The sequence below is a fragment of the Balaenoptera musculus genome, chromosome 3, assembly GCF_009873245.2.
Source record: "Balaenoptera musculus isolate JJ_BM4_2016_0621 chromosome 3, mBalMus1.pri.v3, whole genome shotgun sequence".
NCBI lineage: Eukaryota > Metazoa > Chordata > Mammalia > Artiodactyla > Balaenopteridae > Balaenoptera > Balaenoptera musculus.
In genome coordinates, this window is record NC_045787.1 from 126396909 (window position 1) to 126468159 (window position 71251).

At 47.5% G+C, this 71251-nt stretch overlaps 2 protein-coding genes across 2 annotated transcripts in view; one reads left to right on the forward strand and one right to left on the reverse strand.

Moving 5' to 3' along the window:
• Positions 1–2265: 2265 nt before the first annotated feature.
• CCDC69 (coiled-coil domain containing 69) lies at positions 2266–50199 on the reverse strand. The gene is made up of 10 exons (XM_036847295.1): positions 50181–50199; positions 37815–38038; positions 21244–21313; positions 18150–18256; positions 17558–17645; positions 7728–7801; positions 6713–6814; positions 6108–6227; positions 5050–5147; positions 2266–4363 (listed from the first exon to the last, which is right to left on the reverse strand). Exons 1-10 carry the CDS (start codon positions 50197–50199, stop codon positions 4186–4188), a joined length of 1080 nt encoding a protein of 359 aa, XP_036703190.1. The 3' UTR covers positions 2266–4185.
• Positions 50200–59417: 9218 nt separating this feature from the next.
• Positions 59418–71251, forward strand: part of GM2A (GM2 ganglioside activator) — a 12806-nt gene continuing 972 nt past the window's right edge. Inside the window, exons 1-4 of the mRNA XM_036848346.1 lie at positions 59418–59629; positions 64499–64660; positions 70120–70302; positions 70641–71251. The exon at positions 70641–71251 is cut by the window's right edge and continues 972 nt beyond it. Of these exons, the coding sequence (XP_036704241.1) occupies positions 59540–59629; positions 64499–64660; positions 70120–70302; positions 70641–70796 (591 nt within the window). The 5' untranslated portion in view covers positions 59418–59539 and the 3' untranslated portion in view covers positions 70797–71251. The remainder of the gene's footprint in view (positions 59630–64498; positions 64661–70119; positions 70303–70640) is intronic.

The following is a 71251-nucleotide window of genomic DNA, read 5'->3' on the forward strand; positions in this document are numbered from 1 at the left end:
ATATGTGTCCCCATTTCTCTCCCCTTCTCTCCATGGCAGACCCTTCTTTCTCCCCCGAACCCACCATCCAAGCTTCAGCAACATTGGTACGACTGGGAGAGAACTTCAGTGTGATCTGCACAGTTCTGAGTGAGCCAGAGGTGGCTGTGGACTTGAGTTGGGAATATCTAGGGCAGAAGGTAAGAGGAGGCAGTGTGTATGTGGTGGTGGTGTATTGGGGCAGGGGCGTGGGAGTGAAGGCTTGGGATGAGGGCCAGGAGCCAGAGGGGAGACAGGGCTTGACTGGGAATCTGAGCAACCTGCATTCTAGTCCCAACTCTGACACTGCTTCTCTGAGTGACCTTGGGGGAAGTCACTTCCTTTTCTGGGCCTCAGTTTCCTCATTTGTCAAGTACTTATCAGCTTATTGTATAAAAATATATAATTTGTTTTAATTTGTCCAACAATTATTGAGCACCCACCACGGAGCAGACACTGAACTAGGTGCTGGGACTACAATGACGAATTAAAGAGAAAGATGGCTCCCCCCTCTTTGCAAGCTTACAGTCTAAATGGGGAGGAAGAAGTGGGAGATGAACAAACACAATCATCTACACAATACTAAGTGCTCCATCGAGGATACAATAAGGCAATGTGAGAGGGTCTACTGAGATAGTGGTCAGGGAGTCTTCTGAGGTGACACTCAAGCTGAGACCAAAGTGGCCCAAATCCCATGAAAATGGGTCTTGAACAAATGCTCACGCCCTGTGGCTGGGTGTGTATGTGATAGGAAATGGACCAAATGCATTAGTAACTGTTTTCTGACCATCCCATGTGGGCCCAGACCTACCCCAGGTGGTGATGGTGTTCTTTTCTCTCAAAGAACTTAACCCATAACCTCGAACATCTAAAGAAGAACTGTGCTAAAGCAGTAGGCTACCAACAGTGCGGACTTCAGGAATTCTTAAAAGAGCTTCCTGGAGGGACCGGAATTTGAGGTGCAAAGACTTGAAGGTGAGCCCCCCAGAGGCCTTAGGAAGTAGAGAGAGTGAGGTATCATTCTCCCACTTGTCAAAAGTGGAAACTTGAGACCCAACAAAGGGAAAAGAACACCCCGATGGCTGGGAGACACTGGCTTTGCTAGGCCAGCGTTTCCACAGACATGTTCCTTGGAATGGCAGAAAACCAAAAAAATCATACCACCCCCTCCTCCAAAGAAAAGCGTCCTTAGGAAAACACTGCCTCTTAAAAGCATTTGCCTTGGAGATTTAAAACATACAGGGACACGTGTTAGACTCAGTGGTCTGACTCTCCTCAGTTTTACTTTGCTTGACTATTTACCAAACAATTTTGCCCACTTCTGCAGAGGGAACACCCCTTAACATCCCCACAGAAGCAGAGTGCAATAAAACCCACACCGGAAAGTGCCGAGTTACCTCCTGCTTCTCCTTGAGTCGGGGAGGAGATCCCAGCTTCCCTCCAGGGACTTGAACAGCTTATTTTTCCACAGAGAACCTGGCCTTTCAGGTGCTCTAATACTGAGGTGTGACCTTGGCCAAGTTGCTCCTCCTTTCCCTGAAGGGGTACATTGTGCCTCTTACCTGCCCACTGTGCCCCAGTCAGAGATGGCACCTGGGGCAGCTGATGGACAGGTATTTTTGTCCCTGCAGCTGGGTCCACCCCCCGATGTCAGTGAGCAGGCCCATGGCGATGTGGACAGGTACGCCAGGAAAGCCAGGTAGGATGCGGGGAACACCCTATATGTGGAAGAGACCTGGGCCGGGGACGCTGGCATTGACACCTGCCAGGCCATGAACCTTCAGGGCCCAGGGACAGCTACCACCCGTGTCCTTGTGTTCCCCCGCTCCCTGGCAGCCAGGTGTAGAGCAATAGGTAGAAGCAGGGGTAGGTAATCGTATGAACCTTGGTGGTTTTGATGCCAAGGAGGTGCCCCTTGCAGAGCAGAAAGAACCTTCACGTTCACCCCCTGCACTCTGCCAGCCCATCACTGCTTTCACCTCTTGTTTCAGCCTCACGGCCTCACTCCAAGCCTCGCCCTATTCTGACAGCCAGCCTTTAAGCCAGCCTTTACACCAAGCCCAGGCCCCATACCAAGCCTGGGCAAAGCCAGGGCCTGTGGGGCCCCAGTACCTGAGGAGGAGCCCAGAACTGCTGGTGAGTCCCCCCAGGCCCCAGGACTTACTTCTCAAGGATCCCTGCCCCTAGCAGAGGCCTTGAGTAAGGACCCACCTCCGCCCTCTCCCAGAAAAACAGAGGCCAAATCAATGCAGTATCGCATGTTTTTTACTTTCCATAGCTTGCCTGCCCCAGGGTGAGGGTAGGACCACAGTTCACCTCCTCACAACCACCACGGGCTACATGAGGGAAACCCCACTTCCCACGACCTGCCCCTTCTCCAGCCCTCAACTCTCTCAATTAGAACGATGTTTTCTAAAGTGCATTCTGCAGCCTGAAGTGCTCAGGTTGGGGGAGAAACTTGGTCAAAGATGTCTAGGAGATGCTGGACACTTTGCTTCCTCCTTGGGAGTTTGCAGTGCATGTTAGCATATTAAAGGCTCTGAGAAATCCTGCAGTTTGCAGAGCTGTTTAACTGGAGTGAACCTAGAGTTTCCCAAATTACTTGGCTACCCATTCTTTTCTTGGTTGTGACCATTAACATCCAATGAACTAGCCTATCCTAGTCAGGCTTTGGGAAAAGTTACAGGAAGGAGTATGTGTGTGATTCACTCCAGAGCTGTCCCCAAGGCTCCTGGATAACCTGTTTGCCCAGGGCTGGAGAAACAGAGTCACATCCGAACCCCTAGAACTAGAAATGGATGAAGCCCAGATCTGGGGCAATGAAGAAGGCAGTCTGGGATGATGGAGGAAACCTCAGTTCCTGTGAGTTGACTTTTCCTACGTGATGGTCCGGGGGGCTGGGGGACCCCAGGCAAGGCCCATTGGCTCCTGTGATCTCAGTTTGCTCTCTGCTAAAGCTGGGTAAGAACCTGCTTTGAGGATCTTTTGCAGACCAAGGAGGGCGGTGTGTATGAAAGCATTTAATTAAAATGCTTGTACAGGGGCGGGATTGTTACTGTTTCCAGAAGACCAACACTTCCTGAGAAGAATCTTGAATCCACAGACAGTCAGGACTGGACAGGCCTGCCAGGGTTAGTTATTCGAGCCACCCCTTTGCACTGACGGGGAGGCTGAGGGCCAGGATCATGGGCCTGGGGTCAGGGGTGGTAGAAGGAATTAAGTGGAGAGCAGGAATGAAAGAGAGGACTGGTAAGGGTGGGGGGCAGTCAGAGCAAGGAGGAGAAAGACCAAGTCTCAGACATGACCTCCCAGAGCCTGGGGAGGAATAAAAAGTACGATAAGGTGAAACCTGGATGCCAGATGAGACCCTAGTCCTGGCTCTGCGGGTCCCACTCCCCACCTTGGTTTCCTCATCAGTACAGGAATGAGGTTCCAGCTTGGCTGTCGAGGGTACTTAGATCCACTAGGTGGCCCCCGTGTCCTGATGGCACTGAGGCTGAGGGACCGGGAGTGCCGGGCAGTGAGACTTGCCCGGTCCAGGAGGAGCAGCTCTGCCGGTAACCCCTAGACTGACCGGACTCTGGGCCTGGGACCGGTGCCATGCCCGATCCAGTGCCCCCCTCCCAGCCACTCACCCTCCCCAGTTTGATTCACAGCATGTGGCCCCTGTTCTTCCCTGCCCCCCAGCCCCTAGTCTAAACTTCAGACAAGCCTAGAATGGGACACTAGGGCCATCTGTTCAGTTCCCCCAACTGGTTCAGAGGCTGAGAAAAGGCCGGGGTGGGAGTGGGGCTTGGGGGGGTGGCTGCGGGAAGTGAGCTAGCTTCAAAGCTGACAAGTTACGACCGGGGGTTGTCCCCTCTTGGTCAGATGACCAATGTGGCATGGCTGCCCCTGGGGAAAGCCTCAGAACTCCCCAGACAGAACAGACAGAAGGGGAGGGAGGAAAGGGCTCCTCTTGCTTGTCCCCCGCGCCAACTTGAGGGGCCTCCGAAGCCCCGTGGGTGAGTCTACGTGGCCCAAGCCCCCAGGGCTGACCGGGCACACATCCTGGCTCCCCATCTCACTCCCGCCCTGGTCCCCTCCTAGGGACAAGAGGCCCCTGCTGTTTTCTCTGCCAAGTCCTCGAGAGAGAGCTGTGACCACAGCATCCCGGCGGTCCAGGCCCTATGTGGCGAGGAAGGAGACCTCAGTGGGGGTGAGAGAGGCCAGCGGGAAGGCGGGGGAGGCGTCGGCCCCGAGGACCCGGTACAGCAGCTCCTCCTTCTCCTGCTGGAGCTGCCGGCGTAACTGCGACTCCTTCTCCAGGGCCTCTCGGGCGAGAAGCAGGTCCTCAGAGAGCTGCCTGTGGACACAGACAGAGCCCGGGGTTGCCGGCGGGGAACCGCCCCTCGGGGTCTCCATCGACCGCAGCGACCAGCCCACTTCTCCAGGAAGCCTGCCCCGGGGGCCCACCGCCCCGTCTGCCTGTCCGCAAAAGGCTGTTGACCAAGGAGCGTGGCCCTCACAGGCAGACAGCTCTGGGTTCAGATCTGCTCCACCACTGAGACGCGTAACTCTGGACAAGGTATTCACTCTTGGTGAATTTGTAAAATGGGAATGATAACAGGACTGGCTCTTAGAGTAATTACGAGGATTAGATGAGATAATGTGTAGTCAGCAAATTACATCTGACACATGATCTTAGTTCTCATTTACTGATCCCTTACAACTGATTCATTCATTCATTTGGCCTCTTGAACCCTAAGCTTCCTGTTCCTCCTTCCTGGATTGGGCTTTCCCATGGAGCCCACTTAGCCAGGATGGAGACAAACAGATATTAATCAGCCCTGTGACTTCTGTTTCCAGGCAGAGCCGGTCCCTTGGGATTTCCCTTTGCTACCCCCCAAAGCAAAGAGGAGCTGCATTCCCCAGACAGGCCTGGGGCATGGGGCTCACGTCAATCCATTCCCAGGGCCTCTTGGAGACTCTCCCAACTGGAAGTTCACAAAAAAGCGGTGGGGATGGGAGGAGGGGGGTGGGAGCAGCTACCTGGACACAGCCACCTGGTTGCGGCCTCGGGCGTGGAGGTCCTCGTTCTCCTGCTGCAGGGTGGTGATCTTCTCCTCCAACAGCAGGTTTTTTTCTTTCTGTGACAGATAAGAGCGAGCTCAGAAAGCCACCAACCTCACTCGACACAATGTGTGCTGTCACCTCCCTCTTATCTGTGGTCACTGAAAACACTGATTAACTTGAGACCAAATGTATATTTCGTATGAAGCAATAAGATTACTTGGAACAATACAGCTTGGAACACTACAGCTAAGGCGTTAACACAGGACTGCCAACTTTTCACTTTGCCAGATGAGTATTTAAAAAGAAGAGAGCCACTACTATTTAAAATCTCCATCAGTTCACAAGAGAAAGAGTATTTTGGTTCTCCAAAAGTCAGAAGTATCTAATGTACAAAAATGTAAGTGTATCTGTTATGCTATTCCACAGAAATGGTTGAAAAAAATTTATAGGGAAGCTCTGAGATGGTCCGATTTAAAATTTAGGTTGTGCGCCACACAAGAGGACAGGGAACTTCTTCCAGGACAACGTAACATAATCCATTTGGATTCAACCCTAGGTGGGAACCTAGGCCTCCCCTGCCCCCCCTAGAAGGCCTCCCTTCTCCTGGAGACAAAGCCACCTGTGTCCCCAATGCCCACCACTGCCCAGGCCTGTCTTTGCTGACTCTGGCTTTCCATATCTGTCTGACTTTTTTTTTTTTCAGCCTTGACTTCTTCCTCAGCCCCTGCCCGACCTGTGACATCTGCCAGCCCCTCCTGATTATCCAGGCTACCTGCCCAGTGTCACCCAAGTGACAGCAACATAAGCAGTCAAGAAAAGTATAGGACCCGGATGACAAGGGGGCACTGTTGGACCCAGACCAGCCTCAGCGGCTCAAGGGCCAGCACAGGTGGCAGGTCACAGCTGGTATGGACCAGGCTGGGCCCTCCTCAAAGTACCTTCCCTGGGCACACTTGACAGAGGAAATGCCCAGAAAGCAGAAGCATGAGCTGCCCCCCCCTCCCATCCCCCACCAGCCGCTGCCAGCCACGGACCACTGTCTCCATGAGGATCAGCCGCTTGTCTAGCTCGTGGATTCGCTCGTTCTTCATCTCGATGACAAAGTGTAAGCTCTCCAGCTCCTGCTCCCAGAACTGGCTGGGGCTCCCGTACTCCTAGACAGGAACACAGAGTGATCTCAGCAGACCATCCGGCAGAGGGGGCAGCAGGGCACAGGCTACCTCCCTCCTACCCACTCTGCCCCCAACTCTGACTTTCACAAGTCACCTCCCTCTCTTGGCCCATGGAAAGTGCTTAATGTGCTCTATCTTACTCTATTCAGTAGTGCATGTTGTGCTCACACCATCACGGATGAGGAAACCGTGGTTCACAGAGGTCAAGTCGCTTGTGCTAAGTGGCAGGTTTGCTCTTTGCACCTAGTTCTGAGTCCAGAGCTTGAGCACTTGACCATCCCATATGCCTCTCTCTGAACTTTACCTTCCCCCTCAGTGACATGGGGACACTGTTTCTTCCAGACCCTTGTGGAGGTAAGAGTGTCAGGTCTGAGCTCTGTCCTTGAAGAGGGACTGGGCTTTCCTGTTGCCCAGACCTGGACCTCCCTGGAGATTGAAGGAGAAGCTGCGGGTGAACTGCTGCCTACCTGGATGTGCTTCTTGTAGTCTTGGCTCAGGATGGACTCCTCTACCCTCTTCATCTTCGCCTGGAAGGCCTCCAGCTGTGCGGTCAGTCTGTCAGTGGTCTCCTGGAGAAGGGCGTGGGATGGAGATGATGAAACCCTGGCCCATAAGTCTGGAGATGGACTTCTCCACCCCACAGGGAGGGGTCAGTATTGGGTTCTTCAGTCTGCTGTTGCTCTACCCAACAATGCAGGCTCTAGCTACGTCAACCACTGCTCGAAACACACAGCCCCACCTCTCCATACCCTTGGGGACGATGTCAGGGTATTCAAGGCCGGTGGTAGTCTGGCATTCAAAATACTTGCAAACCAGGCTCAGTGTCCTTGCCCTTTCTCTTCTCTCACTGCTCCCTCTACACGCCTTCTCCTTCAGCCAACATCACATCACTCTTCCAGCTGCCAGGTGCATTCCTGTCTCCATACTGCTCCCCTGCCAGGGATTTCTTCCACCCGAACCTTGCCCATTGCCTTTAGGATAGTGCACCCCCTTACTATGGCTCACAGACTCCCACCGTTTGGTCCTTGCCTCCCTCTCTGGCCTCAGCTATCTCCCACTTATACTCTATACCCAGTCATCTTGGACTTGTTTCAGTTCCACAGGTACTCTATATTTTTTCCCTTTCCTCCATGCCATGCCTTTAAACACTTTTTTTTTTTTTCCTACCTAAGGCACTCTTCCTACCCTTCTTCATCTGAAAAATTCTAACCCACCCTCAGATTCCAGCTTAGATCTCACTCCCTCTAGGAAACCCCTGACCAGCCAGATTGGGTCGGACACCTCCTTTCCTGCTTCCACAGGTCCCTGTGCATCCACCCATCGCTCTAATCACACTGTGGCACCAGGCCCACGAAGTCTCCAAGATGCTCCCAACGGTCCTTGAAAAACAGGCCAACCCTTATCTCAGACCAAGTCCTCCTGAGCTAATATAATAGTGTGGTGGCCACATCACAGAGACTGACATGGCCCAACCCGTCTCACCTGCAGGGCCGCCTTGGCCTCCTGGAAGGAGTGGGTAAGGGCTTCTTTATCCTGCTCATGGGAGGCCTGGAGGACTGGAGGGAAAGGAGACCACTGTGAGCTCAGATCCCTGACACTTCACCCTAAAGCTGTCCGGCAGGCCCCATGAGCTTCAGAGAGCCCAGGTGACCCCCTGGGATCATGGGGGCCAGGAGTCTGAGAATGCTTTTATTCCTCCTCCTATCTCATGGGCTTGGGGCTGTACCAGAACTATAGTAGATATTTAATAGAAGCTCATGGAAGGGGAAACAAATGAGATCCTGGGAAGAACTGTGAACCCTACCAGATTGTGGGTGCCACCCATACCTGGCTGAGGGGAAGATCCAAAGATCTGCGGCAGGCTGTTAATCTCAGGCCACAGCATGCTGTGGAAAATACACAGGGCCAATGTTCTATAAGTTGGGTTAGCCAAATCACAAAATCATTGACTCATTAGTTGTCAAACTATGGCACAAAACTACAGTAAGTACATTAGATTTGGGGCCAGGAAATCTACCTGGTCCTAATTCTGCTTCCTTAAAACTGAGAAACCTGGAGGAGATCACTTGAAATACCTAAAGTTCCTGTTGACTCAATTGTGAAATGGGTCAAAATAAGCCTGGCCTAGTTGTCTCTAAGGGGTGAGAAAAGGACATGCAAGGGCTCTCCAGGCTGGGCAGTGCTGTGCAGAGCTGGACTTATCACTCTCCAAATTCACAGAGTTTATTTTTCATCCTGCCTCCTCTACAAAGTTCCTTTTGGAAAATTCCAACCTTGTCTTGGCTGAAAGAAGATAAGAGGGAAATGACTAGTCACTGGGTGGGATGGGAAATAGGACAGACAACAGGAAAGTGTAGTACAGCCAAAGGCCCAGGTATATAAGGGGCCTGTGTCACAGTGGGCAGTGACACAAGGAAAAGAATGTTCAGTAACATAAATGTGATAGAGCTGTCAAAAATTGATAAGATCAGCTACATAAAAACCACAGGCTTAATTTTTATAAATTATGGGCTTAATTAATTGGCCTATCAAGACAGGTTTGTTTCCAGGTAAGATGGAGGAGGCACGCTCCATGCAGTCTACTGAATTTAGCTATAAAACCAGGACAGAATGAATGGAACAACTATTTTCAGACTCTGAAAAGTAAATGGTAGCAGGCAGACTGGGCAAGAAGACCAGAATTCAAAGTACCACTCAACCAGTACATTTAATTGAAACAAGACCCAGAACCTGATGTATTCAAACATCCAAAATATCCAGAATGCAATACAAAATTGCTCAGCATACACATCCAAAATTCCTCAGCTTGCACTTCTAAATACTCAGCATCCAAAAAGTGGGAAAATCTCAATTCTCCTGAGAAAAGACATTCAACAGATGCCAACAGTGAGGTGCCACAGATGTTGGAATTATTAAGGGACTTTAAGGAAGCCACTATACAAATGCTCTGAAATAAGGGTGAACACTCTTCAAAAGAATGGAAAACTAGAAAGTGTAACCAAACATTAAAACTAGGAGGGAATTTTAGAACAAAAAAATGAAGTAAAAAACTCACTTGGTGGGCTCAGTAGAAGAACAGAGATGACATAAAAAAGAGCTAGTGAACTTCTGAAGATCAATAGAAATTACCCAATCTGAAAGAAAGTGAAAAAATATTGGAAAAAAATGGACAGAGCCTCAGGGACCCAAAAGATAATCCCAGATATCTGACATTTGAGTCAAAGACTCAGAAAGGATGCAGCGCAGAAAAACTATAGGAAGGAATGGTTGAATGCTTCCCAAATTTGGCAAAACATAATCCTACAGATTCAAGATGCTCACTGAACATCAAAGTAAACCCAACGAAATCCACACTCAGACATATCATTTTTAAAAACTAATAATCAGCCATAAAAAGAAATGAAACTGAGTTATTTGTAGCAAGGTGGGTGGACCTAGAGACTGTCATGCAGAGTGAAGTAAGTCAAAAAGAGAAAAACAAATACCGTATGCTAACACATATATATGGAATCTAAAAAAAAAAAAAAAGTTATGAAGAGCCTAGGGGCAGGACAGGAATAAAGACTCAGACGTAGACAACGGACTTGAGGAGGGGGAGGGGGAAGGGGAAGGTAGGACAAAGTGAGAGAGTGGCATAGACATATATACACTACCAAATGTAAAATAGGTAGCTAGTGGGAAGCAGCCGCATAGCACAGGGAGATCAGCTCAGTACTTTGTGTCCGCCTAGAGGGGTGGAATAGGGAGGGTGGGAGGGAGACGCAAGAGGGAGGAGATATGGGGATGTATGTATATGTATAGCTGATTCACTTTGTCATAAAGCAGAAACTAACACACCATTGTAAAGCAATTATACTACAATAAAGATGTTAAAAAAAAACTAATAAAAAATCTGGAACAGAAAGAAAAATCGTGCGTTACATAGAGGAAATAAGTTTGAATGAGTTGTGGATGTCTCATTAGAAAGCTTGGAGACTAGAAGGCATAAGAACATTTTAAAACTGCTGAAATAAAAGAACTGTAAATCAAGAATACTATCTTCAGTAAAAATATCCTTCAGGAAAGAAGGTGAAATAAAGACATTCTAGATGAAGAAACACTAAAAATTCATCACCAATAGACCTGCTCTAAAAGAATTGCTCAAGGAAATTCTTTAAATAGAAGGCAAATGGTACCAGAGGGCAACTTGAAACTTCAGGGATTTAGGAAGAACAACAGAACTGGTAAACACCTGGGTAAATGTAATAGACTATTCTTTTTCCTTTGAGCTCTTTAAAATATGATGGTTAAAAGCAAAAATTATAACATTGTCTGACGGGGTATTCAGTGTATGTAGATGTAATACATAAGATTAAGTATAACAAAAAGGGGAGATGATAGACCTATATGATGATAAGGTTTGTACATTCCACTTGAACTGGTAAGATATTAATTCTAAGTAGACTGTTACGCATATCATAATTCTTAGAGCAATCACTAATACGTACATACACATACATATATACATACACAGAGATATAGTAAAAGAGAATAGGTAAGTTAAAAAGGAATACTAAAAAATGTTCAGATACTCCAAAAGAAAGCAGGGAAGGGAAAATAGAGGATAAAAAACAGAACAGGGGCTTCCCTGGTGGCGCAGTGGTTGAGAATCTGCCTGCCAATGCAGGGGGCATGGGTTCGAGCCCTGGTCTGGGAAGATCCCACATGCCGCGGAGCAACTAGGCCCGTGAGCCACAATTGCTGAGCCTGCGCGTCTGGAGCCTGTGCTCCGCAACAAGAGAGGCCGCGATAGTGAGAGGCCCGCGCACCGCGATGAGGAGTGGCCCCCACTTGCCACAACTGGGGAAAGCCCTCGCACAGAAATGAAGACCCAACACAGCCATAAATAAAATAAAAATAAATAAACATAGAACAAAAAAACCTGTTTAAAAGAAAAAAAAGAACAAACAGAAGACAAATACCAAAACGACAGACCTAAATTCAACCATATCAATAACAACATTAAACTGCCTAAACACTCCAAATAAAAGAAACCCCAACTAGGTGCTATTGACGTGATATAACACCTACTTTTTTTGTTTGTTTTTGGCCGTGCCGTGAGGCTTGCAGGATCTTAGTTCCCCGACCAGGGATCAAACCCATGCCCTCGGCAGTGAAAGCGCAGAGTTGTAACCATTGGACCATCAGGGTCCCTACAAAACCTACGTTAAATATGTCATAGGTAGGGTAAAAGTAAGAGTGGAAAAGCAACATTTAAGAATAAGGAAGATTCTCGGGACTTCCCTGGTGGCGCAGTGGTTAAGAATCCACCTCCCACTGCAGGGGATGTGGGTTCGATCCCTGGTCAGGGAACTAGATCCCACATGCATGCTGCAACTAAGGAGCCTGCGAGCTGCAACTAAGGAGCTGGTGAGCCGCAACTAAGGAGCCCTCCTGCTGCGACTAAGACCTGGCACAACCAAAAAATAAATAAAATTAAAAAAAAAAAAAGAATAAGGAAGATTCTCAGGGATGAAGACGTACACTACATCATGATAAAGGGGTCCATTCTCCAGGAAGACATAACAAACCTTAAATACTTATACATGAACAGTCGTTCTTCAAATTACATGAAGCAAAAACTGACAGAACTGAAAGGAGAAATAGACAAATACACAATTACAGTTGAAGATGTCAACACTCCTCAGTATTCGATAGAAAAGGTAGACAGACAGTAAGAATATAGAACTGAACAATACTGTCAATGACTTGTTTTAATTGATTCATTTATAAAATACTCAATACACATTCTTTCCAAGTGCACATGAAACATTCACAAGATGGACCATATCCTGAATCATAAAACAAGCTGTAAAATATTATAAAAGAAATGAAATATAAACTGTGTTCTCTGACCATAATGGAATCAAACTGGAAATCAGTAACAAAAAGAGAACTGGAAAATGTCCAAACACTTGGAAGGAAATACACTTCTAAATATTCAGTGAGCCAAAGAGGAAGTCTCAAGGTAATCTCCCTTGAAGATATTTTGAACTGAACAAAAATAAAAATATAAAACATCAATTTGTAGGATGCAGATAATGCAGTGCTGAGGGGGAAATTTATAGCACCAAGTGCTTATGTTAGAAAAGGAGATAGCTCTCAAATCAATAAACTTCTAGTTTAAGAAACTAGAAAAAAGAGCTAACTAGATACAAAGCAAGCAAGCAGGAGGAAGGAAATAAGAAGTCAGTGAGATTGAAAATAGAAAAATAGGAAAAAAAAAAATCAATGGAACCGAAAGCTGATTCTTGGAAAGGATTAATAAAATTGATAAACCTCAAGCAAGACTGACAGAGAAAAAAAATTAAATGCACAGATTGCCAATTACAGAAACTTAAGGGGATAGCATTATAGATATAGAAGATATTTAAAACAATATTAAGGGACCACTATGAACAATTCCTATGCACATAAACTTGACACCTTAGATAAAGAGTACCAATTCCTGAAAAACTACAAACTTCCAAAACTCATCCAAGAAAAAATACATAACCTGGACATTCCTTTAACTATTGAAGTTAAATCTGTACTTAAATACTTTCTGGAAAGGAAATGTCCAAGCCCATCTTTTCTTGTGTTTATCTGCTGTCTGTATATCCTCTTTGGTCAAGTATCTGTTTAAATCTTTAGGTTTCTCTGACAAATTCTACTGAATATTTTAAAATGATATAGTACCAACTCTATACAATCTCTTTTAGAGATAGAAGAGGAAGGGGCATTTCCCAACTCATTCCACGAGGCAAGCTTTACCCTGATACTAAAACCAGACAGATGGTACAAGAAAAAACTACAGACCAGTAGCCCTTATGAACATAGACACAAACATCTTCAGTAAAATATTAGCAAATCAAATTCAGCAATATATAAAAAGACCAAGTGGGGTTTTGTAACACAAGTCCAAAATTTGAAAAATCAATGCAATCTGCCATGTTGACAGTATAAAGAAGAAAAATCACATGATTATATGGATCACAGACCTAAATGTAAAACTTAAAATCATATAACTTTTGGAAGAAAACATAGAATATCTTTGTTACCTAGAGTTCAGCAAAGAGTTCTTAGATATGACACCAAAAGCATAATTGATAAAAGAAAAAATAACTTGGAATTTATCAAAGTTAAAAGCTTTGCTTTGTGAAAGCCATTAAGAGAATGAAAAAGAAAAAAACAAAACAAAACCAAAACACCCACACAGACTAGGAGAAAATATTTGCAAATACAGAGGACTTGTATCCAGAATATATACAGATCTCTCAAAACTCTACAGTAAGAACAAACAAGCTAATTAAAATGGGCAAAGGATTTCAACAGACATTTTACCAAAGAGGTTATACAGACAGCAAATAAACACAAGAAGAGATGTTCAACATGATTAGTCATTACTGAAATGCAAATTACACCCACAGTGAGTCATCACTGCTTATTTATTAGAACAGCAAAAAATAAAAAGTATTGACAAGTGTTGGTGAAAAGCAACAGTGGAACTCATCCATCGCTGATGGGAATGTAAAATGATGGTCCCTTAGGAAAGCAGTTTAGTCATTTCTCATAAAGCTGAACATACATTTATCATATCCATTTCACTCCTAGGTGTTTACCCAAGAAACTTAAGAACACACAGAGACCTGTACACAAATGTTTAGAAGAGCTCTGTTCATAATTGCCTCAAGGTGGAAATGACCTGTCCCCCCCGGGACAAGGGGATGAGTGAACACTAGATCACAACTCAGCCATGAAAAAGAAGGTACTATTGATACACCCAGCCACTTGGATGACTCTCAAAGGCATCATGATGAGGGAAAGAAGACAATGTTAAAAATTATATTGTATTATTTTGTTTCTCTAACAGTCTCAAAAAGACAAAACCATAGTGGTGGAGGACAGACCAGTGGTTGCCAGGGGTTGGGGTGGGAGAGGATGTGAATACAAATGGGCAGCCTGAGAGGGTGTTTTGGGGGTGATGGAACTGTTCTGTATTGGATTATGGTGATGGTTGTACGAATCTACATGTGTGTTAAAGTTTATGAAACTGTATATCAGAAAGTCAATTTTAATGTATAATAATTAAAAAATAAAAACAAACATAGAAAATAAAAGACAGCAAGGTTATCAAATGTGAAAAACCACCACTAGCCTCTCCCAGTTATACTTCCCCCATGCTGTGCTTTTAGTCATTCATTTAATACACACTTAGGCAGCACCTAATAGGTGCCAAGCAATTTAAAAGTAACTATGAAAGAATTCTGACTGATGGGAAGAACTCAAGACAGGCAGTCCCTTCCCCTCTGGGGTTTTTACAGTAGGAAAATTTTCTTATCAATATATTTACAATGCTAAAATTAATATCAAAGCAATACTCTGCTTGGAGAAGAAAGCTGTTTTCCCATAATAGCCTTGAGAGGGAGGGAAGGAAGATTTTAGAGATACAGATACTGAAAGGAGATTCAAGGTAGGTTTTAGAGATATAGAAAGTGAACTAAGGTCCAGTGACAGACCCAGTTTCACGGAGTGTATTAGTATTAAAATGCAACCCTTCAAATTCCCAGGGCAAGGCCTTCAATTCTATTTCAAAATTGCGCTAATGTTGCAATATGTTTCAAGATTCTTAAAATTGTTCAGAACTCTGTTCTAGTTATTCCATTTCTGGGAATCTAAGGATATAATGTAAAATGTGGGCACATCTTTACGCAAAACACGTTTAGTGCAGTGTTACTTACAATAGTTAAATCTATATGTCTAGACTCACAGGAAATAAGGAAAACCATGTATGCAGTGGTCTAGATTTTACATTTTAGTAGCAGAATTACTTGGAAACATGTTTGATACAATGTTAAATAAAAAGAACAAGATATAAAATTTTGCATATAAAATAATCTTAACTGTGTTTTAAAAAAGATAAATAATTCTGGGGGAAAGTCATACAAATACTGATGATTAAAGAGAAATTGGTATAACATTTTCAAGGTCAATTTCAATAGCATCAAAAATCTAGATAACCTTCCCCAAAGAAGCTATACAAATGGCCAACATGCACATGAAAAGATGCTCAGCAAAATTAGTCATTAGGGAAATGCAAATCAAAACCATTATGAGATACTACTTTGCACTCACTAGGATGGCAATAATAATAATAGCAACAACGACGGAAACTAACAAGTGTTGGCAAGGATGTGGTGCAATTGGAATCCTTGTGCATTGCTGTTGGAACTGAAAAGTGGTGCAGCCACTGTGGAAAACAGTTTGGTGGTTTCTCAAAAAGTTAAGCATAGAATTAGCATGTGACCCAGCAGTTCTACTCCTAAGCGTACACCCAGGGGAACTGAAAGCAGGTGTTCAAGCAGGTGCTTGTACTGGTGGCGCTGGTTCACAGCCCAGGTATCCACCAACTGATGAATGGATAAGACAGTGTGGGGTGCCCAGGCAATGGAATATTATTCAGCCACAAAAAGGAATGGAGTAATTTTTAAAATGGGGGGAGTAAAAGGAATGGAGTGCAAATGCACACTGCAGCATGGATGAGCCTTGGAAATGTTATGCTGGGTGAAGGAAGCCAGATGTAGGGGTTGTATGATTCCATTTACTTGAGTGTCCGCAGTGGCAAAGCCATGAGACTCAGAGCAGATTGGTAGTTGCTGGGGGGTTGGAAGGGTGAGGGTGGAGTTTGGGAGTGACTGCTTAGTGGGTATGGGGTTTGCCTTTAGGACGAGAGAGTTCTGGAAGTGGACAGTGGTGATGGTTGCAGGGCACTGTGAATGGAGTAAATGTCACTAATGGTAAATCTTATGTGTATTTTACCAAAATAAAAGATATACGTATATAATCTTTGCCATACCAACCCTACTAGGATGTTATTCTAATGATAAAATCATGAGTGTGGCAAAGATTTTACAAAATGAGGTTCACTGTGTAAGTATTGCTGCTATTACAAACAATGGCAAAAGTTTGAAACTGCTGAAATGCCTAACCAAAGGGGCTCAGTTAAATGAACAAGGGTACACACTGGAATGCTATGTAGTTACTAAAACTGTGCTACAGGAGTTTAATGACAAGATGTTAATACAGTTCAAAGTGAAAAAATCAATTTATCTCCTCCCCCCAAAGTGTGTGTGTGCATAGATATATATTCTAGGTAAATACACACAAAAGAAGTAAAAGGGGGCTTCCCTGGTGGCGCAGTGGTTAAGAATCCGCCTGCCAATGCAGGGGACACGGGTTCAAGCCCTGGTCCGGGAAGATCCCACATGCCGTGGAGCAACTAAACCTGTGCGCCACAACTACTGAGCCTGTGCTCTAGAGCCTGCGAGCCACAACTACTGAGCCCTCGTGCCACAACTACTGAAGCCCGCGCACCTAGAGCCTGTGCTCTGCAACAAGAGAAGCCACCGCAATGAGAAGCCTGCGCACCACAACGAAGAGTAGCCCCTGCTCGCTGCAACTAGAGAAGGCCCGCACGCAGCAACGAAGACCCAACGCAGCCAAAAAAATAATAATAATAAATAAAATAAATATTAAAAAAAAAAAAAGAAGTAAAAGGGATCTATATCAGAGGGGTAGCAGTGATTAGTTCTGGGTGGAATTACACACAATTTTAATTTTCTCAGTAATAAAATAATAAATACTAATAAATACTTGCTAAGTATCTTGTGAACTATCAGGGACTGTTCTAGATTCCTTCATCTATCTATCTATCTAACTATAAATTAAATTGTTTGATTCTCATAAAGACCCTATGAACAAGGGTTAACTAACTTCTTTAAGGTTACACAGCTGGTAAATGGTGAAGCTGGGATTCAAACCCAGAGACCATTTGCAGAGTCTGACAGCCAACCATTATGCTGTAAGATCTTTTTGTTTAATTCATACATTCTAAATTTTCTATGATGAGCACATCACATGTAAAAGGAAAGAAAGTTACTTGAAAAAAATAATCAACCTAACCATACATTGTAAGAGCCGTCATCATTGTGGGGAAGGAAAACATATTTTAAAATTCTCCTATTTGTCAAGGTTTTCCAAATTTCCTGTAATGAATACGAATTGCTTTTAAAATGGAAAGGAAAAACACCTCTCAACTAAGGTAAAACAAAGGATGGGGTCAGAGTTTACATGCCTGGAAGGACAAGTTGAAGGACCCTGCAAATTCTAGCCCTGAAGTGACCAACTGCTTACAGACCAGAGGTGGGAGGGAGGGGACAGTGGGAGTCCCGTGTGAGCTCAGCAGGTGGAACAGGAGTCCGTTCCACACCCTCCCAAGTGCATCTTGTCCTTACCTCTCAGGGCCTCCGCATGCTCTGCCTCCAGGACTCTTCGCTGTTCAGTCAGTTTCTCTCCAAGCTCTAGTTCCCTCTCCTTCTCCACCTGGGGGTGGAGGGTCCGGAGCAGGTTGAGATTGAGTAGGTTCAGGGCAGCCTCGCTTATTCACTCACCGACACTGCAGCCTTTTCGAGGTTGGTGATCAGAGTTCTACCCGCTGATCTGAGTGATGGGAATGACATGTGCCCAGAGAGGGCACAAGGCCTCCAGGACACAGCAGGTGTGGCTGACTTTGCCCTCTTTAGGGCTTAGAACGGGGCTCCCAGAGATTTACCAGGTGGAAAGGGGTTTTGGAATCTTCTAATCCTGATGCCACTGAAGGCAGGGAACCCTTTATTATGTTAGTGTTTCCCCACCTTTCATTGCATAGAATGAATATAATGAATTATAGGCCAGCAGTTACAAATATTTGTTCAACAGATAAAGGACTCTCTTCCTGGCAAAACAAGTAAGAGATACTTACACCAACAATGAAACCAAAAGATGGCCTCACTCTGGGAGTTAACATGGTTAGCAGAGCAGGAGGAAAAGAGATGGGCTGGGACTTACCTTCTGTGCCCATTTCTTCTTGTCCTCTTCGTGCTGCTGGAGAATTCTGGTGACAGACTTCTGGTGCTGCTCGGCCTCCTCAGATGCACAGAGATGGGCAGCTGTGGCTGTAGGTGAGGGAGGAAAAAAAAATCACAGAGCAGAGGTTGGGGCCGGGCCCAGCAGGGAGGGTGTATGAGCCTCAAGCTAAGGGGTGGGGAGCCTGTCTCCTCCTCAAGAATGGTCTCAGTTGGGGGAGGGGATCAACCTCCAGAGGCAGCCCCTTCAATCTCCCTGGCTTTGGAGACCCTCCTTCATGAAGTGCAGGAGCCAGGGGTCTCGTTTTGCCCCTGGGATCTATAGCAGAGCCGGTAACTCACGGGACACGTTCAGCCCATAAAGGTGCTATTTGCTCTACCCCAGGGGTCCCCAACCCCCGGGATCTAATGCCTGATGATCTGAGATGGAGCTGATGTAATAATAATAGAAATAAAGTGCACAATAAAAGTAATGCGCTTGAGTCATCCCGAAACCATCCCTCCCCCACCCACGCCCCAATTCTTGGAAAAATTGTCTTCCACGAAAACGGTCCCTGGTACGAAAAAGGTTGGGGACCGCTGCTCTACCCAATATCTAAATTAAAAACAAATAGTGGCTGATGCTTAATAACTGGGCAGATTTTACTTAGTAAGACAGATTTCCAACTTATCTTGAAAAAGCCAAAGAAGTGGCGATGTGTGCCTTAGTGTCAAACAGGAGCTGGGCTGAGGGGCAGCTGCCTTCCCCTCCACCCAGGATGTGGCTCTGCCGTTTGCCACTGTCCTTACCTCTCCTCACAGAGGACGCGTGTAAGGGGCCACTTGGTCACACACTTTACCTGCTGGGCCCTGTGTCTGAGTGTGTGACCCCTCACCTTCAGCATCCCCCGAAGCGGGGGGCAGAGAGGCTGCTGTGAACAGTGAGAAGACGCAAACAGGGAAACCCCAAAACAGCCCTGGTGATGCCACTCTGAGTCCAACAGGCTCTGGGTCTCACCTAAGGCAGGGACCCACCCTCTCGGAGCCTCAATTACCCAATACGTTAAATCAGGATAATGATAATACCTACCTCATGGGGCTATTGAGATGATTAAGTCAGAAAACAATGGCGATAAAAATAACAACAGCAGGTAAAGAATAAAGAGATCTTACCATGCTCAGAAACATGCCCAGCTCTGTTCCAAGTATCTCACAGGTATTACTCACTGAATCTTCACAACCACCCAGAGTGGTGGGCACTATGATTATCCCCATGTCACAGATGAGGGAACTGAGGGACAAAGAAACCATGTAACCTGCCCAAGATTACCCAGTTCACAATCGGGATAAAGGACAGCAAACATTCTGAACTACCACCTTGTTCTACCAGCTTATGCATAAAAAGCAGTTAAGTGTACAATAGCCAACACATGAAAGCAACCTAAGTGTCCATCAACATATGAATGGATAAAGTAGATGCAGTATATACATCTAAAGGAGTATTACTCAGCCATAAAAAAGAATGAAATTCTGCCATTTGCAACAACCTGGATGGACCTAGAGGGTATTATGCTTAGTGCACTAACTCAGAGAAAGACCAATACTGTATGTTACCACTTATATGTAGAATCTAAAAAACACAACATATGAATGAATTTTAAAAAGCACTAAGTGTATTGCCAGGCATTTGGAGGTACTCAATAAGTACTCTTCTTCATTGTTCACTAAATGTTCTCTAAATATTCCTCGGTGCTCATGACAAGCATTGGAGGCTAATACTAGCATTGTTAGCTTTATTATAAATGTAGTAGTAATAGGGACTTCCCTGGTGGCACAGTGGTTAAAAATCCTCCTGCCAATGTAGGGGACACGGGTTCGATCCCTGGTCCGGGAAGATCCCACATGCCGCGGAGCAACTAAGCCCGTGTGCGCCACAACTACTGAGCCCACATGCCACAACTACTGAAGCCTGCGCGCGCCTAGAGCCCGTGCTCTGCAACAAGAGAGGCCATTGCAATGAGAAGCCAGCTCACTGCAACGAAGAGTAGCCCCCGCTCGTCGCAACTAGAGAAAGCCCACGAGCAGCAATGAAGACCTAACGCAGCCATAAATAAATAAATAAAAGTAAATGTAGTAGTAATATTACTACAGAACTTCATAGGCCAGGTTGGGGACAAGATATGACGAGAAATGTGAGGAAAGAGGCTGTGGTCAGTCCATCAGATAGGAAGTCTGAGGTCATGATCAGCTCTCATAAATCATTTGGCTCGGGGTCCCAAACGTTGGTCAGCAGTACCAGACTGGCCCCAACTGGGGAGAAGCTTATTAAAAAGATGTATCATCACTAACAATGCAGAGTCTTCAGCCCCACTCCCAGAGATCCTTATTTAGTGGTCTGTGGTGAGGCCCCAGAATCTGTACTTTTGAAAATCCCCCCCCAGGTAATTCTTATGTACATTCAGATTGGAGAACCTCTGAATTCTGACCCAGTTGCTTATCTGGTACTTGAACTTCATCTACAATATCCCTGACAGCCTCCAGGTGGTAATGAAACACTTTCAGAGATGGAGAGCTTGTCCTATTACGAAGTATCTCTGATGATGTTAAACCAACAACTGCACAAAAAATCCTTTGAGACTGAACTGAATTCTGCCAGCCTGTTTCTGCTACATTGGGCCCTAGTACTGATCTCTGGGTCACTGAACAAGCCTCATCTTTCTTCTCCATGAGGGCATTTCAGTTACTTGGAGAGAACTGTTGTGTTTTATTGCAACATCCTCTGTTTCTTTAACTGTTCCTTCAAGACATGGTTTCCAGATTCCTCACCAGCCTCATCTTTCTCCACTGTACTCTCTCCAGTTTTTCTGGATTCCTCTGAAAATGTATTTTCCAGAAATAAACTCAGCACTCCAGGTGTGGTATCAATAGTCGGGAACAGGGAAGAACTATCACCTCCCTGATTTTAGACATGATACTGCTATTAATGTAACCTAAGTAAAATCTTGTGAGATAATTAAATAGCCATATCATGTCTGCTGATTATAAAGTAGGAAATCTCATAGATGTCAGGGAGGCCATTTATAGGGCTGCCTACTCACCTGTGTCACCATTGAGGGGACCCAGTTCCTGCAGCTCTGGTTTGGGAGGCTGATCTGGTCCTTGGCACCTCTGGAAGAAATGAGACAACAAAGAGGATGAAGGAAGAAGGTAGGAGGTCAATGTGAGGATGGATGCTATGGTAAGATTCTTCTAAAGGCAAGACAGGATTTCCAGTCGTGCCAAACCCGGCTCTATGCCCAGTTCACTTAGGCTTCCTTCCTCACCAGCCCAAGGCAGCACTCCCTCTGTGGGGAAGGGGTTCTCAGAGCAGAATTTCTCATCTTGGCCAGGGAAACCCTCTGCGGGGAGTTTGATGCTGGTTGGTCTCTCCTTAGATTCTTGTGGTTTGGCTAGGGCACCAACCATGGGCCCCTCTCTGCCCTTATCTTTCTTCTCTAGGGACTTGGCCAGACCTTCTGCTATTACCCTCACCCCAGTTATGGCCTTTAGGTGTCCTAAAACTTCCTAACCCCCAGTTCAGAGACAATTCCCCTTCCCTCTCAGGGCCTGTGGCTACCACAACTTCCAGCCAAGTTCCCTGTATTGAAAGCAGAGCATCAAAGTTCAAGCCATGTTTTACTATGCTTCTTCTCTGCTAGAAGGGCTGTTTCCCCAACTATAAGGAGACAGCAGTACTTAATGTGACAGATGGGGGTGAGATACTGCAGCCAGGATGTACCAGGCACTATGCTGTCTTATCTATACAATCTCAGGTAATCTTCAGAAGGACCCTGGGAAATACGAATGCCCCCCAATTTAAAGATGAGAAGGCTGAGGCAGGTGAAGAGTTAATCAAGGTAAATCAGGGGACAACTGGCAGAGCCAAGTATTTGAGCCCTACCTAGTGGGCACTTTAACCAACCTTGGCCAGTGTGGGTTGAATCTGATCAAAGGAGAGAACTGAGGCAAAAGGGCCTTCTGTACCACAAGGCAGTGGCTCCCAGATTTCAGTTTTCATAAATAATATTTTGAAATAGGAGAATTGATATGGGTTGACAAGAAAGGATGCTGACAAAAATTATTTGCAGACTATCACTATCATTTCATAAAATAGAAGACATTTTAACCTTCCAAAGTATATTAAGGAAAGCTCAAGATAGTTCTTCCAGGAAAGGGGAAGTAACATCTTACTCAACGTTACACACACATTCACACCTTTAATTTTCTCATTTCACCCCAGAGAGGTGAAAAGTTGGTCAAAGTCTGGCACTGGCCACTGGACCAAGATCTGGGGTAGAAAAAAATTTAAGCCATTTTGTATACTTTTCAAAATGCTCTAGGATGGTAGCTAGACTTATTGTGATCATTTCACAATGTATATAAATATTGAATCCTTAGGTTGTACACCTGAAATTAATGTTACTTCTCAATTATACCTTGAAAAAGTGTTCTGATTAAAAAAAAAGATATTCTAGGCCCCATTTTATTTTTATTAATTATTTATTTTTGCCTGCATTGGGTCTTCGTTGCTGCATGCGGGCTTTCTCTAGTTGCGGTGAGCGAGGGCTACTCTTCGTTGCGGTGTGCGGGCTTCTCATTGTGGTGGCTTCTCTTGCTGCAGAGCACGGGCTCTAGGCACACGGGCTTCAGTAGTTGTGGCCCGCGGGGTCTAGAGGGCAGGCTCAGTAGTTGTGGCGCACGGACTCAGTTGCTCCGCAGCATGTGGGATCTTCCCGGACCGGGGCTCGAACCCGTGACCCCTGCATTGGCAGGCGGGTTCTTAACCACTGCGCCACCAGGGAAGTCCCTAGGCCCCCATTTTAAAAAACACTTCAATAAGTCAGCCTGTGAAAAGGCTATGAAAGCATTCAATTGTGAATTATCATTGTAAAGGAAAAGCTTTACTTTTTCCTGTGATAATAGATTAATAAAATAAAAATTATTAACAATTTCCTGAACTTGAGAATGAATGAAATGCTGCTAGAAAGCATAGTTCCAGTTGAGGAGGGAAGAGAAGGGAAGGCTTCCAGAACATTCTACTCCTGCCCCTGGCACAGGGCCTGGTGCAGCGTGAAACCCTGGCAAACAGAGCAAGGCACAGTGCTTCCCCCAGGCCCTGGTCCCCACATCTGCTCAGTGGCTGGCACGCCTGTCACCCTCCCTCCACCCACCCTGTGAAGCCTCTGCCCTCTTGCCCAGGGAACAGGGGACGCCTGGCCCAGGCACAAGCTGTCAACACAGGATTCTGGGGAAATGACAGGAGCCAGCCTCTCCACCCTGGGCTGGAGGAAGGAGGGAGATAAACACCAACGGTTGTCTTGTCCCTGTTGCCACCACTGGTTACACTAATCTGCTCAACGTTTTTATGAGAGTGAGAGTTCCAGAATTCCAGTCTTGGCTTTTCCACAAATTTGGACAAGTCTCCTTCCTCCTCTGGGCTCCTACTTCCTCCTTTGTGAAGTGGAGATGAGGACATCTTAGTTTCACCCAACGACGCCCGTGGCGTTCAAACTCTGAGCGTCTGATTTCAGCTCCTCTCAACCGCACTGAGAGGCAAGGGTTATTACAAGGGAGGAAACTGGAGCTGGGGAGGTAAGACACTGTCTAATGGGACCTTGATGTCAAAATCAGCATAAGAACAAGGTCTCAGAACAGTAGAGACTGGAACAGTATCATTAAGGACTGTGGGAGTCTAAAATCACCCAGATCTGGGGCTTCCCTGGTGGCGCAGTGGTTAAGAATCTGCCTGCCAATGCAGGGGACACGGGTTCAAGCCCTGGTCTGGGAAGATCCCACATGCCGCAGAGCAACTAGGCCCGTGAGCCACAACTACTGAGCCTGCGCGTCTGGAGCCTGTGCTCCGCAACATGAGAGGCCGCGGTGGTGAGAGGCCCGTGCACCGCGATGAAGAGTGGCCCCCGCTTGCCACAACTAGAGAAAGCCCTCACACAGAAACAAAGACCCAACACAGCCATAAATAAATAAATAATTTAAAATCACCCAGATCTGGATTCAAATACTAAATCCAACACTGTGTGACTACATGGCCTCTCCAAGCCTTGGTTTCCTCAGGAGGTTATTTTAAGGATTAGATGAGATAAGGCACCTATAACGTCTGGCATATTCTAAGATCTCAAACATGGCATTATGACAGTTATCACGTTATGTTTGAAAAGCATGGCAACAGCAAAGACGCACAGTGCTTTCCTAGATCTTCTAGGCTGCCACTGGCCTCAGGTTGCCTGAAAAAAGTTCATAAAGCTCATGAGAAACTGTCTTCTCCCAAATAACCACCACAGAAGGTGAAAAACTCTTCTCCACTAACAGCTTCCAGACCTTAGGCAGGACATGGCCTTGTGCTTGAGTCTCCAGATCCTGACGGCACCCCTGCCTCCAGGATAACTCCTCCAGAATGACATTCAAGACTCATAATCTGTCCTCACTCTACTGTTCTCCTCTCCATTTTCTTAATATTTAAATATTGGTAAACATCTTTTTCCAATTATAGTGGTAATAAATAATACATATTTATTCATTATTGGAATATTATATATACTTTCTTACATCTTACTTTTTCAAATATGAGCATTTACTACATGGCATTAAATATTCTGTAAATATATTAATTTTAATGACTTAAGTATGACATCCTTATGGGTGAATTTAATAATTTAATCAATAATCCACAGTTGAATGTTTTTTTAATCCATACAAACTCCACTGGTTTTAAATCATTAATATTACTCAATATCTAATTGAGTGTTTCATTTTCTAAATACTTTGCAAGAATATGTTGACCTCAAAGAATTTGCTTTTTTAAAAAAATAATGCCTTCATGTATCTCCTTCCACTCTCTAACATTTCTATGAAGCTCCCACTTTGAGTAGCTTTCTGATATTTGTGATCTAACTGTAAAATGTTATTCCCTCCCACATGTGAATAAACATAAATCCAGATGTGAAAAAAAAATCCACATCGTTTTTTTTCACACTGAGGGAAAAAAAGTTGAGGGACTTCCCTGGTGGTCCAGTGGTTAAGACTCCACGCTCCCAATGCAGGGGGCACAGGTTCGATCCCTGGTTGGGGAACTAAGATCCCACATGCCACACGGCACAGCCAAAAAAAAAAATCCACTGTTGAATATTTACATTATTTCCATTTTTTAATTTCCAAATCACGCTTTAGAGAACATACTGATTTATAAAATTTTTCACACATCTAAAATTACTGGCTCTGCCTGTGCTCCGCAACAAGAGAAGCCACCGCAATGAGAAGCCCGCGCACCACAACGAAGAGTAGCCCCCGCTCGCCGCAACTAGAGAAAAGCCCGCGCGCAGCAATGAAGACCCAACGCAGCCAAAAATAAATAAAATTTTTAAAAAACAGAAATATAAGATTAAAAAACAGAAATATAAGATTAAAAAATAATAATAAAATAAAATTACTGGCTCTACTTTCCAGAAAGTTTTATCAATTAACTCACCCACTAATAGCACACAGAAGGCCAGTTTCACGGCAACCTTGTCTACATGGACTAGTGTCTTTTTTTTTTTTTAATTAAAAAAATTTTTTTTCATATTGACCAATTTGCTAGGCCAAAACCAAACCAAAACAACCTACTGTGCTCCTGGCCCCAAGATGCACAACCGTGTGTTCAAGACCATCCCAGCATGACACATGGTCAAGAATTTCTCAGGCCTCCAGGCCCAGCTCATATATCATTTCCACTTGGTCTCTCCCCAGGGCTGAGTTAGCTCCTGTCAGCGCTACGCTCCAGGGCCTGTTCAGACACCTATGTGAGTAGCTACCCAGTTATCTGTACTTCTGCTAGTCCAAGGGGCTCCTTGAGGACAGGGACCATTTTTGAAATCGACTTTGGATTTCCCCAGTATCTGTTATGATGCCCAGAACAATATTTCTAGGAATTTGCAGGCCTAATAGAGGGTCTCCTGTATTAGAACCACCTGAAGTCCTTGTTTAACATAGCTCCCGGGCCCAGTTCTAGACCTACAGCATCCGAGGGTGGTGTGTGTGTGTGCTGGGAAGCTCCGATCTACCAACCCATCCAGGTGATTTTGAGGCTCCCCAAAGCCTGAGGACACACAGCCCAGAGCTGAGCAGGAATCGATAAGCAACTGCTGCATGGAAAATTCCCACGGTGGGGCCGTGGCTGCTTCCTCCTCAGAGGTCATGGAGCAGAGCTCACCCTGCAGTGGGAGAGGACAGGAGCTGGGAGGGGGCCACAAAAATTTTCCCTTCCAAAAGCAGAGTGGGGCCGGCCTCAGACTGGGAGGGGCATCCGGCCTGAGCTCTGGAAGAGGGATGGCAGCTTCCTGTGTCAATGGAAACTTGGGCGAAGAAAGCTATGAGGTGGCAGCTAGCAGCACAGGATGGAGGGAGAACCCAGCACCGGGGGAGAGGCCAGGAGACCCAGGTTCCAGCTTCACCGTGTGACTTGAGGGAAGTGCTGTCCCCTCTCTGGACCTATCTGTGATGGGTCAGGGCTGGAACAGACGTTCTCCTCCGTCCTTCTGGGCTCCAGGGCAGCCCTTCAACTAAGAGGGCTGGAGACAGGGCCCCTCCATCTTGGTGACATGCACCGTTCTGGGGCCCAGCTCCTTGCTGTCAAGCAGACCAGAGCTCTGCTCTGGGTACAACCAGAAGCAAACCTGGTCCGCGGTAGAACACGGCTCCGAAAGCAGACAGGGTCCAGGCAGAGCGGGAGGACAGGGCCCAGAGCCGTGAGGAAGCCAGGCAAGCTCGGACTGGGCCTGGCGAGACCCTCTCGAATATGCTTGCATTTTGGAGGGGAAATTGACCAAATGGAAGGTGTCCAAGAGGAGCTGACAGGATGTGGTAGGAGATTCAAACCAAGTGACAGGAGGGACTGTTAACAATAGTTGATCAGCCTCGAGAATAGGCAAAAACAAAAAGAAAAAACTCTGGACTCCATCTTCAAATCTCTGCAGGACTGCCATGAGGTAGAAGCTGCTAGTGTGTGGTCCACAGCCTTGAAGGGCAAGATGGTGTCCAAGGACTAGAAGTTTCAAGTGCAATATGAAGAATCTCAGAACTGTCCCAAAGAGAGATAGGCTGCCTTATTGGAGGGTGGGGTGGTGGTAGTGAGCTCCCTGTCACTGGTAGCATGCAAGAAGAGGCAAACTTCATTTTGCAGGTTGGACTGACTGAGTGATCTCAGAGGGCCCTCAACTCCAACCGTCAATAATTCTATAAAATATCCCTGATGTTCAACAAGTAAAGACCTCCGGGAAGCATCAAGTGTTTAGCTAGTGCAGGCGGTACGTAAAACCCACCAACATTAACAGAGTCCCAGGGGGCTCTGTTGAGTATTATTCAGGTTGCAGTACTTTGGGGTGAATTTTCATAGTCTCATACTAAAGTGTCCAGGATAGACTCACTTCCCTCAAATTCCGAGCCTCATCAGGAAAGAATGAGGAAGGCAGAAGCAACTTGGATAGAAACTTCCCAGCTATTCCTTCCCTTGAGAATCCCACTAGGATGGAAGCCAAGCCCTGAGGCTGGCTCGGCCTTTCCTGAAGACACTTGGTCTAACCTTGCTTTAAGGACCATCACTCCATCTTCTTCATGGGCCTTTAGGCATTGTGTATTTCTGATTGAATGGTGTGATTTATGGCCTCGTTATTCCTGCTTAGCTTCGAGAATTTAGTAATCAAAGGACCCTTAAGAGTTCACCAAGCTCCTCTGCCATCCCCATAAACCACAGCCCTGGCTTCCCTTGGTCGCATAGTTCTGTCACACGCACCTTGGCTGAGGAAGGCTTACTGGGACCCAGAAGACAGGCATGGAAGGGCCCCTGGAGACAGTTTATTCCAATCCTCACCTCCTATTTCCAGATGGAAAAACTGAGGCCCAGAGGGGTGGTGAGCAGTGCTTGTCAGAGGCCACAAAGCAGGGAGCAGAGCCCTAAAGGGAATCCAGACTCGAGGCGGAGCCCCTTCCGCGTCCTTCGTGCACACGCCAGATTGATCCAAGTAGCCGAACGTTTAGGGGATTCTGAGCTTCAAGGGACTCATGTCACAACCCTCAGCAGTACCAGAGCTGCTTTTCCGGTGTCAGAACTCAGCGTGGGTGGGGCCCCTGGCACCACTGGTTTCAGGATCTGAACAACCACAGCAGAGCCCATTGGCTGAGGGTAGAGGCAGGAAGGAGGTGGCGGCGGAGGCCTGTGGAGGCAGAGGCCCAAGGGGCCCCTCCACGACTTCGGGTGGAGGAGAGGCAGGACCTAAATGTTCAGGGCTGTTGAGAAATGTTAGCGTTCACACCCAAACTACAGAGGCTCGGATGTCAGAACACCCTAACCACGGGCCTCAGCTTCCCCATCTCTAAGATGGGCAGAAGTATTTTGCCAAAGCAATGCCTGAATGTGATTTCATTTTCACGCAGCCAGGGACACCAAAGATTTACTTCAACTTGTTCATTTTACACATGACGGCGTCGGCAACAGCCAGTGCCTGCCTGGGGACATGCCGACGTGACCACGCAACCGAATGAAAGGAAGGAGCGCCAGCCAGTACCTCTCCAGCTGTGTCAGGAGGCCCCGCCTATTCTCTGAATACCTGCAACGCCCCTAGAACACCCCAAGTCAGGGGCGGATGTGGCCTCCATCCCTCCCGTCTGACCAGCGGACGAAAGAGATCTCAGGGGAGGACAGAGCCACTTCCCTCCCACGCATCTGCTGAGCCCACCCATGGCAGACGGTGAGCGCAGGGCCCAACCCCTCATTCACAGATGGAGAGGCTGAGGCCTAGGAAAGGGTTCCCAGTATACCATATCCCCTTCCTTCCTCCCTAGAGCCCACCTTTTCCTGTCCCGTATCAGCCTCCCAGGGGGTCTGCCAGCTCTGCTCGCCTGAGAGGGCCCGGAGCTGGCAGAAGCACTCGGTACCATTTCCAGCATTTGGGTCAGCCCGCCAGGCAGAAGGACCCTGAAGGAGTGGGACAGGAAACGGTGTCAGTGGCCACAGCGGGGGAAGAGACGGGCTGAGGGCATAGATACGCGGCTGGATATCCACCTGTCTCACCAACCCAATGGCAAACTCCCCAGTCGGAGTCTAGAGTCAGGCCCCTAACTTGCTACTTGCTTGCTGTGTGACCTTGGGGAAGCACCCTCCCCTCTCTGGGCTTCTGTTTCCTCCTCTCTATGGCATGGAGCCGGGCAATGGGATACATCAGGGCCCTTCTGGTTTGGGTATGCTGTGGATGCAAAGGAAGGGGCAGAGTGAGGTCATCCTGACACCTCATCCTCTATCAGTCCTGCCACGCTCGCTGGCTCCAGGCACGGCAGAGCTGGCAGTTGGACACACGCAGCTGTCAGCCCCTGCATGGACAGGGCTTCTCTGCAGGACAAGGAAGGAGGGGCCCTTGCTCAGGAGGGTCTGCGGGGTGTCCTGAACCCTTCCTACCACCCTCTGTTCTTGAGCAGCTCCTGTGGAGAGGATGTAAAAGGGGGGGCTGGAGTGCCTGGAGCAGAAGATGACAGAGCCCAGCAGCCACCTCGCAAGGTACACGCGGCAAGCACCCCCACCCTGCCATAGCACGGCCAGCAGAGACCGGCACCCATTAGCGAGGACCGTGGCTCCTCCAGGGTGCTCAGGGCGGGGTCACTTGTAACAGGGAAACGCTGGAAACCAGGCTCATATCCACAACAGGGCACCAGCTCAATACACTAAGGTATATAACACTAGGCAATGGCACTCATATGTTTAAAAAAACAAAGTAGGAATTTACCAACAAGAGTGGAAAGCCATTAGGTAGAATATCAATAGGCAAAATACACTATTTCTACTGTACGTAAATGCACGGGAAAAACTACCTAGAAAAGCGCACACTGATGGCAGTCAGTCATCATCTCTAGAGAAAGGACTAGAATTATTGCAGTCAAGGAGGAGGAGCTTCAGTTTTGCCTAAATTCTTAGAATTTTTCAAACAATAGTGTATTCAGGTTTGACTTGTGTACAATGAACGACAACAGGCAGAATAAATACCTCTCTTGGAACCCAAAAGCAGCCATGGCGATCATTTTACAGGTGGGGAGATCAAGGCCCAGGGAGAGAACCAGCTGAGATCACACAGCAAGTTAGTGAAAGAGGCAGGAGTGAGACCCACTCTTGACCCCCGGCCCAGTGCGCTTTCCTCTGCAGATGCTGCAGCTGGTGTCCAACAGCACTTGGGCCTTGTCCAAGCACCTCCTTGTTTGCAGTGTTCCGTACTCTTCTGCCAAGCCATGGTTCCAAAGGGGAGGCACTGGGTTCTTCCTGCCCATTTCTACTGGTGGCAAGGTGCGGGAGGGGTGAGAGAGGGTGGGGAGTAATTAACCTTAAAATATATATGTTTCCTAGGGCTGCTGTAACAAATCACCACGACGCTGGTGACTTAAAACAACAGAAATTTATTCTCTTCCAGTTCTGAAGGCTAGAAGTCCCAAACCAAGGTATCAGGTGGGTTGGGTCCTTCTGGAGGCTCTGAGGGAGTTTCTGTTCCATCCCTCTCTCCTAGCTTCCAGTGGTCGTCAGCAATCCTTGGCGTTCCTTGGCTTGTAGCTGCATCACTCCAATCTCTGCTTCTGTCATCACATGGCCTTCTCCCCGTGTATCTGTGTCCAAAGTTCCCTCTTCTTACAAGGACACCAGTCCTTGGATTAGGGCCCACCATCATCCAGTATGACCTCATCTTGACTGATTACATATGCAAAAACCCTGTTTCAAATAAGGTCATACTCATAGGTTCTGGGTGTACATGACTTTGGGTAGGGACACTAATCAACCCATTAAAGGGACTTCCCTGGCGGTCCAGTGGTTAAGACTCCGTGCTTCCACTGTAGGGGGCACGGGCTTGATCCCTGGTCAGGGAACCACGATCCCGCATGCCGCGTGGCACGGCCACAAATAAACAAACATAAAAAAATCCATTACAGATAACTTTTCTGATGTCAGAGCTGTTTTCTCAAGGAGAGGGCAGGGGGTAGGGTTGCACGGGGCGGTGGAGAAATGACAAGGTTTGTTGTACACTCTGAAAAAGAACTTCACTGCTGGGGAGGAAGGAAAACTGGAAGTAGGTCAGTTTGTACATCACTTATCTGGGGGGAAAGCATGGGTGTGGGATGGATGTATTGTGAGGCGTTTGGCCTAGATGTTCTGGAAGATTCAGATTTGAAAATAAAGTGACACAAGATAAATGATTTTTAAGGATTCACATTTACCTGGTGAGAGAAGTCGATGGCTTGTCTTCGGGTGATGGATAGATTTAGATCTATCTCTGCTAAAGATAGATGGAATTTCTCATTTTCTCTCTCTCCTTCTCTCTGCCTGGGGCGGGGCCCCGGGAGCTCCCCCTGCACCCACCTGCAGTTCCTGCTCCCTTCCTGGCCCAGACCCTGGTCGACCAGTCATCCGGGATGGCTCACAGTGCTCTGAGGGTAGAGGACACTGAGAGAACAACGTGCAGGCCTTGAGGATGGAAACCCAAGTGCACCCCGAGATGTCAGAGCCAGGATTCAGGCCATCCATCAGACTCTTCCTTTTATGGGGGCTACCCAACTTTTTCCAAGTTTGGTTTTTGAACATGAACGCTCATGAATGTTATACTGAGGTCTCTTGGAACTCTTTTTCAGGTAGATTTCAGACTTTTGCTTACTAGCCAACCTATGAACACTGAGACGTCTGGTGGCAGCCCCTCCAACCAGGAGTGTCACCATCTTGACTTATATGGCATCCTGTTTCCGGACGAACGATTTGAAGTTTTATCTTTTCGGCCCTTTTAATAACAAAAAAATACAAGGGATGACGTGAAGCATGGGCCCCAAACTCAACACCCAACTGAGGCAGCAATGGAAGTTCTGAGGTGGCTGGGGGCATCTCAGGCTCTCAGGGACCTATGCTAGCTGATTGGGAATTCAGCTACAAAGGAACAGAATTAAAAAAACATGTACATGTGCAGAAAATGTGTTACCAAAGGTTGTGTGTCCAAGGCAAGGATTATTAGGAATTAATCTGATGCGTTTTAGGTCACAGGGCACAGATATCTCTTTATAACATAGAAATCTGGCATTGAACCTCACAAGGTTGTCAGAGGTCATATATAGGGAAGCCTGTATTGACTTTAACTAGGATGATTTTTCCGGTGGGGGGGGGCATCATTTTGGGGGTTGGGCAAAGCTCAGAGGCCACATACACAGCAACGTCCCCACAATGTTTGGGACAGAGGGCTCAGTGCCAGGGAAAGGCAGTTTCCTTTCATAGACCCTCTGTCCCACCCTTGGCAAAGCAAGTTCAAAGGTCAGATTTGCCCTGCTCCTACCGACCAGGTGTCAGGGGCCCTGCCTCTTGGGTACCCCATTCACCCTGACACAAGTGTCTGGCCCCCATCCACCTTCAAAACCCAGCCAAGATGACATCTCTCCCTGGAGGCCCTCCCTCCCCCAACCTCTCCCCTCTGACAAAAAGGCACAGTCTCCCGGCTTAGGGTGAAAACACAAGGGTGGGTAGGAGTGGGGAGTGTAAACAACCAAGTGTCCAAACTGGTTAAATAAGCCACAGAACATCCAGAGAACATTAGATGGCCATTAAAAATCACATTTCCGTGGACTATTTAACATGGGAGAATGCCCCCAACAAAATATTAAGTAACTAGAATATAATCATTTAAAATATATTCCCAGGGACTTCCCTGGCAGTCCAGTGGTTAAGAATCCACCTTCCAATGCAGGGGACGTGGGTTCGATCTCTGGTCGGGGAACTAAGATCCCACACGCCGTGGGGCAACTAAGCCCCCGCGCTACAACTACAGAGCCCACGAGCTCTGGAGCCTCGCGCCACAACTAGAGAGAAGCCCGCACGTTGCAACCAAGACCTGACACAGCCAAAAAACAAATGCATAAATAAATATCAAATAAACAAATAAGATAAAATATTTTCCCAATTCTGCAAACATAGTCACATTCACATATACCATACATGTAGGAAAACAGTAGAAAGAATGCCGCTGAAATGTACACAGAGGCTACCTCTTCATGGTGGGATTAAAAACTACTTTAAAACTTCTTTATACTTTTCCAAATTCTGAAATTTTGCCTCAAACATTATAGTAATCACAATAATGATATGTCTTGAGTTGAATCCTAAGTACTTCCTCGTCCGAGGCTTGCATCCTCTCTTCTATTTTTGCCACAATCGCAGCTGACCTCTGCTTGAACTACTCCAGGATGGGGAACTCACTACCCTTCTTCCTGGTGAGAAGTAGAATCTGGCTCCCTTTAGCTTCCCCTCATTGGCCACAACTCTGCCTCCTGGAACCAGAGAACGAGGCTGTGCCCTGTGCCCATGCCGCTTGACAACACTTCAGAGGTTGGAAGGCAGTGGCCAGGCTCCAGGCTTCATCTTCCTAACCCAACAGCCTGCCAAGGACATTAATGTCCCCGTCTTCCGCAACCCTGTTTGCTGTCCTTGGGTACAATCCAGGCGGTGACGTCCTCACCCACATTCCGTCTTATCGAGGGTGTGCCACTTACCAGTTGGTGTATCAGGGGCTCTATTACATGCATTCTTTCACCTAATCTTAGAACCCTATGACTCAGGAGCTAACATCACACGTATTTTACAGATGAGGAAACTGAGGCACGGAAAAGCCAAGTCCCTTCCACGGTCACTTAATGGATACACGATGGAGCCAGGACTGAAGTGGCACGTGGCCCAGAGTCGGACAGCTGAGTTAATAAATGAATATGTGGGGCTTCCCTGGTGGCGCAGTGGTTGAGAATCTGCCTGCCAATGCAGGGGACACGGGTTCGAGCCCTGGTCTGGGAAGATCCCACATGCTGCGGAGCAACTAGGCCCGTGAGCCACAATTACTGAGCCTGCGCGTCTGGAGCCTGTGCTCCGCAACAAGAGAGCCCGCAATAGTGCGAGGCCCGCGCACCGCAATGAAGAGTGGCCCCCGCTCGACGCAACTAGAGAAAGCCCTCACATAGAAACGAAGACCCCACACAGCTAAAAATAATAAATAAATAAATTAATTAATTAAAAAATAAATAAATTAATTAATATGTGGACCCAGTTCTAAAGCCCATGTCCTAAGTGTCTACGGTTTTGTTTCAGAATTAGCTGTGCCCATGCCAGGCTCTCCCATGGTGTTCACTTCTGCATCTCTGCCTCTCTCACCTGGCCTGCTACATGGAAACCCTCCTGAAGGGCTACTGACCACAGAGAACCTGTTGCGCGAGGCCTGGCTCCAGGAGCAGTGCTGAGCCAGGGTCTCTGATGCGCTGCTCAGAGCTGTGGCACCAGAGCCGAAGCCCTGGGGACACCAGGCACACATACAGGGGACTGACCATGAGGCACTAGCTGTCCCTCCCCACCTTGGGCCCAGACGGGTAACCTGTTGGGGATGGAAGGCCCCTGCGTACTCTCCATGTCACTCCTACAGGCAAGTCCATGGGCTTGCTTCCTCGGCCCCTCCCCTTTCTGTCCGGCCTTCTCCCAAATCCTCCCAGGGATGTGGCCACGTCAGCCACGGTCTCTACCAAAAAGGGTTTCGGAAGGACCACACAATGCAGGTGGTTCTTCGGTATCCACATCCAGCCTGCTAGGGATGCCCACTCATTTTTTCACCAGGATTTCAACTTTCCCCCAAAGTCCCAGTAACACTCGGCCCCAGGTCAGGCCTCTCAGTGGGATCTAGGACAGCTGGTCAGCTAAGGCCACCAGGCACTGTTGACCACGGGACTCAGCAAACCCTCAGGGCCTGGTCCCTGGAGGGACCTTGAGAAGTCCTAGTGGTCAAGCCCCTGTCCCTAGCCAGCGAAGTCCCCGCTGAGAGCGCCGGCCTCAGTCCTCACAGCTGGCCACGCACACTCTCCACAACCAGCACTGTCACTCTGTGCTTCTCGGGCTCAGCCTCTGCTCACACTGTCTTTTCTGCCTCGACTGGGTAACTCCTACCAAACCTTCAACACTCGGCCAAGGCGTGCCCTCATCCAAGAAGCCTTCCTGTGTCTCTCAAAGCTGGATGAGACACTCCTGCCGCACCCTGGGCTAACCCCTAGTCGGGCTCTCATGTGGCCCTCATTCACTCACTCAAATATTTATGTAGCATCTGCTCTGGGCTCTGTGCGGGGCAGTGAGCACTAGCCGGGAGGGCAGGAAACCAGGCCCCACTGCACGGCTTGGCCACCAGCTGACTACGTGACATCACTCCTCCCTTGAACCTCAGTCTCCTCCCCTATAAAGTGGGGAAGATTCGGCAGCTCAGCCTGGCTTCCAGGCTTCTGTGAGGTCGGCAGGATGTGAAAGTACTCTGTCAACTGCCACTCAGGGTGAGTCACTGTTGTCGTGACCTGAGCCTCCTGCCGTCTGAGCTCATTTTTGTACATCCCATCCTCAGAGGTCCCCTCTCCCCCGGGGGGCTGAGAGCCTACTGGGGATGAGCTTGGAAGCTCACGCCTTCTAGGGGTTGGCACCTGGATGAGAACCTGGGCAGGAGCACAGCACAAAGGGATGGAGACAGGCGTGAACTTTAAACAAAATCAGCTTATAAATCCTGCCACTCAGGGGCAGGGGCCTGGCACGGCTGGGGCAGGAAGAAAAGCCAGGCTGCTCTGAGGCAACAGGGTAAAGGCTTTAATGCCAAAGGGCTTTGGAATCAACAAGAAGCCACTGGAAGCACCGAGTAGGGGCAGACACAAAGAACACTGGGCTAGGGGACTGGATATCTGGGTTCTACTCTAAGTTGCTCTGTGACCTCAGTCAAGACCCTTCCTTCTCTAGGCTTTAACCTCCCATCTGTATGTTGGGTGCATCAGCCCGGGTGGTACCCAAGGCCCTTTCCCACAGGGATAGTCTCTGCTGACTTGACTTGCCCTTCACAGCTTGAGACAGGGGGTCCAGTTCAGGCTGTGCCAGGGACAGACAGGGACAGCTGGCGAGGCTTTCAGAAAGGCCACGAGGCAGGGGAACCCATGCTCACTGTGGTCTCCTCTTCTGGACTATGGAAGAGTCAAGGCCTGGAACAGGGCTCCTCCTCCAGTCTCCTCCCACCACTGTGTAGATGGAATTCACCCTTGGCCCACTTTGCAGACGAAGAGGTTGACACAGGTGCAGAGGACACAGATTCTCAGACTCTTAGAAATCATCCTGCTCATCGCCCTCCCTCTCCATATAGAGGGAGAAACTGAGGCCCAGAGAGTGCTAATGGCTGACTTGGGGTCACACAGGATGTTGGTGGCAGAGCTAGGATTAACACTGAGGATCGATGTCCTCCTATCAGCAGTTCGTTATAAGTCTCAAGCCAGGCTCAGGTTTATGTGCTCATCATCCCATCAGCCAGCCTCTGCTTCCACTGATGGAGGCAAGCCTCAGTTTCCCTGTCGGAGCCAGGGAAGACAGGAGGGTTTCTGGGTCAGAGCTCGGTGAGGTTTTTTGAACTGGGAATAAAGGAGGAGCAAGGAAAGCGGGGGAGGCACTGTACTTGGGACAGAAACTCTTCTCCCTGGACTAGGCACAGGGCAGGAAATAGAATCATCCAGGTTGGGGACAGTACTGCATACTCAATAGGCAGAAAAGCTTGTGCTCAAGCACAGGCAAAGCAGCAGACACTCAAGTTCAATGAAAAATTACTAAATAGCGTCACAGTGGTGGGGGGGGGGGCCTCTTGAGGTCTCAGGGGACTGATCATCAAGTTTATAGGACCACCTATTCCCACCTGGCTGGAGGGCAGGCAGTCGTAGGAAAAAGGCTCAGGACTTGAGGGTCCTCCCTTCCCTCTCTGTGCCTCAGGTTGTCCTCTGGCTCCAGGCTCTGACCTTCTGGGCTTGTCAGAACCCAAGGGGCAGCTGGTCCCACTGCAAGAAACCCGAGTAGAGTCTCCTGGGCCCTGACCCAGCTCGGAGGCCCCTTGGGGGAGGGACAGGAAGGGAGGGAAGGGGAGCAGAAGGCGGTAAATCTCTCCCCCCCCCCGTTGGCCCCTCCCAGCTACCCTTAGGACAGCCCACATGCACCGGCTCCGGGGCCTGAAAAGGCTCTAAACCAGCACTTCTCAAACTTTAAAGCGTAGTGTAATCACCTGGGCATCTTGTTAAAAGGTTCTATTTTAGTAAGTCTGGGGCACAGCCAGAGATTCTGCATTTCTAACAGGTCCCAGGTGATGCCGATGATGTAAAGCCGTGGACCACTCTGCGTGCGAGTAGCGGCCCTAGAGATAATCTGCCTCTTAATGGTGGGAAAACCCAAGGCCCAGAGAGGTCAAGTCACATGTCCACGGCCACACAGCGAGCAGCCCCAGACCGAAGGAAAAGGGCACCTGCCATAGGCACTAGGCATTTCCCCAGCCCGCCAGCCGGAATCAGCTGCCCTTCCCCGGCCCTGGGGCCGTGTTTGTAAACTCGGCTGCCCCGCGCGGCTCAGCCCAGGGCCGTGGGGGGAGAGAGCGCCGCCCGGCCGACTCTTCCCCGCCTCCCTCCGCGCCGGCCTCTAGCTGTTCTCCCTCCGGCATCCCCGGCCGACCCGAGGGAACCCGGGGCGCTGAGGGTCCCCTGAGGCGGAGTGGTTCCGCACCCTCCTTCCCCTCCGAAGACAAACTTCTCCGCCGGCGCCCTTTACCTTTTTGGGGGGTTTGCAGCAGCTCAGCCTGCTGTGTCCGCAGCCCATCCTCCTCGGGGGGCTCCCGGACGCCGCCTCCCAACTCCGGGGCCCCCAGAGGAGCCTGCCGTTCTGGCCCCGCTGCCGGCTCCGCGCCCGCCGGCCGGGGCTGCCGGCGAGACCCTGAAACTGAACCTGGAAGCGCAGACTTAAGCGGGAGCTGGGGCGGCCGCGCACCGTAAATACTCGAAAAACAGGGCCTCAGCGAAGCCGGCTGGGCGCGCGGAGCCGCCGCCTGAGCAGGTGACCAGAATCTTTGTAAATGATAGAAAACTCGGGCCAGGGCCGAAAAGATCCCTACGATCAATGGATTCCTTTCCAGACCCGCAGCAGAGAAAAGGCCAGGAAAAAAAATTAAAACAATGATTTAGTAAACACAACAGCTACCATTTATTGAGTTGTTTCTGTCCCGACTTCTTTGCACATATTATTTCGATTTCTTGCAATCTCCTTGCAACAAAGGTATTCGTTCCTCCATTTTACAGGTGAGGAAAATCAGGCTCCGAGATGATTTGCCTAAGCTCACAAAGCTAGTAAGTATCAGAGTCCAGATAAAAATCCAGTTCTAACTCCAGAACCTAAGCTTCCAACCATTTCCCTACAAATACATAATAATGGGAAGTTTAATTGTAATGCCTCCCCACTTCTGGGTCCACAGCTCCTTCCAGCTCACAAACACCTGTAATATTCTACTCTATCCATTTTGAATCGATGTTGCCCATCACAACAACTTTGTGAGGCAGACAGGCAGATGCAGGGAGAGTAAGAGATGTAAAATGTCAGAGTCTGGGAAAAAGAACTTTTGTTTACCCTTGTTTTGTTACTAGCTGAGGTTTCTGGGAGTGGCAATGCAGGAAAAAGACACCTAACTTTGAAAATCAGTGTGAGTGTGTGCCACTTGGAAAGATGTGCTGATGAAAGGGACTTACAGTCATGAATGGGAAAAGAATGTGAGACCACTACAGAACTTCCCCCTCCACAGAGTAAAAACCCAATTGCAGCAGGTTCAAAGAAAGGAAACTGAGGACACAGGTGATATTAGGTTCTTGGAAAGAAGAATAAGATGGTGGTTCACAAGGTGTGGCCCCCAAATCAACAGCATAAGCACTACCAGAAATCTTTGACAGAAATACAAATTCTCAGACCCCACCCAGACCTACAGATCCTAAACTCTGGAGATGGGGCTCAGCAAGCTCTAACTTCCCAAGCCCTCCCAGTGATTCTGAGCCATGCTTATGTGTGAGAACCACTGCTGTAGGACGCGCTGAACAGGTAATGAGGAAAGAGTATCTACTTAAATTAACAATGATTATGAAACAGTGCTCATGATTTACTAAAAACCCAAACCAACAAACAAGCAAAAAACCAGAACAAAGTAAATATCCAAGAAAAGGAGCTTGGTTAAAAAAATATGATATATCCATAAAAATAGAATATCATGTAACCTGCTAAAATACTGATGAGGATGAAGTTTTTAAATGTCATAAAATGTAACAAATTCATTCTTATTTTAAAAAAGTGTTAATAGTGATGACCTCTACATGAGGGTGAGATTTTGGATATTCATTTTCTTATGTTAAAAAAAATGAGTATACACTTCTACTATTATAATAAGAAAATTATTGTCATAATAAGAAAAAAGTTCTCTAAAAAATATGTTTTTAGGGCTTCCCTGGTGGCGCAGTGGTTAGGATGCAGGGGACACGGGTTCGAGCCCTGGTCCGGGAAGATCCCACATGCCACGGAGCAACTAAGCCTGTGCGCCACAACTACTGAGCCCGCGTGCCACAACTAGAAGCCACCGCAGTGAGAAGCCCGCACACTGCGCAGCAACAAAGACCCAATGCAACCAAAAATAAATAAATTTAAAAAAAATATGTTTTTAAACCCAGGCATGAGATTGAGACTAGTTTTTCACCATCAAGTTGGTAAGGATGTGAAATCCCAAGGAAATAGACAATGATTGTGATGAACTAGGTAGGAAAGCAATGTAAAGGACAAACAGGGCCAAAAATGTGTAGCGAGATCATAACCAGTAATGTCTTGGGTGATCCTGAACCTGTTGTTTCTCATTTTGGAGAGTTTCCCATCTGAACATCGAAGAGTTGAACTTTCTAAAAATGATCTGGAATTTTAATGTCAGCAGTTGGAATCAATAACTTGGGCTGGTGGGTAGGAACCGGGAAGGCAAATTCTGTTCCCAGAGGCTCTGTTCTCAGGGGCTCTTGCCTCCGGCTTCTTTAAGCTTCCTGGGAGACCAGGCTCAGATTTCCTATGTTCACACAACTGGCTTTTTGGTTATGTGCTTTGAAGTTCCACCTGAGAAAAAACCCTAAGGAGTTTTTTTTTGCTTTAGGAACTTGAGTTTAAATAAGTTGCTAATGAGATTTTTGGTGGTGGTCGTGCCAGTCAGGTTAGGTAAGGTTTTGCTGCAGTGATGAAAAACATACAAATCTCAGCAACTTATGAGTGAAGCTAAGTTTTGCTCACACTACCTATCTAGAATGGGGAGGCCGAGGGCTCTGCTTCACAGAAATATTCGACACCTTTCTAAGATTAAGATGCAGCCATCCCAACTCTATGGCTTCAGGGTTTGCCAGGCCAAGAGGAGACAGTGTATGGAGAATGGTGCATGGGGTCTTAAATTCTTCCACTCAGGAGTGACACACATTAAGTCCACTCACATTTTATTGGCTAAAGCAAGTCGCATGGTCAGGCGCAACTTCAAGGGGATGGAGATGTGTAATGTGTGCCCAGAAGGAGAAGAGAACCAGAAATACTGGTGAACAGCAGAAATGTCTACCACAGTTAGCAATCAACAAGCAGGTACTATGACGTGCCCATTTCTTGGGCAAGTAGGGTAACTAACTCGTCCTGGTCTGCTCAGGATTTCCCCACTTTCAGCACTGAAAGTCCCATGTCTCAGGAAACTCCTCAGTCCTAGGCACACTGGGACGGTTGGTCACCCTATGGGCAAGGACAGTGAAGACTCAGTTCTTGTCTTAAATTAGTTATAATCTATTTTCTTGACATTAGACCTATACATAGGAAAAGATGGGAAACTTACAAAAACAGGTTATAAAGCAAATGTCAAGTTGCATATTCCATGCAGGAAGTATTAGCATTAAAAGGAGATAAGAGACAGTGGTGGATGGGGATGGGAAAGGAAGACTTCCTGGAGAAATACTAAAGCCAAAAGCCATTCATGGCAAAAGGAATCCTAGAATCTCAGGCTGCGATGGGATCTAATGCTTCACTTCTGTTGCTTCTAACTCAGATAAATCTCTTTTATAATTTCCCTTCTATAATTACCTTTCCTACTGTATTTGTGCAGTCTATGTTTGAATACTTCCAGTGATGGGGAAATCACTACCTATCTTTCCATATCTAGGGGGAAGAGGAGAAGCAGGAAGGAGTAATTGCAAGAGGGAGGAACAGCATGGGTCAAGTCAGGGTAGAGTGTGGAGGCTGGGGAGTTGGGGAAAAAGGAGGAATTAGTGTTGGTGACTAGGTTGTGTGTAAAGGGACAAAAGTTGAGGGTGGGGTGAGCAATTTTTGGGAAAGATTGGAAAGAACAATGTGGGAATTATCTTGAACACCTTTCATATGAAAAGTACAATACACTCACACATAAAAAGTTTCGCCTAGAATTTCAGGAATTTCAGGGCTCCCTGCAGCCCACACAGTGGGGCTGTGTGTGGATCCCAGGTTAAGAACCTCTCAATGCAGTGGTCACTAAACATCATTCTAGCCCTGAAAGCTTTCTCTGTGTGGGTTCCGAATGAGCCCAATGGTTTCCCAAACATGTTGTCTGCCCGGGGTAACTTTCTTTACTATCCACCTGTGTGAGTTATCATTCTACCTGTACATCAGGAAACAACTCAAATGCCCTCTCCTTACAAAAGCCCTGCAGCACCTGTTCTACAACTCTCTTACTTGTTTGTGTGCTCTGTGAGTCCTCCCTAATGGACTACGGGTTACACAGGTCTGCCACCTCCCTCCTTATGCCACCTGGTCCTTAGTAGGTCATGGCAGAGACTTCCAGTCACCTTACTCAACTTCCATTCTTCTCTCTCCCTTAGTGATGGAATCCTGATATTCTCTGGGTCAGGGGCGTGCTACTTCCTCAGCTTCACTTGCATCAAGGGGCGCTCAGTGATATGTAAGGGGGCATTACTGGTTGGGGCTTCCAGGACAACATTTAACAGAAGAATGACTCAGCTGGGAGCAGGTCTCCCCCTTTTCTTGCCCCCGTTTTTCCTGCCTGGAATACAGACATGATGGAATACAGCCATTTTATTACCCTGAGCAAGAAGGTGGAAGGAGCCTTGATCTCTGATGAACTGATGGAGCCCCAGTCCCAGCTTTGATCAACCACTTCCTAATATTTTCACATAATAGAATAAACAACAAATTTGTTTAAGCCACCGCCACTGAGATCACTGCCACTGAGATTCTGTCACTAGCAGCAGAATGCAATTTCCAACCAATTCATAGGTCACTAATTAACATTTGTTATATTGAATTTAATTAGAATAATTTACTCTTGGAGATACTGGATGTACCCCAGCTTCAGTTCTGGAGGTGGGACACGAGGCTCTGCTGAGAAAATTTTCCTGGATTTGCCAGACTCTTGATGGAAATGTTGGTTTTGACAGCTTCCTCCTGGAAATATATGTAAGAGAAGGAAATGAGAGGGGACCTAAAATTGTCGAGTTCTTAGGCTTCTATTGGAGTGTTTCTCAGGGAATGGGCAGGTTCATGTGCTTCAGAATCATCTGGATCCTTTTCCCATCTATTCAATCAGGCCCTGGAGGGCTGAGTCTGAGAAATTTTCACAATAAAATTTGAAGCTTATTGCTCCAGTTGTTGTGGTAGGTTATCTCACCAGGGAATCAAATTGTTACATTAATTATATCGAATTGTGTTGAACTGAATTAATAGGGAGGTCCTTGGAAAGGAGAATTGAGTCTGAGTAATGCTAATTAGCAAGAAGCCATCCCTGCCTATTTTCCCAGAAGACCTGTGGTTTGGGTCTTGGGGCTGCCTTGGGAGAGGCGGCAAGATTCACTTTACCAGTTTCTTTATACCAAGAGTGAATTCATGCCGCTGATCATTGGTTAATGCTTCCTGTGTTCGATGACGTTTGGATGGAGGTCCTCAAGGAGCTCCTGTGGTGATGCAGATTAGGAGGGCACAGAGCATCACCTAGGGATTCCAGGGGAAATTACACATCACCTCTTTAGGCGGGCTCTAGGGTCCGGAGGCTGCTAGGAAACATTTCTTTACATCAGCGGTTCTCAGGATGTGGTCTGGGGAGTAGCAGCATTAGCATCTCTTGGGAAATGGTTAGAAATGCAAATTTTTGGGCTCCACCCCAGACGAGCTGCCTCAGAAACACTGGGTATGGGGCCCAGGAATCTGTGTTTTAGGAGTCCTCCAGGTAATTCTGATGTGTGCTTATGTTTGAGCTACTTTCAACCTGTATGTCCTCCTTTCAGCCATTTTAAAAAAATTAATTTTATTTATTTAATTTTGGCTGTTGGGTCTTCGTTGCTGCCCACGGGCTTTTCTCTAGTTGCGGCGAGCGGGGGCTACTCTTCGTTGTGGTGCGCGGGCTTCTCACTGCGGTGGCTTCTCTCGTTGCGGAGCACGGGCTCTAGGCCTGTGGGCTTCAGTAGTTGTGGCACGCAGGCTCAGTCGTTGTGGTTCGTGGGCTCTAGAGCGCAGGCTCAGTAGTTGTGGCGCACGGGTTTAGTTGTTCTGTGGCATGTGGGATCTTCCCGGACCAGGGATCGAACCCATGTGCCCTGCATTCGTAGGCGGATTCTTAACCACTGCGCCACCAGGGAGGTCCCTGTCAGCCATTTTTTAATGGGCACAGAGATGAGAGATCGAGTGAGGTCCTGGGCTCAGTGAGTCTCCAGTAAGCCCCATTTTCCATGTTTGAGACATCCTTGGCTGGGCTGAGTGTCTGGTTTCCAGGCCACTCCTAACCGTGCCCTTCATGTGACACACAGAGGACTGTTCCATGGGTTCTGAGCCAGGCCCTGAGCCATCTCACCTCTAGGGACTAAGGGTGAGTCCTTCCAGATAGAGTCCCCTGATGATCAGCTTTTTCGTTTAAATGTAATTGGATCATGGGACTTCCCTGGTGCTCCAGTGGCTAAGGCTCCACACTCCCAATGCAGGGGGCCCGGGTTCTATCCCTGGTCAGGGAACTAGATCCACGTGCCGCAACTAAGAGTTCGCATGCTGCAGCGAAGATCCCACATGCCACAACTAAGACCCGGAGCAGCCAAATAAATAAATAAATATCAAAAAAAAATGTAATTGAATGAGCAGGACTTCAACACTAGCTGGGGGCTGGGAGCTTTCCAGGCCTATATCAAGGATGGATATTGACTTGTCTGGCTGGAAGTCAACCATCTACCTGTCGCCTCCTGTACGCCCCACACTGTTTACACCTTCTGCACGTTCCCACCCAACATCACGTTCTCAGTTCCATTCGGTTCCAAACAAACTTACTGTATATTTTTAGTGCAATCCCAGTTTCCACCAGCCCATCTCATTTGAAAAATGAATATTTTTCCACCTATATCATTTGCTATGTAATCAAAATTTAAGCAACCCTTTTTGAACAGATAACTGCCCTAAACCTCTCCTTTCTGGAAAACTGGTGTTTCCTGCCCTGATGCCACCTTCCTTGCTCCACTCCAATGGGAGCATCTTACCCACAGGGAACTAACTGGAGTGAGAGTTGGAAGATGGTGAGGCAGGGCCTGTTTTCCAAGTCAAAAATTGGAACACATGATTTAGCAAAGGAATTTGTGACATTCATATTCTTTATTGACCTGATTCTATTCATTTACTCTTTGCCAACATATTGGAATTTCTAGGACATCTAAACAGTTTATGGGGACAAGGAGGCGGAATATTTGTAAATGGGAACAGAACACATGAGAAGCATGATCCGGCTCCAAGGCTTAAAACCTAACTGTCTACAAGGCTGGGTAGGTACATAAATGAGAAGAGGGCATAAGACAGGGGTGGAGTTAAACTGGGGACCACATACCCCTCTAAAAGGAGCACAAGTGGATGTGTTGCGGTGGATGGTTGTTAGAAGGAAATGAAACTCCAAGCTGGCCTGACCTTCCGATTTTTCAAGAGAAATTAGAAATCTGGGGGGGGTTTTTTAAAGTAAAATTTGTCTCTCTCTCTCTCTCTCTCTCTCACACACACACACACACACACACACACACACACACACGCCATCATGCAAGCTAAACAAAATATTTGCAGGAGGTTACATAGCTTCTGGTTTAGGTAGACAAATAATTTAACAAGGGGTATGGAAAAATACCATGGAAGCAAAAGGAGTAACGAACTCTATCTGGGAGGAAAGGGAAGGGCAGGCTTCCTCAGGGATGTGATGGTTGACCTGGGCTGTGTAGATTAGGCCAGGATTCTTCTTGTCAAGAAAGTGGGGAAGTGTAACTCTGTGAGGGGATGACTGTGTTAACTTACATTATTGTGCTGATCATTTTGCAATAGATATATATACACACACATACATACTTATGTATACACATATGTATAAAATTAAAAATTAAAAAAAAAGTGGAGAGAACACGAGTGCCCAGTGCACAGTACTGCATGGGTTTTCAGGGGGGCTCAGCCGCTCTGTGTGGCTGGAGTACTGGGTGAGATTAGGGAAGGAGGGGGACGCAGGTAGACAGGACAGCCTTGAAGGCCCTTCTCGCGCCGCATGTGGGATCTTAGTTCCCCGATCAGGGAAGGAACCCATGCCCCCTGCAGTGCAAGCGCAGAGTCTTAACCACTGGACCACCAGGGAGGTCCCTGGCCAAGACTTTCTTTTTTTTTTTTAACGTCTTTATTGGAGTATAATTGCTTTACAATGGTGTGTTAGTTTCTGCTGTATAACAAAGTGAATCAGTTATACATATACATATGTTCCCATATCTCTTTCCTCTTGCGTCTCCCTCCCTCCCACCCTCCCTATCCCACCCCTCTAGCTGGTCACAAAGCACCGAGCTGATCTCCCTGTGCTATGCGGCTGCTTCCCACTAGCTATCTATTTTACGTTTGGTAGTGTATATATGTCCATGCCACTCTCTCACTTTGCCCAGCTTACCCTTCCCCCTCCCCGTATCCTCAAGTCCATTCTCGAGTAGGTCTGCGTCTTTATTCCCGTCTTGCCCCTAGGTTCTTCTGACCATTTTTTGGTTTGTTTTTTAGGTTCCATATATATGTGTTAGCATACGGTATTTGTTTTTCTCTTTCTGACTTACTTCACTCTGTATGACAGACTTTAGGTCCATCCACCTCACTACAAATAACTCAATTCTGTTTCTTTTTATGGCTGAGTAATATTCCATTGTATATATGTGCCACAACTTCTTTATCCATTCATCTGTTGATAGACACTTGGGTTGCTTCCATGTCCTGGCTCTTGTAAATAGAGCTGCAATGAACATTTTGGTACATGACTCTTTTTGAATTATGGTTTTCTCAGACGTTCTTACTTCATCCTGTGGGCAATGGGAGTGGCACTATCAGATTGGCGTTATTCACGGTCACTCTGGGGACTCAGGTGGAGGGCGGACAGAAAGCTCTCTCCTGGAGCCGTCAAACATCTCCTGGAATGGTTCAGGAGGGAGCCGGGGTGCTTCCTAAAGGCACTTCGGTCCAGAAGGCCTGCAGCCCCCAGGTCCAACTCTGGCCCTGCCCCCACTGGGCTCCCAGCCTGAGATAATATGGTAATGAGGCGGGTACTGCAAGGAGGCAGTGGAGCTTGGGTGCTGTGGGGTAGGCAGTGGGCAGTTTCCCTTCCTCTTGGCTGTAGCAGCCAGCAGTGCTGTGGTTACCAGGGCCTTGGGTTACAACACATATTTGTTTTTGAAAAAACGTTGCAATACCTTTTAAATCAGCGCCTTGGACAGGATCCAAGGACAGTAGCGAGGACCAGCCTCTGTGGTGCTTCTTAAAGAAGTAGCTGCAGAGGGAGGGAGCCTCGGAACCTGGATTGCTGGGAGAGCCCGAGTTCAGGCAGGGCTTGGAAGGTGGGCAGGGTGGAAGGAGATCAGATCTCCAGGTCACCCCATTTCCACTCTTCCTTCCTTAGGGTACTTTTTTTTTTTTTAATTTTATTTATTTATTTATTTATGTTTGGCTGTGTTGGGTCTTTGTTTCTGTGCGAGGGCTTTCCCCAGTTGCGGCAAGTAGGGGCCACTCTTCATCGCTGTGCGAGGGCCTCTCACCATCGAGGCCTCTCTTGTTGCAGAGCACAGGCTCCAGACGTGCAGGCTCAGCAGCTGTGGCGCACGGGCTTAGTTGCTCCGCAGCATGTGGGATCCTCCCAGACCAGGGCTCGAACCCATGTCCCCTGCATTGGCAGGCAGACTCCCAACCACTGCGCCACCAGGGAAGCCCCTTAGGGCACTTTTGCATCCAAAGCACTTGAAGATGATCAGTGTTCCGAGCTGTCCTGGAAAACTAGAATTAGTGGGTAGGGTAGCCCAGGAATGTGGGGTCCAGCTCCTTGGGAAGAAAGACCTTCCAACTGGTCCAAGATTCAGGGGTCTGGCTTGACAGGGAGTGAGGTCCCCATTGTGGGAGGTATGCAAGCAGAGGCTAACATTGATAGGGCATGCTGGAGAAAGTACAGCAAGGGCCTGCTGAGGTAGGGGTCCTGAGGGAATGGATGCTCAGATCCACTGTGATTGTGAGTAGAAGGGGTATTTATTGTGGTCCCCTTTCAGAGACAGAAGTTCTTCCTCAAAGGAATCAAGATTGGCATTCAAGAGACTTTCATTCTGGTACATGTTGGTGGGAATGTAAAATGGTACATTCGCTATGGAAAACAGTATGGAGGGTTCTCCAAAAATTAAAAAATATGGTAATATGATCCAGCTTTCTCACTTCTGGGTATATAGCCAAAAGAATTGAAATCAGGATCATGAAGAGTTATCTGCACTCCCAATGTTCACTGAAACATTATTAACAAAAGCCAAGATATGGAAACACCCAAATGTCCACTGACAGATAAATGGTTGTATGCAGACAACCAAAGTTTAAAAAAAAGTTAGCCTTTAAAAAGAGAGAAATTCTGCCATTTATGACAACATGGCTGAACCTGGAGGACATTATGCTAAGTGAAATAAACCAGGCACAGAAGGATACTGCATGATTCCACTTGTGTGAGGTATCTCAAACAGTCTCAAAGAAGCAGAGAAAGGTGGTTCTAGAGATCTGTGGTACAACATAGGGTCTGCAGTTAACACTTGTTAAGAAAGGGGATCTCATGAAACACTTGTTAAGAAAGGGGATCTCATGTTTCATGTTCTTACCACAAAAACGAAACCAAAAAACAAAGGGGGACAAGGAAACTTTAGGAAGTGATGGACATGTCTATTACCTTGACTGTGGTGATGGTATCAGGGGCGCATGCATATGTCCAAACTCATCCAATCATATATGTTAAATATGTACAGGTTTTTTTGTATATCATTTATACCTCAAGAAAGTTGTTTTAGGGCTTCCCTGGTGGCGCAGTGGTTGAGAGTCCGCCTGCCAATGCAGGGGACACGGGTTCAAGCCCTGGTCTGGGAGGATCCCACATGCCGCGGAGTGGCTGGGCCCGTGAGCCACAACTACTGAGCCTGCGCATCTGGAGCCTGTGCTCCGCAACAAGAGAGGCCGCGACAGTGAGAGGCCCGCGCACCCCGATGAGGAGTGGCCCCCGCTCGCCGCAACTAGAGAAAGCCCTCACACAGAAACGAAGACCCAACACAGCCAAAAAATAAATAAATTAATTAAAAAAAAAAAAAAAAAAAAGAAAGTTGTTTTAGAAAAGAGAGAGACTTTCATTCTGATCCTTGGCTTGCTATTGATTTGCATTTTGACCCTGGATAATTCACATACATTCACTTCTCTGGCCTCACATCTCCCCACCCTACACTTTACCCAGTGCCTGGCATGGAGTAAGCTCTAGCAAAGATTTGTTTTTTGTTTGTTTTGTTTTTCTAAATTTAATAAACTCCTACAGTATATATACATATTTTTTTTGGCCGTACCACACAGCTTGCGGGATCTTAATTCCCTGACCAGGGACTGAACCCGGCCCCCAGCAGTGGAAGCATGGAGTCCTAACCATTGGACCACCAGAAAATTCCCAACAAAGATTCGTTGAACAAATGAATGAATGGATGAATTAGCTGGATTGAGTCCAAAGTTGGAGTGGGATCAGCAGGCCTCAGAGGCTACCTGAACCTCCTGAAATTACATTCACAACTCTGCATGTATGAGCAATTCAGTTTTTTTCTGGGTAGAGGGTCTGTAGCTTTAATCACTATTGCCATCATTTATTGAGGATTTGTTACGGCAAGCTAAGGTCTGTACATATTTTATCACATTTAATCTTCAGGAACCATGAGGGAGGTTGGAGGTGTTACTATTTCCACTGTACTAAAGTGGAAACTTGGGTTTGGGGAGTGTAAGGACTTGCTTAGGGTCATATACTAGAGTCGAACCCAGGTCCATGACACTCCACAAAATAAGCTCTAAGCCACCGTGGTAAATTACTACAGCTTCTCAAAGGGATCTGTGACCGCAGAAGATGAAAACATCCTAGGACCCTGGAGTTCTATTTCTCTGTGGGACTGTGGGGAATGGGGAGAAAGGGGTGGAGGTCGAGGAGGAAGCCAGCCAGCCAGCCGGAGCAGGACAGCGCCCATGCCAGCAAGGGCTGCTATTTAGAGCAGCCCCAGAGCCCCCAGAAAGGATGATAAGGGGTAGGCAGGGAAGAGCAGTTGTAAGAGGAGCCCGGGGAGGGGGAGGCAGCTATCTCCTCCCCCGCCCCTGCTGCCTCCAGCTCACCCTGCCGCCTGATGTCTAAATAAGGCTTAGAGGCACATTCTAGGCAGCTAAAAATAAACTCCGGCTCCCCCTCCTGCCCTTGGGCTTTGGCGACCTCCCCAGGCCCGTCAGGGCTCCCCTGGGCAGGACCAGCTCTCAGAACCCGCCCTTGCCGGAGCTATAGAATCTTGTGTCGCTGAGGACCCCAGGGTTCTGGTGGGAAAGCTTCCCACCGCAAGAAGACCTGGACCAGAAGTCAGGACGCCCGACTCCAACTCTTGGCTCTGCCCTAACAAAGCTGGGCAAGTCCCTTTTTTCTTTGAACCTCAGTCTCCCCACATGTCAAATGCGGGCGTTAGACGAATGATGTAAAGCCCTGGCATTTTTGAATGAATTCAGGATCCCACACTCAAAACTTCAGAGAGTGCCCACTGGGGTTCTTTACGGTACATCCGTCCTGCAGACTCATGCCGTCTTTTATTAGGATCTTAATTCGCTGCCCAGTCCTTAACGATTTGAAACATTCACATAAATATCTGGATTTCCAGCTTCTCTTGAAAAATCAGGTCTGTCCACACTGGGCCAGTGTGTCAGGAAACAAGAAGCCCGAATTGGGTAGCGGTCGCCCCCTGCTGGCAGAATGAACGTACTACAGGTGGCGGCTGACGGCCTCACTCACATTTCTGCCCAGCCTTGCAGTTGTGCGAGGCACCTGGAGCAATACGAGTGAGTACTCTGAGTGCTGGCAGATTCACTTTTGCAGCCTAGGGTCGGGACATTGGCATTGCTCTGCCCAGCAAATGCTTGTTGAATGAATGAATGAGATAGCTAATAGAATGCTTTGGAGACTGTATTACCAAACCCACCTCGGGTCTGCTCCTCCAACGCGAAGCAAAGCCACTGACACTGGGTTGTGGTGAAGAAAAGAACAACACTTACTGCAGGGTGCCAAGGTAGGGAGCTGGGAGACAAGCCTCAGATCCACTCCAACTTAGTCTTTGATTAGGGGTTTTTGTAAGGGGAGGAACAAAGAGGCTGGGATTAATCATCTTCTTGTGACATTTCTGTGACATTTCTTAATCGTAATTTCAAGAAGTCAGGCTATCTCTGGTTTATGATTCTCTGGCCAGGTGGTCCATGGCTCGGGGGTCCATTAGCTCATCTTGTCCTGGAGAAACAACCTGAGTTTCTACCTTAATGATGATATCGATAATAGTAGTTTTGGTACATTAACATGTTATCGACAACGGCAATTTTAGTTCTCTGCTTAGCTGATTAGTGTTCAGTTAGCACAGCCTTGAGGTCAGAGGGGACAAGAAAGGGAATAAAGTTTTGGATAGAGGGGGAACTCAGTTTTAGGGGGACTCGGTTTCAACTGTCACGGTCCCCAAGAAGGAGTTTTGACCGTGGTGCTGCCCGGCTGAAATCTGTTGCCAGTGCATTGCGAGCCTGTCCCTGAGTCCAGGTCCCAAGCCCTCAGAAAGCACAAGATCCTCATACCCTCCCCCTCAACCCCACCCCTGGTGGGAGTCATCAGACAAGTAAGGTTCTTAGGTATTGCCCTCCTTCCTGAGAAGTCAATAGGATTGTCCTTGGTTGGAAAATTACTGGCAAACCAGTCAGGGTCTGTGAAACTCAAATTATCTTTAGCACCACTTTGGAGGCCAGCCAAGGGGCAGGGAAGGAATCAGGAGGAAGGGTAGCAAAGGTTGAGCAGACCTGTTCAAAGAACGGGCTTCAGGACAGCCTGCTTGGATTCACCCAGCTCTCCTTGAGACGCTCACTGAAGCTAGACACTTCACAGAACCAAAGGATGCTGCATGTGGACTGACCTTCAGACATCATGGAATCCATCCTGCCTCTACACGCAGTAGGGCGATGAGGTGTAGAGTGAGAACCTGGGAACAGCTGAGGCTTTGTCCTTTCTGCTGGGTTTCAGTAAACAGAGGAGAAGGGGAAAGTTCACCAGATGCCTTCCTTGGAAGGAAATAGTGACTCCATCTGTATCCCACCCCTGCAGCTCAGTGGTGGAGACAGTGTCTGGTACTGACCCTTGCTACTCTGTGGTCTTCTGGGTAACAACCTTGGCCTCATCAGCAGCTTCTTAGAAATGCAAATTCTTGGGCTCTGCCCAGGCCTGCTGAATCATAATCTGCATTTTAATGAGATCCCAGGTGTTTTGCATGTGTATTACCATTAGAGAAAAGCTGCTTTAGTCCAGTAGTTCTGCAAGTTGGCTGCACCTTGGAATCCTCTGGGGGTTACTTTAAAAAATGTTGCTGCATGTGTCCCACCATGGGCTGCAGTCTGGGCCTGGGCTCCCAGGTGATTTGTTTAAAGCTCTCCCGGTGCTACAGCCATTAAAAAGAAGGATTTAGGGACATCCCTGGTGGCGCAGTGGTTAAGAATCGCCTGCCAATGCAGGGGACACGGGTTCGAGCCCTGGTCCAGGAAGATCCCACATGCCGTGGAGCAACTAAGCCCACGCGCCACAACTACTGAGCCTGCGCTCTAGAGCCCGCGAGCCACAACTACTGAGCCCACATGCCACAGCTACTGAAGCCCACGCGCCTAGAGCCCGTGCTCCACAACAAGAGAAGCCACTGCAATGAGAAGCCCGCGCACCACAGCAAAGAGTAGCCCCCACTCGCCGCAACTAGAGAAAGCCCGAGCGCAGCAACGAAGACCCAACACAGCCAAAATTTTTTAAATTAAATAAATAAATAAAAATAAAGCTCTCTGAGGTGATTCCAGTGTGTAACCAGCATTGAGAATCACAGCTCCAGGCAAAGGCTCTAATGAGATGAAAATCTGGGGATATTAAGGCAATGCAAATTTGGGTGGGGCTTCCCACCCTGGGCCCTCCCTTGGCACCTTCCCCAGCCCTGCTGGGCCTGCCCAACCAGTCCAACCCCTGCTCCTCAAGGTACTGTCAGGCCTCCAGCTGCTCTCAGGTTTCAGAAGGGTGAGGTGAGAAAGGGGTTCGTGCTCTTATTAGCTTTGCAATTCTGCCCAGCAGTGTGGCCCTGAGCTAAGAGGCCAGAAACCTGGATTCTCATCCCATTTCAGCTGGGTGGGCTTCGGCAAGGTCTGTCCCTCTCTGGGCTTCAATTTCTTGATCTCTAAAATAGGCTGGTCAGAGGAGATTGAAATAACTTCTAGTGTTCCTTCCAGTTTTCTACTATGTAGACAGACTCTCAAAGTTGAAAGGGAACTTGGAGGTCATCTAGTTTAATCTGACCTTCTTACAAATGGGGAAACTGAGGCCCAGTAAGGTTAAAGGCATTGTTTAAGTCAGAAATACCATTACCTTGGCTTCCCTGGTGGCAGGGTGGTTAAGAATCCACCTGCCAATGCAGGGGACACGGGTTCAAGTCCTGGTCCGGGAAGATCCCACATGCCGCGGAGCAACTAAGCCCGTGTGCTACAACTACTGAGCCTGTGCTCTAGAGCCCACGAGCCACAACTACTGAGCCCGTGTGCCACAATTACTGAAACCCACGCGCCTAGAGCCCATGCTCCACAACAAGAGAAGCCACCACAATGAGAAGCCCGTGCACCGCAATGAAGAGTAGCTCCAGCTCGCCACAACTAGAGAAAGCCTGCACACAGCAGCGAAGACCCAATGCAGCCAAAAATAAATAAATAAATTTATAAAAAAGAAAAGAAATACCATTACCACTGAGAGAAAATTTTTGACTTCAATGAAAAACTCTTCATTGTCTAGAGCATGGCCTTCTACATATCTACTTCTGGTTCTATGGAGACTCTGTGTCTGTCATTGAAGGTTATCTACATCTGAAGTTGTAGATAACCCATAACAATGGGAAATAATCTTTGCCTATAGACATTTCATTTTTGTCCTGTGGAGGTTAAATTGACTTCCCTCCCCCACTATGGAAGAGGCCGATTTTGCCTCCATTTCTACTTTAATCTCAATATTCCTGATCCATACTTGTGTTTGTTCTTTGAACTCTCCTTTGCACTGGTTGTAACATCTCACAGGTTCCCTCACTGAAGGAGTTAAAAATAAAATCACTACTGCATGCTCATTTCATATCTGTACGAGAGTTATGATTTTACCTTCTTTTTAAAAATTACCCTTGGGCTTCCCTGGTGGCGCAGTGGTTAAGAATACGCCTGCCAGTGCAGGGGACATGGGTTTGAGCCCTGGTCCAGGAAGATCCCACATGCCACGGAGCAACTAAGCCCATGCACCACAGCTACTGAGCCCGTGCTCTAGAGCCCATGAGCCACAACTACTGAGCCTGCACGCCACAACTACTGAAGCCCCCGCGCCTGGAGCCCGTGCTCTGCAACAAGAGAAGCCACTGCAGTGAGAAGCCCATGCACCGCAACGAAGGGTAGCCCCCTCTCGCCACAACTAGAGAAAGCCCGCATGCAGCAAAAAAGACCCAACGCCGCCAAAAATAAATAAATAAAATAAATAAATTTTTAAAATAAATAAATAAATAAAAATTACCCTTTAATAACAAGAAGAGTTAAGATTTTAAAACCAGAGGTCCAGGCTAAATTTGGGATTGAAACCCATAGAGACCAGGCAGTAACAAAAGTGAGAGATGCACAGCTTGTAGGGGCTGTTGGAGGCTACAGAATCCCATCAGTGACAACTCAGCTTCAACGGACTGTTGCCCTGTAGAAATGCAGGCCAGTGTTTCCAGATTCTCTGAGTTTTTCAGGAAAGCTGGAAGTCCATAATTTAATGAGAAATCACCTGCTTTTATTATACACTGACAACCAAGTAAAAACCAACTACACACACTACTATCTATAAAATAGGTAAATAACAAGGTCCTACTGTATAGCACAGGGAACTATATTCAATGTCTTGTAATAAACTATAATGGAAAAGAATCTGAAAAAGAATACATACATATATATGTATATACAACTGAATCACTATATGTATATAGTTTCTGAATCAGAAACTAACACAACATTGTAAACCAACTATACTTCAATTAAAAAAAAAAAAAGTAAAAATTCTAAGAAACACCACATAGACAAAACAAATGATATTTGAGGCTTGTGTTGCTGTCTGTGACCTCTTCACATGCATTGGAGGTGGTAAGCATTCCTCACTAAATCTGAAATTGAGCAGGACCCTGCGGGACATGCCTGGGTACAAAAACCTTTCCATGTCCCCCGTTTCTTGCTTGTAGAAAAAGGGTCTTAGTTTCCTAGACCTTCCCTGAGTTCCAAAGAGCAGATTCAAGCAGCTACTAATCAGGGAAGTGAGGGAGTGCAAAAACAAAGGAAAAGCAGCCAACAAAAAATAGTTCAGCGATGAAACAGAGTCCTAGCTTCTCAGGGGATGTACACAACAATCTGACACATGTCTTTGAGTTGTTCTGCAAGAACTAAGGCCCCCACCCAGGTGGAGGATGGTGAGGACATGCTGAGACCCCAGACTGGTCAGAGCCAGGAAGCTGATGGTTGAGATTCCTGGGACACCACCCTGTGACCTCACTACCAACCAATCAGAAGAAAGTCATGCACCCTGCAGCCGGCACCCAAATGTTGCCTTTAAAAACTATTCCCTGAAAACCACTGGGAGGTTCTGGTCTTTTGAGCAGGCGCTGCCTATTCACCTTGCTTGGCCCTGCAATAAAACTTTCTCAGCTCCACACTCCAATGTTTTGGTTTGTTTGGCCTCACTGTGTGTCAGGTACGCGACCTTTGGGTTCAGCAACAAGGGCACTTCCCACACCAGGCTTTACGCTCACAATGGGTCTCCAACCACACACAAGCAAGGCTGGGAGGTCATCCTGAGCCATATTATTCCAGGGCTCAGACCCAGTAACTCCTCCAGGAAGCCCATGATGATGAACATTAGAGTGGCAACAACTTTCAAAGTTGCAACCCATCACTCCTAGAATGTGGGTTCTTCAAGGATAATGGTCTTGTTTTAGTAATCGCCACTTTTATGTACGTGTGCGTCTATTGTATGCCAGGTGCTTTATGTCAACCTTGGTCATACATCTGAATCACCTGGGATTAAAAAAAAAAACAACGTTGGGTCCCACCTCCAGAGATTTAGGTGTAGTTGGTCTGGAGTATGGCCTGGCGACTGAGAATTGTAAAAGCTCTGCAGAGAACTGCAGTGTGCAGTCCTGGCTAAGAATGATGGCCTGATGGTCTGGACCATTTAAAATTTTACATTGGCTCTTCTCCCAGATGTTTCTATTTCTCCCAGATGGTCCAAGAGTTATTAGACTCAAGAATGCCGACCACCTGCACTTTGTATTACTTTAACCTGATTTCTTGTCTTTTGGTATTAATACTCTTGGATAGTATCTTGTTTGTCTTGTCAACTAAGAAAAAAAAAACACCAATCAAACAAACCCAAAAATGAGAGTTGTGAGTTTCAGTTTTCTTTGGGGACTTACTGAGGACTGTAGCCGAGGAAACAGCCTCTCAGATAGTCCTGAGGAACTGCTCTGAAGAGGTGGAGGGAGTTGGGGGAGAGGTCAGTATATGTGTAATTCTGGTGAAAGTGTTCATGCAATCAAGCACACATCTCGGTAGAAGGTTGCTGCTAGTCACAAGGAACAGATATCTTAGTCAATGGTTTTAGTGCTTTTCTAATTATGGGAAGATGCAAGAATCAGGTTCATAAAAATTCTTCCTGAACATATCTAACTATCTAAAGGCCTGTTCTGTCAGTTTTCCCAGAGCACAGTGTCTCATCCTAATCTCCTTCCTGAGCCCCTTTCAGGCTGCACTGTAGGTAGAACTGGATGGTGGGCAACATTCTGTCTTACTCTTTACTTGCTGATTGCTTTTCTTGAATAGACCCTAGTTTTTGCAGAGGTGGGGTAGGGTTATAGGAATGGGGGCAGGGCCTTTATTTTGTCTGACTTGAATCTATAAGTATTTTTTGAATGAGTGAATAAATAGCTTAGTACTGGGAGGTAGTTTGTTGTTGCTATTATTATTATTATTAATCCTTGTTTTGCAAATGAGGAAACTGAGCCCAGAGAGGTTAAGGCCCCTGCTCAGGCTCTTACAGGACAAGCCTGGGTCTGCCTGACTGGAAGCAAGCACTCTGAACAAGCTACTGTCCTGTTCTTTCTTGCATCTTCCTTATGGTCTTGGTTTCCAGTCACTGTGTCTCTGGCTTTGCACAATCTCCTCCAAAGCCCTCCAGATGGAGATGTCAGGCACTCTAATTCCCAAGGGATGTGCCCCCTCATTGAGAGGTTCTCCTAGGTGGCCAGGAGATTTGACCTTTTACTGCCCAAGACCATTGATTTCTTGTGTGAAGGAGTGTGCCTGAGGCTGAGAGAATGGAGACTTTAGGAGCTGGGAGGAAATGATGTAGGGCTGCACCCCGAAGTCCTGCAGTCCTTGCAATCGCCCAGCCATGAGACTGAAGAAAGAACCCGGAGGGAGTCAGGGACAGAGGCATCAACTATTGGACAGGGAATCTTGCAAGTCAGAGGCAAATGTCCTGGAGCAACCCCCCACCGTGTACGGATGGCAGCTGGCAGGACACAGCTGCAATCTCCGCTACACAGGGGAGGAGGAGGCTATTAGTTACAGGGGACATGACGTCAGAGGGCTCCTTCGTTGCCAGGGGGACTGTTGGAGCCTCCCCCCATCCCCCACCAGCTCTTTGGGTTAATAACCCTTGCGAGGGGGCCACTGTTTCCTGTTGATAACTGAACATACTGGAGCCGTTCTGGTTCGAGGACTAGAAATATCATTAGCTGGGTGTCCAGCCGATTATGCAGGTAGTTGCTGATTAACCTTTTACCTTATACATATACAGAATGGAATATTACTCAGCCATTAAAAAGAATGAAATAATGCCATTTGCAGCAACATGGATGACATGGAGATTGTCAGTCATACTGAATGAAGTTAAGTCAGACAGAGAGAGAGAAATATGATAGGATATGCGGAATCTAAAAAGAAATGATACAAATGAACTTATTTACCAAACAGAAACAGACTCACAGGCTTAGAAAATGAACTTATTGTTACCAGTGGGGAAGGGTGGAGAAAATGAACTTATTGTTACCAGTGGGGAAGGGTGAAAGGAAAGGATAGTTAGGGAGTTTGGAATTGACAAAATAAAGGCCCTGCCCCCATTCCTATAACCCTACCCCACCTCCGCAAAAACTAGGCTCTATTCAAGAAAAGCAATCAGCAAGTAAAGAGTAAGACAGAATGTTGCCCACCATCCAGTTCCACCTACAGCACAGCCTGAAAGGGGTTCAGGGAGGAGATTAGGATGAGACACTCTGTGCTCTGGGAAAACTGACAGAACAGGCCTTTAGATAGTTAGATATGTTCAGGAAGAATTTTTATGAACCTGATTCTTGCATCTTCCTGTAATTAGAAAAGCACTAAAACCATTGACTAAGATATCTCTTCCTTGTGACTAGCAGCAACCTTCTACCGAGATGTGTGCTTGATTGCATGAACCCTTTCATTAGTTTGACGCCTCTTATACCTCTGAGGGAACAGCCTCAGGAGAAGTGAGTTCTAGTTTTGCTTCTGCTATGTGACATTGGACAAGTCCTCTCACTCAGGGGGCCTGAAATTGCGCTTGTGTATAATGAAGAGGTTGTGCTAGATGAGAGAGGGAAGGGATTATCAGAATGGGAGGAAGGTGTGCAATTAGAAAAGCATATTAAAAGATCAGGTAAAGTCTGGAGTTTAGTTAATACGTCAATGCTGGTTCTTAGTTTTTATAAAAAAAATACCTTTATATCTTAATGTTAACAATGGGGGAAACTAGGAGAGAGTTTTGCACTATTTTTGCAACTTTTCTGTAATCTAAAATTAATTCCAAAATTAAAAATTTCTTTTAAAAGATGATTAGGTTGTTTTAAATTCTATTAATGTGTTCATTTACTCAACAAAGATTGCCTATTATGTGTCACATTACTAGTGACCAGAAGTCATGGTTCCACCCCTTGTGGGGTTTACAACCTAGCAGTAATTTGGCAGGAATAGTGTCCCTATTGCTTTTTAAAAAATTAAACCTCAACTACAAAGTGTAGTAGCTTAGGGAAATCTTGGCTGATGAGGTATATATAAGCAGAATCCTTGCTCTATCACTTCTTAGCTGTGTGACCTTGGCAAAGCTAACCTGCCTTATCATGTATGTTTCCTCAGTGGTAAAGTGGGGCAAAAAAATGGATTCCCTCGTAAGTGCTTAATAGCGCTTGGCATGTATTAAAGCATTTACTAAAAGTTATCATTATCATTGTAATAATTATTTAAAAGACACAGTGATTTGTAACACAGCTAAGGGGGAGCGTAGTATCGGTAGGGAGCATGATATTTTTGTCAAGAAGGACTTGGGCGAACGAAACCATGATGGCCCTTCCAGCAGTGACGGTTAACAGCGTGAGTTCAGAAACAACAGCCCCACCCCTCCTCGCATTCCGGCCCCGCCCCGAGTTAAGCTCCGCCCCTCCCTGGAGCTCTTGTTCCCTTCCCTGTAGCGCGCTCATTCCCCCCCGCCCCGCCCCGTACTCGACCCGCCCCTTTTCTCCTCAGACTCCGCCTTCGCCACTGGAGGCGGGGCCTGTCGCCCACGCGCGAAGGGCGGGGCTAAAGGCGGAACCATTGGGGGGCGGAGCCAGGAGAGCTCTATCCAATCCCCGGCCCCGAAATCTCAGCTCCGGAGGGGGCGGGACGCACGGGGAAGTAGCCGCACTCAGCTTTGCATAGCAACGCACAGCTTTGCATAACCAATACAGGCAGGCATTTAAAGGCGTCGTCGCCTCCACGAACCCTGTAGTTAACTCGGTGAGGACCCACCCTTTGCGATGAACCCCCTGATGCAGGCTCCTCTCCTCATCTCCCTGGGCTTGCTTCTCGCCGGCCCAGCGGCTCCTGCACGCATTTTCTCGAACCGGGTGAGCACCCTTTCCTTTAGGAGGCTGCTTCCAGCATCCCAGCCCAGCTCGGGATGTGCGGGCTGGGGTGGGATATGGGGGTGGCCTCTCCGGTCTCTAGAATTACTTCTTTGCAGCAGAGCCTCCCAAAGTCACTAACTGTGGGACTCTGAGTGGGTCCTTTGCTTTCTGCGGGTTTCAGTTTCCCCGTCTGTACAGAGGGTGGGCTGTAAGGCTTTGCTCTGCTCCAGACTGTTTTGGAAGGGTTAATCTCAGTCCCGTCTGTACTCCTGTCCTCTTTGCAAACGTCTGAGTGAAATTTTACGGAACTGCAAGACCAAGGCTCTAATCCCAGGCCCAGAGACGCAGCCCCCTTTACGTGCCCTCTCTTTTCCGCCATGAAAATGCCTGGTACCCTTCCCCTCCCCTCTGTACTGCTCTGAGGCGCTGCTCCTCCTGGTGTGTGGGTGGGTTTGAGAGGCTCTTCACCCCAGAAGGTCCATACTTGCTCCTCTGGCGACAAAGGTGCAGCCCTGCTCCTGGGTGTGAGGCATGGAGAGGCGCCAGCCTACAAGCTTCTCCCTATCTTCTCAGTCACCCTGTGCTCCAGACCCTGGGGAAGGGGAAGTTCTGTCATTCTGAGAAGTAGAGAAGCCTAGTTCCATGGCCTCTTTGCTGCATACCTGGGGGCCAGACACTTAGTATCTCTGGCAGCAGTCAAAGAGAGAGGCCCAGCCTAGGTCCCCTCCCGCCAACCTCCTTGGAAATATTTGTCAGAGCCAGGAACAGGGTGGCGTGAGGGAAAGTTGGGATAGGACTAGGAGGCTTGGCTTCTGATTCCTCCTCTGTCTCTAATCCATGGGAGTGGCATTTGGGCTCCTTAAGCCTTGGTCTCCTTATCTGTACAATGGGCTCGATAGTACCAACCTGCCTTTCTTTGATGGTTGTGGGTGAAGGGAAATGCTTCCATGGATGGAAAAGCTCTTATATCTTAAACTCATAAAGTGATAGAAGCCAGTGGGCTCAGCCTCACCCTGCCCCAGGGGCAAGGAGTCTATTTTGCCTATTAAATGGAGGAGCGGAAGAACTCTTGGCCTTGTTGGCCTGGAGGGTTCACAGTTAGTCCCTGAGTGTAGATTGAGAATGTTTCTCTTGGCTCCAGGTCTGACCACTATGAGGTGGTGTGGCTAAGCCTGGAACCAGTCCTACATCCCCGCTCTCCTACATGTCTTGGCTGTGGATGCCGTCCCAGACCAGAGGGTCTTACGTTGGCAGTTTTAGAGAGGCCATGAGACATCAGGGAGTTCACCCACCTTACCCAGCCCCATAGAGGATAGGGGACTCATCTGAGATTACACAGCAAGGGGCACTTTCCATTCTTATCTGCTATCATCTGGGTCTTCTCTGGGCTCATGTGATTCGGAACCCTTACCCTGAAACCCTGGGCCACATGAAGGCTGTGGGGTGATAGTGAGTGTTTGAGCATCGGGAAACCGGAGTTCCGGTTCCTCTTCTAGCATTAACCCGGTCTCATGACCCTGGGCTGTGGTGATCCTTAGATAAAAGGGGAGAATGTCTAGCCCCAGGCTGGGCGCAAAATAGGTACTTAATAGACTCTCTGATAACTGTCTAATGTCATTTATCGTGCACATACTATGTGCTATGTGTTGAGCCATGTGCTTTGCTCTTTATTTCCCTAATAAACTTTTTTAGGGGAGTAATTTTAGACTTACAGAAAAGTTGCAAAGACAGTACAGAGTTCCCACACACTCCTCACTCAGTTTCCCCTAATGTTAACATCTTGTATTACCATGGTACATTTGTCAAGACTGAGAAACCAGCATAGGTGCCTTACCACTAGCTAAACTCTAGACTTTATTTGGATTCTACCAGTTTTCCCATTAATGTCCTCTTTCTGTTCCAGGATCCAATCTCGGGCACCACGTTGCATGTGTTTTCCTGTCTCCCCAGTCTCCTCTGGTCTGTGACAGTTTCTCAGTCTTGTGTTTTCATGGCTGTGACAGTGTTGAGTTGTGACCTGTACTTTCTGTATACAAACTTCTCACTCTTACAGTAGCCCTGTGAGAAGATATAGTTATGCCCATTTAATATATGAGGAAATTGAGCCTCAAGAGGGGTCAACTGACGCATGTTCTCAGCTAGTGAGAGTGGCTGAGGTATGGTTTTAATCCAGGTCTGTGATTTGGACCCATATTTCTGCCTCCACAGCTGTGCCTTTGCCCTCTGCCATACGTTGCCTCTTCCCACATGTTAGCCTAGGCTGGGATGACAAATATCTGGTGCCAGGCCTGCCCTTAGTGGGCATTGCTAACACATCATGCTTCCTTTTCCGGATGAGACTGGACTCAGCTGCAGAATTCACTGCGACAGAAGCCTCTAGTCAGCCATCGACAAAGCACCTTGTTAAGTCTCCCCAGAGCCTGAGGGAAGGAGGAGCAGTGTTCTCTGGACACTTCCTCCAGCCTGGAATCAATCCTCGCTGTGAATCTGGCTGCCTTGGAATTTGTGAAAGCAGCTCTAGAAAACGGCTAGTCCTCCTACCCACCCTCCAGCCCAACTCTTAATCCCAGACATGCTTTCATTTGATAGTGGCCTTCTAATTGGTCTCCCGTGTTCTAAACTCGACCCTCTGCAGTCCATTCTCAATCATAAACCAGAGCATGACACTCTTCTGCAATGGCGTTCCATGGCACTTATAGGAAATCCAGCCTCCTGATGATGACCTATGAGGTCTGGCATGAATTAAATGACCCTGCCACCCCTCTAAGCTTACCTGGGTGCCTCATCCACTACATCTAGCCCACTGGCCTTGTAGGGCCCAGAGCAGCTGAGCGTCTTCCCGGTGCGGGGCCTTTGCCCATGTTCCCTCTGCCTGAACATTCTTTCAGTACTTGCATGGCTGACTCCTCATCTTGCAGGATTATAACTTCCTCATCACCCTATTTAAGTGAGTCCTTTGTTACTCAACACGACCCTCTGTTTCTTTTATGGCACCCAGAGATCATAGTGGGTAATATTTATGTACATTGGACTTGAAGCTCCTCATCGCAGGGCAGGCACATTTCTAATTGTTTACCTCTATGAACAGCCCTTGGCCCCGGGCCTGTGATCACTGCTTCATAAATATCTGCGGAATGAATGTTGAAGGAAACATTTGTTGGTACCTACCCTGTCTAAGGGGCTGTGGGGAATGCAGGGATGAATCAGGCCTTTCTTAGTCATGGCCCAATGCTTCATTCCAAGGGACAGAAGCCCATTCCAAGAAGCTCAAGTAAAGGGAAGTTTATTCCAGGTATACAAGGAATCTCATGGAACTAATGGCAGGAAGTGGCGGCTGGGATGTCTAATGGCTATCATTTAGGGAGCCAGCTCATGCTTTGTGCCTGTCATTGTGTTATGAGCTTTACGTCCATGCTCTCACCCTCGCAACAGGTCTGGGAGGAAAGTAGAAATGACTCCACTTAAAAGATGTGGAAATTGCAGCTCCAAAGGGGAAACTGGCCTGTAGAGTCACATGATATGGTGGTCGAGCTATGATTTCAAGCCATGTCTACCAACTAAAGCCTTGATTTACCCATATCTTAGTCTAAAACCATGCCCTTGGCTGTTCCCCCTCACTGCCTATTTAGATAGGGGGCCGGAGGCAGGGGGCGACTCTGTCTGTTCTCTTTTCCACAGACCAGCAGAGCCCTTAGTTCTTGTCCCTTTGGCTTGGTCATGAGTCTAGGTGTTCTGGCTCTGCCTTAAAGCTTATGACCCCATGACAGCTCAAAGCCCAAAGTCCTCTGAATGATTTTGCCTCTGTCTCACTTCCCAAATTGGAGGCAGAGAGAATCTGTCCGCCTGGCCTGGGTTAAGTATTCTCTTTTGGCCCACCTACCTGTGGCTGTGTTGATGATGGGGGTCAACTTGGGGATGTGGGACTGGCAGGTTTTCCTTCTAAGATGGGATGTGCATGGTGGGAATGCTGAAAGTCTCTTGTAGGTGGCCTTCAGGGGGCTGGGAAAGGTGTGAGTGGGTGGGCAGAGTCTTCATGGTATAGGAAGTGTTAAAGATCATAGACAGGGTTCTGTGGGAGTGGGGAGTCAGTGGTCATGTGTAGTTGGACACGATGGTGGAATCAGGAATCAGGAGACCTCTTGGGGGATGTGGAGGAAGAAGAGGAGATATGGCTCAGCAGAGGGGAGGGGAATGAGTTGGGGTGTGCGACAGGGCAGGGCATGAGCAATGGGAGTTAAGAAAGTACTGGTTAGGATTGCGGAAGTTTGTTCACTAGGGATTGTTCATCAACAGATGGCCCACTGGGGATCTTTTCAGGTGTGTCCTAGTCCCTCCCTGGGCTAATTGTGCCTCCTTGAGGGTAGGGTGTTAGATGTTGTTATGTTTCCCCCTGTGTTTTGTGTTCCCTATTGTTCCTGGCCCTGGATTGGGCTTGGGGTGTGACGTGAATAAAGTTCTGGGCATGGGCTGCAAAGCCGAATCCTCCAAAAGCCTCCCTCTAAGGAGATGCCAAGACTAGTTGGAGAGGAGTGGGGAGCAGGGAGGTGAGAGATCAGAGAAGGTATCTACCAAAGGTGGATATATGGTTAGTCTCCTATTTTGAAGTACAAGGTTTGTGATTTTGTGCTCTATAGTTCACGGCACACTTTTTGGAGATTGTCTTTTAGTTTAGTCCTGCCTGTGAAATGGGTAGGACCAGTGTTATTCCAGGTTTACAGATGTGGAGTTGCAGATGAAGCTCACAGAGGGCAGGTACCTCGCCCACGGGCACACTGTCAGTAAACTGCTCTGTTAATCCTTCTAACCTGTGAGAGTTCCTTTTGTCAACTTTTCTTTTCTCGTCTTTTCTTGCTGCCTTATTGTCCTTAGCTCACCCAGCTCAGTAGCTTTTCCTGGGATAACTGCCATAAGGGGAAGGACCCGGTGGTGATCAACAGCCTGACTGTGGAACCTGACCCCATTGTCATTCCTGGGAAGATGACCATCAGCGCTGAGGTCAAGACCACTGCGAACCTCAAAGATCCTCTGAAGGTGAGCCCAGGGGTGGGCAGGGTCAGGGAGGTGCTGAAGGGACGGTGCTGTGGGCCAGAGGGAGGGCCCTGAGGCATGTATGCTCAGGGAACTGAATAATTTTGGAATCCTGGAATCCCAGAGCAGCAAAAGAAGCATAGATTTGTTAAATGTCCTTTCATAAGTTTATTTGCCTTTTGTATTTCTGTTTAGGAATAACCAGTTCATTCATGCCTGTTGCCTGTTTTGGGGGTGGATATTTGCATGTTTTCATACAGAACAACAGAAACTTTCTGTGTATCCATTGCAACTCCATATATTGTAGTCCTTTCCTCACTGGTTTGCATTGCTACCTTTATACCATATTATTATTTTTTTAATATTTATTTGTTTATTTGGCTGCATCAGGTCTCAGTTGCGGCACGCGGGCTCTTCATCGCAAGGCACAGGGCTTCTCTCTAGTTGTGGCGCGCGGGCTGCAGAGCGTGTGGGCTTAGTAGTTGTGACATATACCGTATTCTTGTATGCCTTCAGCCTGTCCTGGTGCAGATCTCTTCTGGCACCAGTTTCCTTTCGACTCTTTAAAAGGTTTTCTGATTTGGAATCTGTGTACCTGAAACTACCCTTTGACTTGGTTAATCACAGCCCCTACCTCATACATTTCTCTGAGCGATTACTGAGTTAATAACATGGATAGTGCCTTGCACAGGGCCTGGCACACAAGACCAGCTCGGTACATGTTAGCCCTTGTTAATATTTCCGTTAGTATCAATCTCTTCCTGTGGCTTCTTTGACCCAGACAGAGTCCTGTACGTGCAAACAGCTCTCAAGCTTTGCTTTGTCCAGCACCTCTTCCCAAGTCTTCTACAGGCTACGTCACCGCATTTTCTTTAGCTGTTCTTCAAGTGATTTTCTACCAGGGTCACATTTCTACACTACCTCCGCTGAGTCTGGAGCAAAGAGCTCTTTGGCGAGCTGGCCATCATGCTTGCTCTTCTGCCACTGCCATGCAAACTGCAGACGTTTCCAAGAACACTGATGCAGTACAACTGACTTGGAAGGAAAAAGCTGGTGAACTCCTTTTTCTTTCCCCAGCCTTTTCCTGGCTTCTTTGTAGGCCATTAAGATGGGTTCCCCCCCCCCACCCATTTTCTATTATAGATCTTCCTCAACTTACATCCCAGTGAACCTAGCATAAGTTGAAAAATCTCGTTAAGTTGAAACTGCATTTAATACACCTAACCTACCAAATGTCACAGCTTAGCCTCGCCTACCTTAACCACACTCAGAACATGTACATTAGCCTGCAGTTGGGCAAAATCATTTAACACAAAGCCTATTTTATGATAAGGTGTTGAATATTGAATACTGTACTGAAAGTGAAAACCAGAATGGTTGTGTGGGTACAGAATGGTTTAAGTTGTTTACCCTCCTGATCGCATGGCTGACTGGGAGCTGTGGCTTCCTGCCACTGCCCAGCATCTCCAGAGAGAATGGTACTGCATATTGCTAGCCCTGAAAAAGATCACAATTCATAACAGGAAGTACAGTTTCTACAGAATGTGTATTGCTTCTGTACCATCGTAAAGTTGAAAAATTGTAAGTTGAACCATCGTCAGTCTGTACTTTATTACCTGTCATAAATTGGGGCCATTGAGCTTTTTAAAATTGAACTCAGATTCCCACTGCCTCTTCCCTTCCTCCTACATTTCTCTTATGTATATATTTTTGATTTGGTTCCTTTATCTTTTTAGGGTATGTGCATACTAGCTATTAAATGAAAGCCTCTCACCACTTGTGTAGGAGAAAAGATGATGAGTCTCCTTTTACAGATAAGAGACACTGAAGCTCAGAGAAGGATGCAACTTGCCCCAGGTCAGCATTCAAGGCTGGTGTCCTTATCTATCTAATGTTTCCTATTTCTGAGCTCTTTCTGGCAGGGAGGCGGAATTAGTGCTTGGAGTTTTACCAGGGGAGTACGCCAGGACTTTCCTCTTGACAGCAAAGACCCCCGCCCCCCAGGAGAGCTGCTAGGACGCAAGCACTGTATGAGCCTGAAGGGCTCTTAAGGTTAATGGCTTCTCCCCTTGTTACTGGGGCCCAGAGAGGAGTGACTGGTCCAGGCCATGTACCTGTTAGTGGCAGGAGAGAAACCTCCTCCTCCTCCTCTTCTGACCTTGCTGAAGTGAAATTTCTTCAATCAAAAGTCCCATTTGGGGCTTCCCTGGTGGCGCAGTGGTTAAGAATCCACGTGCCTGGAGCCCGAGCTCTGCAACAAGAGAAGCCACTGCAGTGAGAAGCCCGGGCACTGCAACGAAGAGTAACCCCCGCTCACTGCAACTAGAGAAAGCCCACACGCAGCAATGAAGACTCAACGCAGCCAAAAATAAATAAAATAAATTTTAAAAAATATTAAGGAAAAAAAAAGTCCCATTTGGAACCTGGATGGACTTGATGCCAGCTACAATTTTGAGAAGTTGGATGCGCCAGATTCTGTGAGCCATGGGCAAGGTTGGAGTCTGTCCAGGAACGCCTTTTTCTTCTTTTGATGTGTTCCACAGGATTTGGCATAATTTAGAACTCCCTTCTTTGAGCTCTCGTGTTCCAGCCTCTGAGACCTTGGTTTCCCCATCCTCAGGAATCGTAAACTGCTACCACATTTGGCATGTACACTTATTTCAGGCTTTTAGACACGTAGCTTTCAGCCCTGATGGTTTAGCTTTTCTTTCCCCTCTAAAGTCCTGTACCTGCAATGCCCCTGCCTGAGCCCTGTGATTGAGATATAACTGCCCCTTCCCCGATCTCATCAAATGTCTCCCGTTCAAGTCAGTTGCTAACAGTGGATCTTTTTTTTTTTTTTAATTTATTTATTTTATTTTTGGCTGCATTGGGTCTTTGTTGCTGTGTGCGGGCTTTCTCTAGTTGTGGCAAGCGGGGTTACTCTTCGTTGCGGTGTGCGTGCTTCTCATTGCAGTGGCTTCTCTTGTTGTGGAGCACAGGCTCTAGGCACGTGGGCTTCAATAGTTGTGGCATACGGGCTCAGTAGTTGTGGCTCGTGGGCTCTAGAGTGCAGGGTCAGTAGTTGTGGCACACGGGGTTAGTTGCCCCATGGCATGTGGGATCTTCCCAGACCAGGGCTCGAACCCGTGTCCCCTGCACTGGCAGGCGGATTCTTAACCACTGCACCACGAAGGAGGCCCCTGTCAGTGGGTCTTTATCTAGAGCCTTGTGTGCCTAGCCCTGAGCTAGAGGCCAAGAGAAAAGTCATTGTTTTCAACTTGTAAGAAACTTTGACTCTTAGGATGTCAGAACTGGTAGGTCTCTTCAAGATCATGAGATCCAAATACTCCATGGTCAAGATGGAGGAGCAGAGGCCTGAGTGGGGAAAGGACTTGCCCAAGTGCCCTGGTGGGTACAGGGATCCTGATTCCATTACTCGTCAGTGCCTCTGTCTGTCTTGTGGAACCAGGTCCCATGACACAGGGGTTTATTTAGGTTGAGCTGTGGAGGTGCTAAGGTAGTTCTGGAGTAGAGGGATTGATGGTCCCTTATTACTCAGCTTTGCTTGATTTTTTTTTTTTTTGGCCACGCTGCACGTCTTGTGGGATCTTAGGCCCCCAACCAGGGATTGAACTCGGGCCCATGGCAGTGAAAGCACCAAGTCCTAACCACTGGACCACCCAGGGAACTCCCCTTGCTTGCTCTTCTGAGCCATATGAACAAGTAGACTGAGAACAAAGACTGGAAAATCAGCCATGGTTTGTAATCCCTAAACGGCAGGCATGACTGTTGCCTTAAGTTCGGGTGCCCCCGCTGAGTACCTCCTGTGCTGTGCTTGTCCTGGCTGGGGGAGGCCTGGTTCCTAGTGGATGCAGCCCCACAGGCTTCCAGTGTGGTGGGAGGAGCCCAGGCAGGACTTGGTCCCCGCTGGTCCCCTCAGCTGGGTGTTCTTTCTTGTTCAGGGCAGAACTGGCTCAACCATTTTCATTGGGGTGTTAGCAAAACAAGGAGGGGTACTGAGGGGAGAAGTCCAGCAGGAAGTAATTTTTGGACTTCAGGCACTATGCTAAGTGTTTGACAGGCATTGTCTCACTCAGTGGGACCTTGTGAGAGAGGCAGACACTCTTAAAATATCCCATTTTGGAGATGAGGGGATGGAGACAGAAGAAATTCCCCAAGGGCACAAGAGTAGGAAGTGGCCGAAGTAGCATTCCACTCCAGGCCCTCGGCTCTTTCTAGGCAAAAGGGTTGAAGCAGGCTTGGCAGGAGAGGAGACAGGAGGGCTGGGAGGGGACTGTGCATGACTCGGGGTGGGGAATAACGTGTGGGTCAGCAGAGTGGGATGAGGCAAATTTGAGTTTGTCCACTCAGGATTCAGCCTGCGCGGACTTATCCCTTCCTCCTGGACCTGGATCCTGACACCTGGGCCAGTTGCAAGACTGAGTCCACAGCCTGGGGAGCCAGCCTGAGCCCAGCAGGCTCAAGGGGAATAAGTGCCCATCCAGGATTTGTCTCTTAGAAACAAAAGCCCTGAATCAAGTGAGCTTGGGGGCTGGGATTCATAGGATGCTGTGATGTTACAGCCGAGAGTGGTTTCCTGCCATTACACCCACGGAGAATCAGACTTCCTCCTGCCCTTTCCTGACACTTTTCCCTGACACCTGTGGGGGGATACGAACATGGTCCCTAAGGCACCACTCATTTGGCTCTTAGGCAGCTAATACTTAGTGAATGCTTAGCCCGTGCCAGGCACAACTGGTCAGCCCCACCTCCAGAACAGGAGCAGAATCATGGCAGCATGGAGGTGTGAAGTACTCACAGATCTCCCCATCCAGCTTCTCTCTGGGTGCAGGAGTCCTTTTGTAGCTTCCCCAACAGGGTCCAGGCAGCCCGCCTCTTCTTGAGGTAGTTCCATCTGTTGTAACCTCACTATGATTGTTAAGATCTTCCTAATAGCAATCCCAAAATGATCTCTCTGTAAATTCCTATTGTTTTCAGTTGTCTTCTATGGCTGTACAGAGAAAATAGGATCCAAGAATAGCAGATGGGTTTCATCTTAGTAACCAACTCCAATCAGTTGGTGGTAGCTGCCTGAAGTCCTCTGAAGGAAAAGGTTCTGAAGCCAAGATTGGGCTGAGAAGGAAAGTCTAGAAGCAATGCCACAGTTAGCCAATTAGCAGTTAGATGACAAGTGAATTTCAACTTCAGCCAATGGGTGGTGACTACCTAAAGAATTATAAGACTGTGTGGTTCAGTGCAGGGGGGAAAAAAAGTTACATTTGATTATTAAAGTCTGCCATGGGCACAGGAAAGGATAGTGTTGGAGCATGTGCCACAGTATTGTCATTTCTCGATCAGAATATCTCCCAGATCCCATCCAGTTAAAAACTCTGTTAAAATAAAATGCTGGCCTTTTAAAGAGGCAGAGGAACTGGTATGTTTGCCTTGGAATTTTACACTTTCTCCAACTCTCTCACCAGGTGGTATTAACTCTGGAGAAGGAAGTGGCTGGCTTTTGGGTCAAAGTCCCATGTATGGAGCAATTTGGCAGCTGCACCTATGAGAACTTCTGTAATGTGCTTGAAGTGTTAACTCCCCAAGAGAATCCCTGCCCAGAACCCCTGCACACCTATGGGCTTCCCTGTCACTGTCCCTTCAAACAAGTAAGTATAGGGAGGGGAGAGCATTCCCCCTGTGACTAGAGTAGAGACATGGGGTTTGGAGACATTCTCTTGCAGACCTGGATGTCTGTGGGTGTAAATTGATATGATCTATCCTGAATCACTTATCTTTTGGGGGCCTCGGTTGATCCAACTGTGAATGGGAGACCTGAAGCTCGATCTGACCTCTGGTGTCCTTTTGCTATCACATTCTATGTTCTACATGGCTGTTAGGAGAGTGGGAGGAGGGGCAGTTTGCCGCTGCAATCCTAGAGGTCACTCCAGGAGAGAGTCCCATCTGTAGGCTCTCACTGACCTGTGGTCCACTGCCTTTCCCACAGGGTACCTACTCACTGCCCAAGTCTGACTTCTTCCTGCCTGACCTGGAGCTGCCCAGCTGGCTCAGCAGTGGGAACTACCGCTCGGAGATCATCCTAAGCATCAACGGGAAGCGTCTGGGCTGTGTCAAAATCTCCGCCTCTCTAAAGGGCAAATAAGGTGGCACCTGCCACAGCAGAATGAAGAGGGTGTGAGGAAGGCATCCTCTTCTTCTGTCTTACGTTGGCCATGGCCAGATTCTACTCTCTGTCCTTTCTCAAGCCCCTTTCTACAATGACGACACTCCCCCGCTGAAAGTCATTTTATGCCACCTACAAAATTTTTAGGTGTGGGCCAGCAGCCCTAACCTAAGGGCGGATGAGCCTGGTGGTTTCTGACAGCCCAGGACATCTACTGGGCTGGCCACTGCATTTTCCTCCTCACCCCCATGTCTTTCTCTAAGAGCTCAACTCATTTTCTAAACAGTCAAGGAAGGGGGCTAACACGTCAGTGTTAGGTCAGTGTGTCACTGACCTAAAAGCAGAGTGAGAGTACTAACAGTTTTCATTTTACTCCCACCCCCTCTTACAATGAAGGATCTGAAGGAGTCGATCTCAGTCTGTTCCTCCATTAA

Coding starts and splice junctions, on each gene's coding strand:
- CCDC69 (XM_036847295.1), bottom strand. Junction 17,646..18,149: donor AGAAGAAATGGGCACAGAAG/GTAAGTCCCAGC, acceptor CTCCACCCCCAG/GTGGAGAAGGAGAGGGAACT. Junction 5,148..6,107: donor TGATCCTCATGGAGACAGTG/GTCCGTGGCTGG, acceptor TATCTGTCACAG/AAAGAAAAAAACCTGCTGTT.